The sequence below is a fragment of the Papaver somniferum genome, chromosome 6 (genome assembly GCF_003573695.1).
Source record: "Papaver somniferum cultivar HN1 chromosome 6, ASM357369v1, whole genome shotgun sequence".
NCBI lineage: Eukaryota > Viridiplantae > Streptophyta > Magnoliopsida > Ranunculales > Papaveraceae > Papaver > Papaver somniferum.
In genome coordinates this window covers 26,558,654-26,630,742 of record NC_039363.1, presented here as the reverse complement: position 1 = coordinate 26,630,742, position 72,089 = coordinate 26,558,654, and the positions used below count along the sequence as shown (strand labels likewise).

The 72,089-nt window shown below is 36.2% G+C and overlaps 1 protein-coding gene and 4 long non-coding RNA genes across 11 annotated transcripts; 3 read left to right on the top strand and 2 right to left on the bottom strand.

Moving 5' to 3' along the window:
* Positions 1–14,231: 14,231 nt before the first annotated feature.
* On the top strand, positions 14,232–20,085 carry LOC113287201. The gene is made up of 2 exons (XM_026535885.1): positions 14,232–15,755; positions 19,666–20,085. The coding sequence occupies exons 1-2, from the start codon at positions 14,247–14,249 to the stop codon at positions 19,759–19,761; spliced, it is 1,605 nt and encodes a 534-aa protein (XP_026391670.1). The 5' UTR covers positions 14,232–14,246; the 3' UTR covers positions 19,762–20,085.
* Positions 20,086–21,994: 1,909 nt separating this feature from the next.
* On the top strand, positions 21,995–23,220 carry LOC113285557. Of its 2 annotated transcripts, XR_003328743.1 has the most exons (4): positions 21,995–22,286; positions 22,388–22,442; positions 22,519–22,656; positions 22,956–23,220. It is a non-coding gene; the product is annotated as an uncharacterized LOC113285557 (long non-coding RNA). The 2 variants fall into 2 exon arrangements; XR_003328742.1 differs by having other exon boundaries at positions 21,995–22,442.
* A 4,731-nt stretch (positions 23,221–27,951) lies between these two features.
* Positions 27,952–29,925, top strand: LOC113285556. The gene is made up of 2 exons (XR_003328741.1): positions 27,952–28,263; positions 29,200–29,925. It is a non-coding gene; the product is annotated as an uncharacterized LOC113285556 (long non-coding RNA).
* Positions 29,926–46,693: 16,768 nt separating this feature from the next.
* Positions 46,694–48,439, bottom strand: LOC113286600. The gene is made up of 3 exons (XR_003329373.1): positions 48,373–48,439; positions 47,675–47,768; positions 46,694–47,058 (listed from the first exon to the last, which is right to left on the bottom strand). It is a non-coding gene; the product is annotated as an uncharacterized LOC113286600 (long non-coding RNA).
* A 20,400-nt stretch (positions 48,440–68,839) lies between these two features.
* LOC113285555 lies at positions 68,840–71,801 on the bottom strand. 6 transcript variants are annotated; one of them, XR_003328737.1, is made up of 7 exons: positions 71,195–71,801; positions 70,760–70,838; positions 70,300–70,336; positions 70,047–70,201; positions 69,869–69,946; positions 69,050–69,154; positions 68,840–68,962 (listed from the first exon to the last, which is right to left on the bottom strand). It is a non-coding gene; the product is annotated as an uncharacterized LOC113285555 (long non-coding RNA). The 6 variants fall into 6 exon arrangements; XR_003328739.1 differs by having other exon boundaries at positions 70,760–70,832; XR_003328736.1 differs by lacking the exon at positions 70,300–70,336 and having other exon boundaries at positions 71,195–71,450; positions 71,642–71,801.
* Between the last annotated feature and the right edge of the window lie 288 nt (positions 71,802–72,089).

The following is a 72,089-nucleotide window of genomic DNA, read 5'->3' as shown; positions in this document are numbered from 1 at the left end:
ACAGAAAAACCATTCTCAATTAAAAATTGCTAACATTATAAAACCCACCTCCATATTTCAGGCATATCCAAATACCAACATGTAAATCTTCCATCAAATCTTTAACTTGTTATGTTTATCGATTGATATTGTTCCCAGATTGTTCACGAATCTGCAAAAGCAAAAATTCAGTCGCCTAAACAATGGCAAAAACTCATTAAAAAACTCAACCTAAACCCAAGATTCTAAAATAAAATCTAAATCTAACGATCATAAGTTTAATTACAACAGGAAAACAAAACAAACAAAAAAATCGAGTAAGTTTGGGAAAGAAAACTTATAATCAAGCAAATCACTCGTAGCTTCGTACACTTATCATAAACAGATACTCAATCAAAGATCTTTTTACTTTCTACGTGCTGGAATTTTCAGAAAATAAAATCCCTAAATTGAGAAATAGAAATAAAGAGATAATTAGAATACGTTTAAAATATGTCTACCATTTGATTTAACTCTGCGATTTAGATCCAACGAAATACAGAGACGCCTCATAGGTAGAGATGAGAGAAGAAATCATTTATTTTTTTTATTTACTGGCGGTTCGGGGACTATGAAAGACGAACAGTTTTGTCATCAGTTAAGCGGCGATAGATAGGAGAGATTTCATATCATGTAAGCGACCACATCCATAGATATATCTTTTGGGAGAGTAACTCTGGGCCGCCGTTTATATAGGAAAACTTGGGAAACCGTGCTACGTATTCTTGACAAGTTCTGGAAAACTTTAACATGATTTATCTCTTTGCTTTTTAGTGAGATTTTGTGAGGTTGTTTTATTATTGTAATTGATAAATATGGATGAATAAGCCATATGTAATTGAAGGAAATTGATTGAATTCAAACTTTAGTTAAGACTTTTATGCAAGTTTGGTAAGCCCGTATTTGGTAAAAATGACAATGAATGAATCAAGTCAATGGAGTTGATAGAAATGATAACCAAATGCAATAGAAAAGATTCAAAATTGTTTTCTACTACTCTGATTGTTTGTGTATGGATGATCTTCGCAACCACTTCGAGGTTATATCAATCAATGATGTACACCAATCTTCAAAAAATAAATACTTCCTTCGTCCTATAGTAAGTGACCTAGTTCAACTTTGCTCAATTCTTAAGGCAAGGAGGAGATAGGGGTATTTTTAAGTATTTTTTACAATTACACCCCTAATAATTAGTAAAATTTAGAAATGATTTACCTCCCAAACAATTCCACTGATGTTCCCCTAGCGAAGTGTATTCTGCACTTGGAGAAATACTGGACACCGTAGGAATGTTGGCTTGAAAAAAAATGTTCAAAAGATCCAAACTCACAGTGGGAGAAGTTGTATCTCTAGTTTCAGTAACAGCATTAATAGAGACAATAGAGCTGCTGGGAGCATCAATGCCCATTACAGTAGCTGGGGAAGATACAACTTCTCCTTCATGCAACTTGCATTTCTTCCCCCAAGCATTAACATACATGCAATGAGAACAAATCCAGCTCTTCATCTGTGTCAAGACTGAATCCCAAGCCTTATAAACCTCTGCACAACTTCCTAGCCTCTCACTACATCTGTTCTTACCTTACACACCCTTGTATTGTTGGTTCTTCGAGTGATTGAACAAAGAAGCCTTCAGCAGACCCCTTCCCCCAACACCATTCCTGCACCCGTCAAAACCCCGATGCGGGTAATGGTAGAAAACATCACAACTTTCAGAAGGCGAGTTTTCAAGGTTAGAGGGGATAGCATTCAAAGTATTGGAAATGGGAGTTGCAGAATCTATACAGGAAGCGATGCCAAGCATTAAAAAAAATCGACAAAGAAACCCTAGATAATTCGAGTCGGAAGACAGTCAAAACGTAGCTTGACAGAAGGGGAAAAGAAGAGTAAACGAGACGAAGAGGAGGAATCAAAAAGAATTGATTTGATCAGATGAAAACCTAAATACTTGATGATTTCCCTTTCCTTCACAAAAAAATCGCCCTCCGAAAAAAACATCCCCTAAAATCGCCATTCCCTTTGAATTTATATAGAAAAATGTGGCGATTTTTTCCAAGAAATTTTAGTAGTGTTGCTTTTACATATGCACGTTTAATTCATACTGATATTAATCTGGATTAAGTTAATACTTTTGAACCTAAAATCAAAATTTCCCTAAATAGATTATAAAGATTATAAAGTTATGCTAAGTTTTCATTTTGACTAATGGATTTGTTAAATGTGCCAGGATTAGCTTCGGATTTTATTTCCCAACAAATATCTAACAATGGGATGGAGGAACAAACCCCAGCAACTCTTTGGATACTTTATGGTGAACATGTCTGCGAGTAAGGATGTATTGGACCTGGTCCTCAAGTAAGTTTTGAGAATGTATGCCAGTAAGGATGTCTTGGCTCTGGTCTCTCTCAAAGTTAACCGGCCAATCATTGAGGTTAGCTCTACTGTGACTGTCAAGTGGCGTGGGAAAGCAGTTTTCATCAGACACTGCATTGAGGACAATACAAAACTTGCCAACATTATTGACCAATGTATCCTGTGTGATCTAGAGGATGATGCAGTTAGACTCAACTCATAATTGCTTACTGTTGTTGAAGTCTGTACATATATTGGTTGCATCCCTTTGCCCAATTCCTGGGTATTTTTTTGGTTTATTCAGTCCATGCCATGATTCTCACTATGACATTTCAGGAACGATTTGAAAGGCCCAACACCAAAGAAGCGGGAGTACCTTCTTACAAATTTTTGGAGGATAACAAGTTTCTTTATGATTTTATGATTTTAAACTTGAAATTTACTTTGAAATTTATTGCTTTGTGATGTCTGATATGTTTGATTACACGAAAGATAAAGATGGTTAAGACTTAAGAGTTAATTGAATAATTTGTTAGTGGTAAATATTCACGATCTAAAATGTGTACAAAGGATATATCTTATCCCACAAAATTTAGTCAGTTGAGTCAGGTCTGACTCAAAAACCAAACATATTTTCTGAGTCAGACCTTAGTGAGTCAGATCTAGATGAGTTAGGTAATTTTAATCAGATCAAGATGACTGAAATCACCCGAGTCATCTGGATCTGACTCAGAAAATGTGTTTGGTTTTTGAGTCAGACCCGACTCAACTGACTGAATTTTATGGGACATAATATACCCTTTGTACACATTTCATTTCCATTACTATGACGTTACTATAAGAGTATTTTATTTTTGTTTTTAATTTCTAATTAGGTAATAAGATAAAACCGTTAATTCAAGTCTAACTGCTAAAAATAAGGAAATATTTAATTAGTAATGAGATAATACCGTTAATTGATTTATATATATATATATATATATATATATATATATATATATATATATATATATTTTGATAAATCTCATTCTTGATAAAATAGAGACTACATGGACTTCAAGGACATCATGATCAAAGATCGTACTACAATTAAAAGGTACTAAGAAAGAGTAATTCGTGAAGAGAATTAAAGAACTACCAACGAGAGTACCAATCAATCCGAAGATTGAGAGAATGGTTTTGGAATTACAATCCAACCATTTAAATAAGGTTTTTTCTTCTTGAAAAAAAGATATTCTCATGAAAATATGAGAGTAATATGCCAAAAGTCTTGAATCTTTATCACCACATTCGAACTTCCGCAAAAAATCTCCATTAAAATCAAAAAGAAACGCCATGACAACACGTAAAGAATCTACATAAAGGAGAAGACACAAACCAAAGGGAAAAGAACCCATAAGAAAACCATAAAAATCTCCTAAAATGATGAAAATTCAAACAAAACTTAAACAAATCTAACCTAAACTACTAAATATCTTAGATAACAAGAAAAAGATAGAAATATGCTCAGATCTTTCCCGAAACAAGATGAACCTGAGCAGTAATTGTTAATAGTGACAAAAGTTTTTCTAGGTTTTGAGAAGAAACTAAAAAGGAGAAAGAAAGTTGAATGAGATTAATTGATGTCTGAATGCTAAATATGAGGAAACCTTTAATTAGTTATAATAACGAAAATAAAAAATAAAATTCATGACCAATAATTACTGATAGGGGTGTAAGTAATACCCGAAAATACTCGGTCTGCCTGTATCCGTCCGAGCCCGCCTGTACCCGAAGTAGCCCAAAGCCTGTTATGGCCCGTCATGGACCACCCGGCCTGGCCTGGATTAATTTATTGGGAGGTCTCGGGCTTTGCGATTAATTATGATGCCCGGCCTGGTGCCCGGCCTGAAAACCTTCTATGTGCCATTAATCATTTAATATTCTCTTAAAAAGACTTAAAAGTTACAATTTTATAATTGTCAATTTTGTGTCAAGAAAAATAAAATATATAATTATTTTTTTACTTATAATTAACCTTTTCAAAACATTAATGGTAATATATTTTCTTATTAGAAAGTTTATTGTACTCTAATTAATTATTTATTATAGGCTAAAATTAAAAATTTGTCAGTGTAATTTAAATATAAAATAGTACTATCACTTACGATATGCGATGTTGGAAAGGAAATGATATTGTATTTAATACCGTTCATTTGAAAATTTAAACTTAAAAAAAAAATTCAAAATAGTGGCATGTTCGGCCCGATCTGACCTGCCCGTATAAAAAGCGGGCTTTGGGCGGTCTTTGGGTAGCAAATTATCTACTTGTGCCCGGCCTGTCCGGCCTAAATTTGTTTACGGGCTCACAAATATTAAGCCTGGCCTGCCCGGCCTGTCTTAATTTTTGGGTCGGGCGGCCCGGCCTGCCCGAATTTACACCCCTAATTACTGGGATAACCATATATCATAAGTATTTTATTTCAAAATAAATATAATCACCAACAACTTCAAAAACAATCATGTAAATATTTTGTCATACACCTAATAGTTCACCAATATCTTATTTTTAAAAAACAAAAACAAACTAAACTTTCTTTCATTATATTTTTAACTGCACGTTAGAGTTCTTGTTTATCAAATTATCCTCAATTTCACACCTCTCTTATCGAAACATGCAAGGAACTAATAGGTGTTTGATGAAATGCCTCTATTATTACCACAACAAGAACCTCGTCTTATTAGAAACACTAGGGATTAACCCGTGGTTGGACTTATGCTGAAATGCATCCTTGGATTCCTCTGTTTCTAACATTTTTATTAGGTTCCACGTGAGATTTGTCAGAAAAAATTAAAATAAAAAGTGATGAAAGAACTACTTCCTATATGCATATTAACTAAATGAAAAAGATACTGATAATAGTAAACATAACAACTGAATCCAACTTCCAAATATAAAAAGAACTTTAACTAACACATTAATTACTATATGTGTAAATCAGAGAGCAGAAATGTGAAAATCACGACTAAAGAGAAAACACATGTTTTTAGAAGTTGTACTATGGACCATGCAATTGAGATTGATATTTCTAATTTCTACCGAAATCTTGATTTCTTTACACTTCTTTGGTGGAAAAAAAATAACGCACAATTTCAGCGGTACATTAAAAGATGACAGAAATTCATGTTTTCATCTACTTTGATTGAAAATGTTCAACTTCTCCAGGGATATGCATTATGGTTTGATCAGTTTTCTTGCGATAATCTCCTCCAGCTACAGGTTCTTCCATTTTGGTTTGAAATTTCTCCATTGGACTCGAAAGAATCTTCCCACATTTTTTAATATGTCCGGGTAAACCAATATGGCAGCTTCTTTTAGCTTCATCAGATTCAGATAATTCATGGAACCTGCATAGAGAAGCATCATAAGACTTCAAATTCCCAAATGAACATATCATATATATGTGGATTGAACAAAAGATATAGAGTATCAAACTCAGAAAGTAAATGGAAACAAGTCTCAACTAAAATTACAAAAACTACGGCAGTGGAAGATATATACAATCAATTGGGAAGAGTTCCGAGCCTTAAGAGTAGAGCTACAGTACCCATTGAGCTACAATATTTAATGGAAACAACAACACCTATGTCAATTTTCTAAACCTGATAAATGATGCTTCTCAAAGATAATAAACTCGACAAAACTCACTGGAAGCAGTGCGTACCTCCAAGCATTTTCTTTTAACTCATCTTCCAACAAATCATTTTACAAGTCGTTTTGCGTATACTAACTTGTTGCCTCATTTTGTATTAAAAATGTTTTTGAAACCAATTACTGCAAAGCTCCACTTAGTATATAATAAATTTTGGCAATGCATATCACAATGTACACCTCTAATGGTATCAAAATATTTCTAATTAAAAATTCCAAAAGGGCAATAAATTTGAATTCATCAGCAACATGTGTTTTTATCAAAGGTGCAATAACTAACTGAGGTTCACAAAGGTTAGTTGGCGAAGCCATGTATAAAGGACCTACCATGTTCACTTATTTTCTCCAATTTAGCACTTTCAACCAAATGTTTAATATCAAAATTGAACCAGCAAAACTTACTAAAACAGTCCTATTTCAATAACAAAAAAAAACAATAAAAAAAAATCATGCATCCGCTCGGTATTGCACTTGTATTTTGTCCACTTATCATGCTGATTGTAGCAACTAATAAAAATGGGGAAGCTCGTCGTAAATAAATTAAAATAACCGTCATACAACAACCAACATCCGGTAGTTAGATTTTTCATGGAAGGTCTAAACATACATCCTTCTCAACTTAAAACTTGTAAGAGTGGGTTCAATACCTTCACCAACTGCAATGGAAAGCTACAGAGTAAGATGGTCACATGGACATAAGCTACATGAAATTAAAAAAAATATGTATGTGCGTGTGTGAAAAAAAGATTCTATGACTTTATGCAGATAAGCGAGAGTGCTTTTACACATAAAATAGTATAGATGAAAACTCCCATCTTTAATTTGTCAAGCCTTAGTGAGACAAAGAAGCTTGCTTATCCTTAAGAAGATAAACTCCTTCGTTTTTGTTAAAATTGGTAGCAAGACAATCAACAATCACATTTTAAAACAAATCCGTTTAGTAAAATACTATACTAACAGTTTATATTTGTTCATCACAAACATCAGTTTACAACGAAGATGACGATTTATTTGTTCCAAAAAACTGACATAAAGATTCATTCCATTCACCATGGTGGTTAACACGGTCTACATATATAGTTCATTTTATAAAGTAACCAAATATGCAAATTAGATATTAAATAAACCTTTCTACACCTCATATATCCAGTAGAAAGTAGACATGATATCCACATACATAATCCATAGAAAGAAAGAAAATAAAACTGCAAGCACAATAGAGCAAGGAAGTAACACTGCAAATCAAATTTTACGCGTCAATAGTTTTAATATATTTGTCGGTCATTCGAGGGTTCCACTTACTTGTAGAGAATATTGCTAGGAAGAGGCATGGTAGAATCATTCGTATGAAATATGAGGAAGATTCCCCAGCAGAAATCATAACATGTGAAGGAGGAAAGTAAGTCAATACAAACAACCACCTAAATCGTTTTCTTTATTTCGTATATTAAGTATTTTTCTTGTTTAGGAATTTTGTTTTCAAATTCTGCATACAGATTAAGGAACGTTTTCATAAAAATCAAGAAATAAACAATAGCGAAATGCCAAAAAAAGAAGAAGTGGTAGGTCGGATATATCAGGTTACGAATCCATATACTCCGAAGTGTAAAGTGCGAACTACAAATGCTCATTCATTCAGAATCATCAATCCCATCACCTAAGATTTAAATTGCGAGAATGTATCTATATAACTTAGAATAGATATTTTGTTTTAGAAATACAGTAGTACTACTTGGTACTGATGTTAATATTGACGTCAAAACAACAATAATCAATACTAAAATAGACAATAACATCATTCAACCTATGTAAGATGTAGCAAAGGAGTTTACCCATGATCTATGTTTTTCCACCGTCCTGTGATATGATTTTTGTAATAGCCAGCACACGTCCTGCAAATAAAGTGATTCTTAGTAATTTGATCTTCGATCACAAAATTTGTTTTTTACTAATAAAATAGTAATAATTTTTTTTGATTTTAAGCAACAGAAAAACCATTCTCAATTAAAAATTGCTAACATTATAAAACCCACCTCCATATTTCAGGCATATCCAAATACCAACATGTAAATCTTCCATCAAATCTTTAACTTGTTATGTTTATCGATTGATATTGTTCCCAGATTGTTCACGAATCTGCAAAAGCAAAAATTCAGTCGCCTAAACAATGGCAAAAACTCATTAAAAAACTCAACCTAAACCCAAGATTCTAAAATAAAATCTAAATCTAACGATCATAAGTTTAATTACAACAGGAAAACAAAACAAACAAAAAAATCGAGTAAAGTTTGGGAAAGAAAACTTATAATCAAGCAAATCACTCGTAGCTTCGTACACTTATCATAAACAGATACTCAATCAAAGATCTTTTTACTTTCTACGTGCTGGAATTTTCAGAAAATAAAATCCCTAAATTGAGAAATAGAAATAAAGAGATAATTAGAATACGTTTAAAATATGTCTACCATTTGATTTAACTCTGCGATTTAGATCCAACGAAATACAGAGACGCCTCATAGGTAGAGATGAGAGAAGAAATCATTTATTTATTTTTATTTACTGGCGGTTCGGGGACTATGAAAGACGAACAGTTTTGTCATCAGTTAAGCGGCGATAGATAGGAGAGATTTCATATCATGTAAGCGACCACATCCATAGATATATCTTTTGGGAGAGTAACTCTGGGCCGCCGTTTATATAGGAAAACTTGGGAAACCGTGCTACGTATTCTTGACAAGTTCTGGAAAACTTTAACATGATTTATCTCTTTGCTTTTTAGTGAGATTTTGTGAGGTTGTTTTATTATTGTAATTGATAAATATGGATGAATAAGCCATATGTAATTGAAGGAAATTGATTGAATTCAAACTTTAGTTAAGACTTTTATGCAAGTTTGGTAAGCCCGTATTTGGTAAAAATGACAATGAATGAATCAAGTCAATGGAGTTGATAGAAATGATAACCAAATGCAATAGAAAAGATTCAAAATTGTTTTCTACTACTCTGATTGTTTGTGTATGGATGATCTTCGCAACCACTTCGAGGTTATATCAATCAATGATGTACACCAATCTTCAAAATAATAAATACTTCCTTCGTCCTATAGTAAGTGACCTAGTTCAACTTTGCTCAATTCTTAAGGCAAGGAGGAGATAGGGGTATTTTTAAGTATTTTTTACAATTACACCCCTAATAATTAGTAAAATTTAGAAATGATTTACCTCCCAAACAATTCCACTGATGTTCGTAAATTTTATACCATTGAATTTTTTTTTAAAATACCTACATAACGATTATAAACATGTCTATTAAATTATACATATTTCTTATACTAACAAAATCAATTAGAATGATATTTTTAGAAATATCCCCTTGTTTAATGATATATATCATCTATTAGTGAGAAAAAATTTAAAAATAAATAAGTCATCTATTAATGGATGGAAAAAGTAAATTCTATGAATATACTAAGAGTTCAACATGATATGGATTCATCTCTAGACTTTTTAAATAGGAATCTACCGACTCCATGATTGACTTTTTTTTAATGTTTTTCTGTAATAAATATAGGCTTGTCTAAGGATAAAATTGTATGTTGCTTCTTAACAACTTTATATACTGGTAGAGGTGGTATCGGAATCAAAAATTTCTAAAAATTTCATGGTTTTATGTTAACCAAATTGTAACTAACATAACTAACCAATGAGGGTACCATAAGTGTCTTCTGGGAGTAAGTATATAAAAGAACGCACGGCAAATTGTCTAGCTTATAAAGCAGAGTTTGGACAACTTAGGCAAGATAAAGAGCGATCAGGATTCGTTATTGGGAAAGCTAAATCTACGACCGTAAAATGATCAGTTTAATTAAATTTCAATAATAAATGTTCTATTAGTATTTCATAATAAATGTTTGTTTAATTAATTAAATAAATAAATATACTTTCATTAATACATTACATATAAATTATCTTATATTAAATCAGTAGACATTAATGGTGGTTGTGATGGTGTGCGGAGGTGGTGGATCATCATGGGGGATAATGGTGGTGGGTGTTGGTGAAAATGGTGAAGTGATGAGTTTCATGGTGCGGTGGTGGAAGAAGTAGTGGTAGTGGGATCAAAAAGGTGTAAGGTACATAAATTACTTAATTTTTAAAATTTGTTTTTCTTTTATTTTCTTAAGTTTTTAAATTTAGACTAATACTTTCATTAATATAGTACATCATAAATTTATCTTCTATTAAATCAGTAGATATTAATAGTGGTTGTGATTGTGGGCGGGGGTGGTGGATCAGCGGCCGGTGTTGGTGAGAATGGACGAGTGATGTTGTTAATGGTGGTGGTGGTGGTGGTGGTGGAAGAAGTAGTGGTATTGGGATAAGAAGGTGTAAGGTACATAAATTATTTAGTTTTTAAATTTTTTTTTCTTAATTTATTTAAATTTAAACTAATACTTTCATTAATATAGTACATAATAAATTTAGCGGTGCGGATAATAGTGGTTGTGATGGTGGGCGGGGATGGTGGATCAGCGGTGGTGATAATGGTGGTATGTGTTCGTGAGAATGGTGGAGTGATGACGTTAATGGTGGTGGTGGTGGAAGAGGTAGTGGTAATGGGATGAATTACTTAGTTATCCTTGATTTATATTTTTATTTTATATTATTATTTAAATTTGTTTTTCTTTTATTTTTTAAATTTTTTTAAATTAAAATTAATATTCCATGCCAGATTTTTGTCGGGTCGGCACATGAAAAAAGATGAACCGCTGAGGACTATAACGAAACCAAGATCATTCTAAAAGTTAGATACCAAACCAAGATAAAAAGCGGTTATAATTGAAAAAATTATTTTGCATAAACAGATGCCTCAGAGGATTTTATTAGAAAACAAAAGAGCAAACGTTTATAATGAATTGATTGTTATTCGAGCGACAAGCTATAATTGTAAATAACGTTCTATTTTGCATACCATACCAAAAGTTTTTTTGTATTAATCTAAAATTTTGCATTTGGACAAGTTAGGCAAGATAAAGAGCGACTGAGATTTATTTAGAGAAAAAAAATACATCAATGGTTTCAGTTGTTTACATCATTATCGTGTCATTAACTTCACATAATAAATATTTTATTAATCTCTCATTATAAATGTCTTAATAAATATATTTTCTTTAAATAATAATAAATTTGTTGATAAACATTACCGATGATAGGGTGGTCTTCATGAGTGGTGGTGCATAGAGCCACTGACGATAGTATTGGTGGTAGAAAAGGTAGTGGTGATGGGTGGTTCCGGTGATGGTAGTGCAGTTGCTCAGTATGTTAGTGGTAATGTTTAGTCTATGTAGCTAGGACACAAATAACATAATTATGGATGTTGTGGTTGATTTTTTTAATGTGAAAATAAGATGGTTATTAACACAAAAGAAACAATTGCACGGGATGACCGGAAGTTTTTTCGAAAAACAATCCGAGAAAAACCCAACAATGATAGTGATACTGAAGGATTTCAATTGGTCTCACTACATGTTTCACCCAGTGGTTTTTTTAAGACAAATATTTTGTCACCCTAGCAATTCTTAAAAATATAAAACATAACAATTAAAAAATATATAGAATAAAGAACCAACAAAAAAATGACAAATGTTAAAATTGACATAATTTTTTTACTTACATGGACCGTGCCGTTATGGCACGAGTGAAGTTCTAGTTTTCCTTATGAAGTTTAGAATCTAAATATCTAATGATTAAATACATCATTATTTACGGATTGATCAAGAATAATACAACATGTAAAATATTCTGGCTAAAAATAATAAAATTCTAGATATCTATAGATTTTATTTAGCTTAATTTTCAAAAATTGTCATTTTTGGAGGTTTTGTAGGCTTAGAGCATCCACAGTCATGGAGTCGACCAAATGCCAAATAGCAGACCAAAAGCTAAAAAAAATTGGCATTTTACACTGAGCAACCACAGTCGTGGAAGACTATTTTTAGTCAGGCGGAAGTATAACAAACGCCCCAGTTCAGGCGCACTTTTAATGACCGTCCCAGTTCAGGCGCGCTTTTAATGACCGTCTCATTCAGGCGCATTTTTAATGTCCGCCTCATTCAGGCGCACTTTTAATGACCGTCTGATATCAGGCGCATTTTTAATGTGCGCCTGATTCAGGCGCACTTTTAATGTCCGTCTAATTCAGGCGCACTTTTAATGATCGCCTGATTTCAGGCGCACTTTCAATGACCGCCTGATTCAGGCGCACTTTTAATGACCGCCTGATTAGTGAATTTACATAAATATTAGCCACTAATCTTCTTCTAATAACGTATTAGCCCACTAATCTTCTTCTAATAACGTATTAGCCCACTAAACGAGTGAATATACCAACGTCCCATTGGGGCGTACATTAAAGCAACGTCCCATTGGGACGTAAAATATACCAACGTCCCATTGGGGCGTACAATATAACTACGTCTGTGTTGGGGCGTATGTATTACATGCGTTTGGTTAGGCGGAGTTTATAGATGCGCCTGATTCATACGTTAATTATACTTCCGTCTGATTTCATACGGTCACTAAAATCTCGTCTGCTTTCATACGCTATTAATACTTCCGTCCCACTATATTTCGTTTAGTCTGGGTTAACGACCACATTTGGTCTCAAACCCTAATTTTGGCGATCAAATTTGGGTTTGGTCCCTTCCGTTGCGGCATATTTTGAGACCAAATTTGAGTTTAGTCCCCAAATTTGGCCGTGACTGTGGTTGCTCTTAGTATCTATAAAGAGTCAGACTAAAAGTCAAATCCAAGCCACTTCTCGCTTAACATTTTTCTTTTTCTTTTTTTTGATATTTATAATTTAGGGTGTTTTTTTCCTCCTTTACTATCAAAATTTAGGGTATTTCCAATTCGGGGTGTTCGTCATGTGTTTATTGTTTGTTTTGTAGGTATCCTAAGAAGATGTAATCAATTGCGTCTTGTTTTTTCTTTCCTCCCCCGCTGGTGCTGCTTCTTTTGGTCTCGCTATTATATGTATAAAATCTATGAACCTATTGGAACCTTAAAAGTAACTTGATTTCTGTTGATATTAGCTTTTTGTGTTTTATGGTTTTTCTCATGTCACTGTTGCTTATTTTACAATTTACTGTAATTCAATTCATGAATCGAGAAAAAATCTTACTAGTGTTGTTTTGCTCATTCTTCTAGAATACAATGCGAACAACTCTAGCTGGTGTTGTTTTGTAGGGTGCAAATGGAAGAAACTTTTCGCTTCCGGCGAGGATGCGTGTGAGGAGATGATATGAGTTGATGTATGGTTTGGTTGTGTGAAAGCGAGCAGGTGATGTAGGAGCTAGTAATAAATGCTGATTTACATGAAAAACTTTTTTAGAACACCGAAAATTGCAGGTGTTATGGCCCTGGAAAATGGTTTAATATATATGTATGGCAACTGGGCTCTGCGAATCGGGAGATTAAATCGGGGATAACTCATCTTCAAAGGGATTCTTAAAAATTACCTCCAGCTCTTCCTTTCTTCTTTAATTCTACAATTGCAACTTTTATTTAACTATGTTATGACCTTTTTGTTCATTGATTTCTCTATTCACTAAGAAAAGAAAGCACTTTTGACAACTCATATGTGAATCTCCATTTTGATACTGATGTTTTAACGTGTTTTGTCATCGTCTTCTTTGTAAAACCAACTGCGGTTTCATTCTTTACTAACTCAATGTTTTAATTTTTTTCTTTCAGTGGAAAAGATGTTTAGGGCTGAAGCTCGTCTGTGACTCCGTCGAGTATTTTTCATGAACTTGAGTGGTGGTTTCCTTCACTGGGTGGTTTGGATCTGCCTGCTCGGAAATAGTTTTCACATCTTAAGATTTAATTCAGGGTTGAAATGGATATTTTTTACCATTAAGTCAAAAGTCCAATTCATCTATTTGTAAGACATATGGGTATGCATGCAGCTGATGGAGTGTTTTTTACTTCCCATAGTTACAACGTTTATGCTACAAGTTGCCACCTTGGATTTCTTTGCCAAAGCATTTAATGCATTTTGCTGGGTGTTCATGTATTTGCTACAGTGCTTTTTACACCATCTCTCATTTCTGTTTTTACGAAGTTCGTCCACCTTGAATTTCACTGTTTATGTGCTCAGCTTTTGGTCAGATTTATCCTTACATATGGCGATAATATGTTATCAGTGTCGTCTACGCATTTCAAATCAATGTTACCCTCTACCATCTCTTCTACACTATAAATTCCCTCAGTTGAAAGCCAGACACCATGTTCTTCTCAATCCCTTTGTTTCTTACCTTGTGTTCATTCTGTACTTTCACTTGCCTTTTCCACTGAACATCATCATGTTTGACATCCCTACCAACGCTTACATAAATCATATTACTCAAACACTGCATGATAATGAAGCTTTTGCAGAAGGTCCCTTTCGAGAATATTTGGAGTTTACGCGGCTTGCTGCAATTGCAATAAACTTAATCTGGTCCCCTGTTGGAAGAGTAATCATACGAAAAACACCGTATACCCAGGTTTTTGTGTTTCGTTTTACTATGGCAGGTGATTTTGCAACAGCCATCTATGAAAACCCTAGTAGAGTGCATGGAAAATTGCTGACTCTAAGATTTTGGTCCGCTGATGTTAAGCTGCACCACCTAGATTTTACGGTGCATGATTTCTGGACTAAGTTTTCTTTACGAGAAGATTTAGTGGAAAGGGGATATGTTGCTAAAATGTTGGCTGATAAGGTTGGTGAAGTTCTGGTTATGGTAGGTCTTGTTTATAAGGCTAGTATTTACAAAGCACATGTTTTGGTCGACCTAACCACGCCACTTCGTCATAAAATCCGCATTCGATATGAATATTTTGAAACACTGGATGTTAAAGCCTACTTTGATAGTCTTCCTCATGCCACCTGCAGATATTGCTGGAATATTAATCATAATCATCTAACTTGTTCTGACAGTCATCTTGATTATCGATGCAATATGCCGACCATTGTCTTTGAAGATGAAGAAAATGCACGGATGATTATCGGAGGCAACAGAGTGCAGGGTCGATGTACTACTCATGGACTAGCTTCTGCGGTATCTGGGTTGCGAATCTATGATAGTGCTATTGATCAAGACCAACACAGTGCAAGGGATCAGAAAAGACAAAGGATTTTACATGACGTTGTCGACCAGATACGTGAAACTAATTCAGCTGATGCTACATATCATCCAACGAGTCCCACAGACAAAGGTAAAAATCTCATGCCTCATATTGAATCGGGGAAAGGTAAAACTGTGGTTACTGTTAGTGAAGAAACTTCAACGGGCCAGAAAAAATTCGATAAGCAACAACAGAAATACAATACTTGGGCTCGAATGCTAAATCAGTATGTTGATTTGGGGGTCCAGTCGGGTCGGATCCATATTCGAGATAATACTCATACCTCGACTTCATCGATGGTTCCAGATCAGAATCCACAATTTAGTCCAGAATGGGTAGATGTTGCTGAGGATGTTAGGGATGATGGAATCCTTCCACGGATTGTAGAAGAAATCGTTCTTTCGAGTGAAGATATTAATATGTCAAGAAATTTTGTTAAACGGGTTTATCGTCTTCCAGAAGATACGGCTGTAGTCGTTGAAGAATTTCCAGCCCAAACATGGACTACCGTTGATGCTATAGAGGTACTTACTTTCTTACTCTACTTCAATTTTAAAAGTAGTTGTTCTCTGTTCTTCTTTCTATTCTGTTTGATCTGGTTCCACTCTTCCCTTAATTTTAGGTTAATTTCTCTTTTCGCTACAATTTTTTTCTCAATCTTCTTATTCAAAGTTTTTCAATTATGGGTTCACCTAGTTATCAATCTTTATATGATATTAGGATCCTCTCCTGGAATTTGCAGGGCATTAGGTCTACCTTAAAACAAGATCATTTAAGTTATTTGATAAAGACACATCATATTGATATTCTCTTCTTCTTAATAGAAACTAAATCCAAAATTCCTTTCATGGAGCAAGTTTTATATAAATTACATGCAAACGATTGGTTATTAATTCCTTTTGTTGGTAAATCAGGTGGCATTGCAATAGTATGGTTTTAAAATATTTCTGCTTCACTGATTCAGTTTCAAGATAATGTTTTCCATTTTCAAATTTTGAAAGCTAATGCTAGATTTCATGTCTTTTATCTACGGTGCCTTAGATAACCATTTAAGGATTAGGCAATGGGATTTTATCTATGCTTTTCATGATCCTACTATACCATGGGCAGTAATTGGTGATATGAATTTTATTATGGATGAATCTGAAAAGGAGGGAGGAAATTCTGTTACTTCTAGTAGTTATGCTTATGTTTATAGTTGCATCTAAAAATTAGGATTAATTGATTTGAATTATGCTGGTTTGCCTTTTACCTGGACTAATAAGAGATCTGGTAGTGCTCAAACATTCAAGAGCGACTTGATAGAGTCTTTGTTAACCATAAGTGGATAGAATATTTCCCTAATTCTCTTAATACTCATCTCACTAGAGTTGTATCTATTCATGCTCCGATTATGTTATAGACAACTCATTTTGGTGACAAGTTATATAAACCTATGAGATACATGTGATGTTGGCAACAACATAATACTTATGAATCATTTGTTCAACAGTCAGTTTGCACCAGTCAGAATAAACATAGTAGTTTTACTAGAACTATGACTCATTTGCATCATACACTTAGGCTTTGGAATAAACATGAATTTGGTAATATATTTAAAAATATTTCTGATATTCTTTCTGCTATTGATGTGAAAAATGCTTTACCCTCCTGTTGAAACCAAAGCAGCTTTAAATGATTTGCATAATGATCTTGAGTCTTGGTAGCTATTGAAAAAACTTATTAGAGTCAGCATGTTAAGGATAAATGGATTAAAGAAAACGATCATAATACTCAATTTCTTCATCAACATGCTTCTGAAAAACGAAGAATTAATCACATTTATACTTTACGAGATGCGTCTGGCTTGTGGATTAAAGGTCAGTCTTCAATTAGCACTCTTATAACTAACCATTTCAAACATATTAGTCATTCTGCTAATCCTTGTATTGATCCTTTATTTTCTTCTATTTTTGCGAAAATTTTGACTCCTTCTGATAACTTTACTCTGTGTCAAATCCCTGATGAGCATGAAATCAAATCTTCTTTATTTATGATGAATTCTTGAGGGGCTCCAGGACCTGATGGATTTCCCCCTGGTTTTTATCAACATCATTGGGATCTTGTTAAGTTTGATTTGGATTATTGGGTTCAACAAGTTTTTAGAACTAAGTATTTAGATCCAAGTGTTAATCATACATTTATATCTTTAATCCCTAAAGTACGAGTTCCTACAAGTCCAGGTGATTTTCGACCCATTAGTTTAAGTAATGCTCTTTATAAAATTATTGCAAAGATTTTAGCTAATCGTATAAAACCCTATTTAGATAGTCTAGTTTCCCAAAATCAGTTAGCTTTTATTCCTAATAGGCATATTACGGATAATATCGTAGCCGCTCATGAAGTTTTGCATACTATGAAAACCTGTAAACGTAAGATAGACCATAGGGCTATTAAGTTAGATCTTTCCAAAGCTTTTGATCGAATGGAATGGGCGTTTATTATTCATGTTTTTCGATTGCTGGGTTTCTCTGATGATTTCTGTGATCTAATCTATATGTGTATATCTACTATAACTTACTCTGTGTTGGTTAATGGATCTCTTGGTGAAAGTTTTGCTCCTTCTAGGGGAATTCGTCAAGGAGATCCATTATCTCCTACTATTTTTATTCTATGTATGGAAGCTCTGTCCAAGTTACTGTTGTATGCGGAACAACATAAATTAGTTACTGGTATTAAGGTTATTGCTGGTAGTCCTTCTGTATCGCACTTGTTCTTTGCAGATGATGCTTTTTTATTTACCAATGCTACTATAGTTCAGGCTAGGAACTTGTTGGATATTTTTAATATGTTTAGTCTTTCTTCTGGCCAGACTGTTAACTACCAGAAATCTGGTGTTTACTCTAGTAAAGGTGTTCCGAATAAAAATTGTAAAACTTTAGCTTGAATTCTTAGGATCGGTAGGATTACGAAAACTGATAAATACTTAGGTACCCCTTTATTTTTTCATCGATCGAAGAGTTTTACTTATCAATGTATGTTAGATAAAGTTTATCACAGAATTAAAGGTTGGAAGGCTCAATTACTTTCACAATCCGGTAGAGCTGTGTTAATTATTTCAGTTACTAGTGTAATGCCCATGTATCAAATGACGTGTTTTGCTTTACCTCATAAAATTTTAGATAGATTGAATGCTCTGCAGCGGGACTTTTGGTGGAAACGTAAAGAAGGTTCTAAAAGCAGCTACATTAAGTCTTGGTTTTTTTTTTTGTAAAAACAAGGCTAGTGGGGGTTTACGCTTTAGAAATCCACATAAATTTAGTCTGGTTTTTCTTACTAGGTTAGCTTGGAGGCTTATTACTAGTCCTGATCAGTTGTGGTGTCAAATTCTTAAAAGTAAATATTTTCCAAAATCTGATCCTTTACATTACAAGAAGAAAATGGTTAAATCATGGATATGGACTAGTATCTGTAGAGGCATTGAGGTAATTAAGTTAAATCATTGTTGGGTAATAGGAGATGGTAATAATATAAATCTTTGGACAGACAAATGGTTACCTAATGGTCAGTGTCCTGTACCAAGATCTGGTGTTAGTGTTAGCTCTACACAAAAGGTATCTGATATTATCACTCCTGCAGGTAAGTGGAATTTTCCTTTAATACATACTTTGTTTGATGATAATACCATTCATGCTCTTAAAGTGCTTGAACCTGATTCTTCTAGGCCAGATTCTATTAAATGGTTAGGGACCAAGAATGGTATGGTTTCCGTCAAATCAGCTTATAATTATCTTGCTAATCAGTCTGTTGTTACTGCTAAAGTTGCTTGGTCTAAAATTTGGAATCTTAATGTCATTCCCAGAGTTAAATATTTTCTTTGGAAAACTTTAGTTGGTTGTTTACCAGTTAAACCAGTTGTAGGGAGGTTTAATCATATGGACAAAACTTGTTCTTTATGTCAATCCTTGGATATAGAAACTGCGGATCATCTGTTTACTAATTGTGTCTTTGTTGAGGATATCTGGCGCGGTCTCTATTTATCTCCCTTTTATTATCAGGCTCATAATGTTTCTTTTGTTGATTGGTGCATCAGCTGGTTGCATGATAAAAAAATTCGGGATCAAATTGCTTATGTGTTGTGGTTTATTTGGAAGTATCGATGTCAAGTAGTTTTTCAAAAGATTAAACCTAATCATCTGGCTCTTATTCATTCTATACCTAGGGATCTCCAATCCTTTCATTATAAATCACCAACTTTGAATCCAATTACCTCTAAGGTTACTCAGTGTGAATGCTTGCATCCTGGGAAATGTTTTACAACAACTTCTGTTCCTGCTATGTCTAATGATGATACGCTTCACCTTTTATTTGATGCAGCTTTCAATTCCAATACCAAACAGTATGCCTATGGTCTAGTACAACTTGATAATTTTGGAACTGTAACTGAATTTGCAGGAGGATCCGGATGGTGTTCCAGTTCATTTGAGGCAGAGTTCAGAGTATCTAGAGCATCAGCAACATGGTCTCGACAGCTTGGACATCACCCAGTAGGCTTCTATAGTGACAACCAAGATGTGATTAAGGCTATCAAGAAGAACGATTTTGCTGTTGACTGGAGAGCGCAACAATTTTTGCTTGAAACTCAACGTCTCATTCAGTTTTTTGCTTGTTCTTATTTCTCTTATGTAAATCGGAAATGTAATGTTTTCGCAGATAGGTTAGCTAAGTCCATGCTTAGGAGCAGTTCAAGGTCTCTTAATTCTGTAACCATCCTGTCCAAAAACAAGCATGGATTACTAAACTGTGTACCATAAATAACGCTCACCATGTAACTGTTTCCTAGTGTTAATATATGTTTGTTTATCAAAAAAAAAATGGCAACTTACACTAATTTGTTTTTCTTACTATTAATTAGGCAACTAAATTGACGTTCTTGATCTATATTATAAGGGACAGTGGTGTTTTCCTACATCGACGGCTCTCTATAGTTGGAACACATAAAGGATGGTCCAGATCGATCAACTAATATGTGTTTACACTCTCTTCAAATGGACGGAAATCTACAGTTTGGCATATAAAGAACAATCCTGATTCATCCACAGATCAAAGACGTTTCACTCTCAACCTAATTATGTCATTCAATCCAATTAATGTGTGCCATTGCTCTGCTATAATTCACAGATGTAGAAACGGCAAATTAATAAAGTGTCATGCTTCAAACCATATAATTAATAAACCGGCCAAGCTTTTAAATTCTTTTAGAAACTGGCCTTTCCGTTAGAGTTGACACCTGGGCCCACCAGATCGGTCAGCTGCGTTGAATAAGTCAAACTCGGTACGAGAATTTACGACTGTGCCCTTCCCCATTTAAAGACGCGTGTGGTGTAATCTCTCACCACACTTTCTATTTCGTCCTCTCTTCTCCCTCGTTCTCTTCTCCCAGTTCTGAAACTAGGGTTAGGTATTGAAGCTGTTTGAAAAGAAAAAGAAAACTGATGTTATTGAAGTTGTTTTTGTTGAAGACATAGATGTTAGTGAAAGACCAGAGTGTATTTGGAAGAAAAGTTCTACATATTTAGGGATTCAGAGATAGTGGTGATACAGTGAAGATGAGGTACAAACCGGGATTGAAACTGTCTGAATCAAGGTAAGATTAACGAAACCCGTGACTTAATATATGATGAAAATCATTGTATTGATAGTTAATTGATTTAATTGATCGATTGATTTTTAGGGTTTCTGTTTTTTTTCCTTTGTAATTAGGGTTTATTTGAAACCAAATTTTTATAGTTTAATTGGGGTTTAATTTTCGTGATTGGGTGTTTGATTTTAAGTAATATTGCTTAATTAGGTTTTCATTGGGTTTTCATAGGTTTATATCTGATTTTGTTTCATTTGTGTTGCAGTCAGTTCAAATTTAGGAATATCAGTGTATATGCGGAGCCAAAGAATGAGACTTTGGTATTTCCTGATTGCCATAGAGATGAAACAGAGTTGATGTCACTTAAGTATATGGTGTATAAGGGTTTGTCTATGGATGTTAAAGAGAAGTTTAATTTATATTGGTTTAAGGAAGAATGTCTGCCACTGCCATTGTTAAACAATGATGATTTTGATAATTTTTGGGAGGATTCTTTTGTAAATGAGGATGGATGTATATGTTTGTGGATGGGGATGAAAGACACAGTGTTTGGGACTCCAAAGACTACACCAAAGAAGAAGACAGTTAGTAAGGGAACCACCCCTATAAGATCCCCAAGTTCTTTGTTATTGGTTTTATGCAATGTTTGACAGTCAAGTTAAGCTAGTTTTTGATTGGCTGTGCAGGAACATTTTGACAATATTGTGAAACAGAGTGCTGCAGCTGGTGCTTATCTCAGTAGAGAAGATCCTGCTACATGGTCCAGGGCCAAACATGAACAAGAAGAAGGGAACGACATCATTTGTTCTTGCAGCCAAACATGAACAAGAAGATCTTGAACCCTCCTCACAGTAGGAAACCAGGAAGACCCAAGAGCAAGAGGGTAAGAAGTTATGATGAACCTCGTGTTGAGAAGACAAAAAGGAGGTGTGGGAAATGTGGAAATGTTACTAACCACAACAAAAGAACATGTGCTGGTGGTGAAGTGGGATCTAATCCAACTGCAAAGAGGCAAATGACTGAATGTGATGCACAAAGCTTCACCTTCAGCAACATAGAGCCAAGTCAGACCACCGGTGTTAGGGGTGCAGCTAAGTCAAACAAGAAGAAGAGAACGACATCATTTGTTGGTGAATTTTTTACAGGGCCTGGCAGTCAGCCTTTGGCAACACCATCTTCTACTCCAGCTTCCACAACACCTATGAGTCTGCCATCTATAGCACCATCTTCTACTCCACCCTCTACAATAAATAACCTTTATCAGAACTTCTTTGACATTGGATCTGTATCTCAGAATATAAAACAAGGAAAGGGAAGGGGAAATGGAAAGGCTAAGAAGAAATGATTTGAGATCCGTTTTCTGATTTTTTGTGTTTAAGAAGACAATATTTTTTTCTTTTGTAGACTTGAATTAATGCTGAATCAAAAGTGGCAGGTTGTTTATTAGTACATTTGCAGGTTACATTTTCAGATTGTTGAGTTCCTTACATATAGCATTAAGTTGTAAACTTGAATGCATAATTCTGTTTTTTGCAGCAATGAAGACTTCATCTGAGACCCATTTAAAACCGTCACAATCTGTACAAGTGAGGTATGCTATGTTCTTGTTGTGTTCATTCTTGCAAAATTTCATCTCCATCTTTGATTTGCAGTGATCTTTGTTGCAGGTTTGATTTTGCAGTGGGCAGTTTTTGAAGCAATGACCAGATTCTCCGCAAGCGTAACAACCATTCTCTACTGGTAATTTCACCATCTTGCATTTGACAGGATCGATGGCATCGTCAAACCATTCAAAGTACTGACAGGTTGGAATTGAACACTTCAAAAACATTTTTTCGTTTGTTTCTTTTGCTTTTGAACACAATAGTTGTCTTATACCATTACATGGTATATATTTGCACATGGAATAAATCCAAGGACATACCTTTGGATCATGAATTCCCTGTGCACAGATAGAACATGAAATTAGGGTTGTTTTAATCTTAATCTTACCTTGCTGCTGCTACTGCTGCCTGGAGAGTTTACTTCATTTTGGCTCATGTCTTATTTATTTTTATTTTTTTGATCTGTTGAGTATGACAAATACTATGGTTCTTCTCTGCAGGGCCTAATTTATATGAATGAAGCTGAATCTGACCGTTACAAATCCAACCGTTACAAATCCGACCGTTGCAATGAGTCACCGAGTTGACTCGATACTGGTTTGGTTACGAACTCAGACGAGGGTTAAGTCGTCTTTTACCTAGCAGGTTAACTGCCACATAGCCAGTTAACTACCTAAATCCGTTTTTTGAAAAAAACGGGATGGAAAATGTCAATATCGGCCAGTTTATATAAAGATTCAAAAAAACGGCCAGTTTCTTAAATATGGTTCAAAAAGGTGGTTACTTTATTAAAAAGCCCTAGTAGAAAACAACCGTTTCGCCCCTTCTTAGCAATCAAGCAGTAATAGAACCTTAAATATGAACCCACAAAGAAAGAGAACAAATCTTTCCCCACAGAACAGATTATTACCCAGGTATGACTCTTTGATTGGTCGACATTAGGTTTTTTATACTTTTTGGGGCCTTTGTTTCTAAAATCCAATTTACATTTTGGTTTGTTCAAAATCAGAAAGCTTTTGATTCTATAAATCACACTGGCCATCAGTTGTTTTTTTTCCCCTTTTGCATTACTTGCCCTAATCTTCTACTCATCCCATTACTCTTCAAATTAATTTCAATTTTCCTTTCAATGGCTGAGGCGTTACGTTTGGGTAATCAATGTAAAATCTAAAAGTTGATCTCTACAAATTTAGGTTTAGGTTCAACACTATAGTGTCATTTACAAGAATTGATCTCTAAAAGTTCATTACATACTCCTCTTACAGGTTAAGTAACTAACCCTAATCCTAATTTTTCTCCCTCATTGTTTTTCCAGATTATAATTTCGATACGTTATCGACCAGTTTTGTGACCTGATTACGGTGATCTTGATTTTTCTTTCAGGCAGTATAAAATACCTGATCTTGACTCTCTTCTTTCTTTTTTTTTTTTGGAAAAGAGAGTCTCTTCTTTCTCTTAATGATGATCTTACAAGGTATGATTTGAATAAAATTAGATCAATGACGTACTTTTGACGAATTCTTTCTTGATTTTTTTAGTATTACTTCTTACGATTTTAAGGCATACATAACTGCATACATTAAACACAAAGTGGAATGCATACATTAAAAACACCTGAACTGTGTCTATCAGGTGTTAATTAACTGCATATTTTAAGGAATTCGATAGCATTATGCAAATCTTCTTCAAACACAAAGTGGAACTTGAATGCATCCTTATTATCCTCAAAATGGTGAAAAAGGTAGCTGTAATGGGTGGTTCTGGTGGTGGTATCACAATTAGTCAATATAGGAACGTGTAATGTTTATTCGATGTCGTTATGACACAAATAACATTATATTTTACAAGTTGTGCCTGATTTTTTAGGTGTTAAAATAAGCTCAGTCAAATACAAAAGAAAAAATAATAATCAAAATATATGAAGACAATTGTCACTTTAAATAATAACAACAAATAAATAATCCCGGTCAAAATAATTTTTTCATTTATTTTCGTGGTCGTGCTGTTACGGCACGGGTCAAGTTCTAGAAAAATGGTGTTTTTATGTTTTAGAAAAATGACAATTTTTTCTCCCTCATTGTTCTTCCAGATTATAATTTGATAAGTTATCGACCAGTTTTGTGACCTGATTACGGTGATCTTGATTTTTTTTTCCAGGCAGTATAAAATACCTGATCTTCACTCGCTTCTTTTTTATTTTTGGGAAAGAGACTCTCTTTTTTCTCTTAATGATGATCTTACAAGGTATGATTTGAATAAAATTAGATCAATGACGTAATTTTGACGAATTCTTTCTTGATTTTTTTTAGTATTACTTATTACAATTTTAAGGCATTCGATAGCATTGTGCAATTCTTCTTCAAACACAAAGTGGAACTTGAATGCATCCTTATTATCCTTTTGAGTCTAAAAAATGGCAAATGTTTGATTTTATGTTTTAGTAAGGCCGTTGATGCGTCAGTCTTAGTCAAACTTGGATGGAAACTTTGATCACAACTCCAAACTTTTCGCTTGCTTTCTTACGAATTATTTCTTTATTTTTTTAGTATTGCTTCTTACAATTTTAAGGCATCATGCAAATCTTCTTCAAATACTAAGTGGAACTTGAATGCATCCTTATTATCCTTTTGATTACAACTCAAAACTTTTCACTTGCTTACTTACGTGTGATTGTGATGCTATTTGCAACTAGACTGAATTCGGTCCACGTAAGGACTCTTAATACTCTCTCGGTAATTCGGTACTATCCTGTTTCTTTTTTTTTTATTATTTCCACACATTACAAGTTGACTCATAGTGATGTACTATAGTTAGCTTGCACAGAATTGATGCTAAAGATGATTATTTCTTATAAAGAGGATTGTTGCTAGGCGGAGAAAAATCCAATATTATTGTTGCTACTGGCTTGGAGTTGTAGCTTATGAAACCTCTTTTGCACACAGTTCATTTCGATATAAAACTCGAGGTAATATCCAAATGCACAAATTGGTAGAAGGTCTGGATTTTATACTTTACTCCCTCCGTTACTTTTTAATAGGCTTATTTGGTTTTTAGAGAAAATTAAGGAAATTAAGTGAAGTAATCATTGAAAGTGGTCCTCACGACACTTGTCAATAAAAGAAGTGAAGTGAAGTGGTCCTCATGACACTTGTCAATAAAAGAAGTGAAGTGGAATGGTCCCCCATGACACTTGTCATCAAAAGAAGTGAACTGCAAGTGGTCCCAAAAAATTAAAGTAACATTTGACTTTCCCAATTTAGAAACTGGCCTATTTTTTTGAAATTTTTATTTATAGAAACTGGCCTATTAAAAAGTAACGGAGGGAGTATTATTTTACAATTCATATGACGACCCTGCAATTAGTTTACGTAGGAGATGTGGAGTTTATACTTTATTGTCTAGAATTCATATATGACAATTTTTTATCGAACTAATTAACTCATTGTATTTGATTCATCGCTCTAATATTTCATTCAAATTCTATACATTTTATTATTGATTGTACAAGGTGGTTTTGTTTGATTTAAGTACTTTTAGAATGTAGACTTCTGCATCACTGAATTTTTGTTGTCTCCAACAACCCTTTAGAAATTTTTTGAAGCATAACAACCCTTTAGATAAACCACCCTTGGAATGTTTGAAATAACTACCCCATTATTTATCATGTAGGTTGGACAATCTCATGTGTTGCCATTTTTTAGTGCAGCACAAAAATCTAGAGCACCATGTATACCCGTATTTACGTTTTGTGATTCCACCATTCGGAGGTAATGTGTCTTGGGAGGTAGAAGAAGCTTTATACAAGGAGCCTGATAAACTTATCGCCCATTAGGTTTAATTATACATTACGTGTGCTGTGGAAAAATAAGAACTAATTGTCTACTGCCTTGGTTGGATTAGATATACCCTTTGAAATCTAAAGTGGAATATATATTATTGATGAAACTTGAACTTTATAACTTTAATTGCAGATGTGTCCCCACAGTTTTATGTCTTCCTATCACAGGAATATAAGTTCGGCCGCAAGGGAAATTGCAATGTGCTGTAAAAGTACGTAATTCATCTCAAATTTGACTATGCAAATTATTTTCTTTCATTTGTGTTCCTAAAATGTGACCTTGACGTCAGCTAATTCATTATTGCCTTCGGTCTCATATGGCGGTGCCTGTAGGAGTTTTCGATGGGACATGATATCGTAGCTGCTCGGTGGATACTGAGTGTATAGTGTTTGTTTTACTGCTGTTAGAATTTAATTGAGTTTTTATATTTTAGTGGGTAAATCCGATACGAAGTCTTCATGCAAAAAAAAAAATTAAATTGTTGGTTCTCTTGGTAAATAAAACACTCAAAATTTTTGTTCTCAGGCTTATCAATCATTCTTAACAACCTTCTCATCTGCGATGAAGACTCGGGAAGCAGGAAATACGAACCTGGGTTGATATATAAAATAGTTGGAGGCTCATTGTGTCATGCATCAAAAGTTGTGCTAGAAGTAAGGAGGGGAAATTAGTGAATGATATTTTTGACAGGGAAAATGAACCACATATTTTGGGTCATTTCCTTCTAAATATAGAATGGTTAGGACTTGATTTGATTTTCTTCGATTGACATAATACTAACTGGGTGGACGAAATGATTTTAATTTCTCGATAATTATGAGTTTTGGTGCTTCGAAATTTTATACTGGTGCAGTGGTATGGTTTCATACTATGATTACTATTCTTTCTACTAGGTTTCTTTGGTTTATGGGCACAATGACCGGCATTTTTATATAAATTTCATTAGACGTATTCCATAGTGTTACTCTAATTTTAACAATTTTCACATGAATGGAACACATTGATAAATCGGAAAATGGGTCATTTGTCCAAATATTTTTAAATCACGGTTCAAATGGACGAGTAAAAAATAGTTTGGGTGAAATGACCAAAAAGAAAATAGCAAAGATGAAACTGAATTCGTCCGAGCTTAAATTTAAAAAATAGCAAGGATGAAACTGGATACATCCTATGTAAATTAAAAATAAGAAAAAATATTTGAAAATGGACACGATGAAACTGGTTACATCCTGTCTATTTTTAAATTTTTGTACATTTAAACAGTATCAAAATCTAACTGTCCATTTCACACAGGAATTATTGATTTTGATCTTTTTAACCAATTTTGTGTTGATAAATTGAGTTTGCATAAGATGAGCCGACAATAACATGCAAAGCTAATAACAGTGGGAAAATAAACCGAATCTCCAATTATAAGCCATATCTAGAAACAATAACAGTCTCGTTTCAGACATCATATCTTCACCACAAAAAGAATAGTTGACTAAGAATTTGGCATTCATCATTATACCTGGGACAGACCTACTATAATAAATAAAAGGCTTCTTTTTGGTGGTTATGTGCACTTGATAAGACCATTATGCCCTTCATTGTTTCTCATTTTCTCTTCGTCCAACAATTTAAGCCACAGCTATTCATTCTTAATTTGATAGTCGCTTCCTTGGACAACCAGCGCCAAGAACCACTATTTTTTTTTTGCTCGGTTCAGAACCACTCTTTTGCCGCCAACACCATCACCACCACCGTAACCATCACGAACACCACCAACCACCGCAACCAGTACCGCTACCATCGACTTCATAACACTGTCAACTACACCTGATAAGATCAAAATACTCCTTCACCACCAGCACCACTAACCACCGCCACCAACACCAACTCCATCAAATTCATTAGACCACCACCACTAGACCATCAACACCATCATAACCAGCTGCACCACCAAATTCATACACCCAACTTTTTCCAGGTACAACTGTTACATCTCAATTCCAAAATTTTGATTTTCCTAGTTTTGATTTTCTAACATCCTACTATCACGGCAACATTCTGTTAAATAGTTGGGTTATTCCCAGTTTCGACTTTCTAACACACTTTAACTGTTTGTGTAAATACCCAGCAGAAAAAATGTGTTTTCAGATTGGCAAAATGTGATAATGCAATCCGTGACTCTATTAAATGAATGCAAGTGTAGGTAGAGATCAAAAAAATATGCTTTCCGTGCTTTTAAATCTAACTTTCTCTTTGCACAAGTTTACCACTTTTGATTGGGACGCATGTATATTTGCTTGGGTCTTTTAGGTTTTAGTGCGATCTTAATTTAGATTGTTTCAGTAAAACCATTTACTAGAAATACCAATTTTGAGTTTTGGCACCTACTTAACTAATTAAGGAGTTTGCTAGGAAGGGATTTGTGGCATGACAAACTTCTAAGATAGGTATTGGGTAGGACCATTGATTCAAGAAGCCTAAATTCTGAACGGATGAGCTAAAGTTACAAAATGAGATATTGTCTGTATAGGTGTTATTAACTGAGTAAATTGGTTTTTGTTTCAAAAATATTTACACGCCGGGTATATGCCGATTACATCTTCATCACGATGATCGATATTTAGATAGCTAGATACAACAGTCTAGATGTGCAGACCTTTAAGGTAGTTGTTTTTATTGGAAAATCCTTAGCGTTTTCTGCATTTTTGTCTAAATTTTGCAAAGGTTAGTAACTGATGGATATTTTCTAATGTCTATATATTTTTTGACGCCTTATAGTCATGCATTCTGGATGATAATATGTAATTTTAGTCGTTCAAACAAGAAAATAGTGTATCGTGTATCGAAACCATTTACTTGCATATTATAAAAGTATATACCGATGTTTTAAGTTGACGTACACACTCTTATTCAGGCAGGTGCTTAGGAGAGGTATAGATTCCTATTCGGCTGTGCTGACTTACGCCATGTTGTGTGAACTTAAACTTGCTGACGATGTGAGTCCATATATGCGTCCTTAATCAGCAATGTTATTCCATGGCTTAAGTTCAGGATTTAAGTTTGACAACAAAGGCACATCATCCGAGACATGAAACCAAGGCAGTCACATCACGTGTGCAATGGAGTTATTCGCAGTTGTCTGCGTTGGGGTGTATATGAACTAAGTTCTCGAGAAATTGAACAGTGAAGAACGGAAGGTTATGTCGTTGGTCAGTATGGTGATTGTTTTCACAACATTAAAGAGGTCTACATAGTTGTTTTGCTGGGGAGTGACGAAAGAGTTTGATGTTGTGGTCGAATACAGATTAAAGGGATTAAATGTCATCATATTGACCCGCGACAGAGGATCTCCGAATACAGATGCACCTTGCTGCAGATAAGGCAAGACAGTTCAGAAACTGAAAATGAAAGAAGTTCCTTGAGAAACAAATGTGAATTGTCGCTGACAGAATAGGTGATGCAACCAGAATAATATGATTTGCGGGTTTCGTCACGGGGCGGCACTCGCATCACGTGTGCGTCTCTCCTAGTGGTGTATTATGTAACTTACTCTAATGTTTTCTCTTGCAATAATGGTGTATTATATATATGGTAACTTACTCTAATGTTTTCTCTTGCAATAAATTGGAAAATGATTTCACTTCGATCTAAGTATTATAGATTAGAGCAATACCTGCATGGTAATTAAAAAGCGCGGTGGTGTTCTTTTTCCGTATGAGGATTAATGATTGTATTTGGTTGAGAAAACATTGCGATACAGAAGAATTAGAACCGGAAATTTGACCCCTTGGGCACGCGAAGGCGAGTTCTTTTTTGCTGACAAGCTTAATATTGCACCGAACAATGAACAATGTTTATTTGGATTTTTCCGGTTGTGCTTTGTGCTTAGGGACTCCCATTTATACTGGTATAAACGGTAACAAAAACTGGACCATTTTATTTTGTGCACCATAATTGTAAACCATCACTTTCTATCATGACGGCAAAATTCATAAATTGTCAGTATGCTACATCAACGTCATTCTGAATGGGTCAAGTCATCCAACTCCTTGCGTAAATGGCATATCAAACTCCTACTGGGATAAATCCCAAAGTTCAACATTTATTATCCATTTATTTCAATTGCTCAAGCTTTAGCGACAACCACTCTAGCAGTCTAGCTACGCACAAAATTCCAAAACTTCATAATTAACCCTTAATATCATGTATATTTCATGTTTAATCCTCCAAAGTTTAGAATTTAGACTCATATATCTTGAAGTTGTAAAGTTAGTCCACCGAATTTAAAAAGAAAACAATTTAGTCCTCAATTACCAAAACCGGGTTTCGTTAGACGACAACAGATTGTGATGCACCAAGGGTTTGAATCCATAAAGCGAGTAAAGGTTCTTTATGGTATCTTACATGCATCTTAACTACAAAACACAGTTTGGCTCAGTTAGCCTTTGTTAGTGGTGGTCCAGATTTATCCTCAAAAAGATAAATTTATGGTAGTAGTCTCCTGACCACACCCTCATCTCGCACGTGTCAGTGGTGGCCAAGATTTCATCTCCCAATTGATAAATCTATGGCTGTAATTTCTCCCATAAAACTAACATTTAATGCCCATTAGTGGAAATCTAATATAATAAATCTAATAATTATAATAAATACCTAACTAATTAGTATTTCACACTAATTGATGATAATAAATAATTTATTAATTACTCATAATAATGTTTATTCACTAATTGCTCATAATTAACGGAAATGCTATTCCCCACACTAAACACCACACTACTCTCCATACTAGCTGACGTGTTAGCATGCGTGGAAGTCCACATGATACCTGGCTTAAATTTTCACGTGTATCCTTTCTCGCTCTTCGTTCTCCGCAACAGCTAAAATTCATCCCTCCACCTTTGTGTTCATCTTTGATCTCCATTCAGAATCTCACAAAATGAATTTTTTAAATGTGATTAATCTTACAAGTTAATGTCTTGCAAATCGAATCACTTACCACTAGTGGTTGATCTGATCAACTTCAATACAAAAGCCGAGACAAACACTGATTTACATTACATGTGAAAGTTCATAAACAAGTGATTAAGGTTTGATTAAGAAACCTTGAATGATAGAGCCTCAATTGATCATTTTTTAAAACTCAAAAATTCGATCAAAAAAAAAGATTACAAGTGAAATAAAATGGACGCAGAGTAACTCCCTTATTTTTATTTTTTTTGTGGGATGAATTTATGGTTTAGATCTGGAAAAGGGATAGAATAAGGGAGGATCCAAGGATGGTGTGCCAAAATTAATTAGTTTTAGATAATGAGGCAAGTAATAACCATCTAATTTCACTGTATGGAGTAATCAATTGTTGATGTGAAAAATTGAATTTAGGAATCTCTTTAAGGATTATCCACCTTGTTTTGGGGGTAAATCTTTAATAGCCAAAACAAAAAAGAGAAAAAGAATTCACACCAGAATCTTCAATTTGTTTCCGTGATGATGTTAACACGATTTCGATATGATTTTTGGTTAGCATGAATGTGAAATTTTAGTTATTAGGGAGAAAGAAGAATCGGATAAATAAAATAGAGAAGGATGAAGAACTTTGGCAATTGCAAGAGAGAGAGAAAAAAACAGAGCAAAAGAAAATAAAGTAATATTACACGTAGTTTTGTTTTTGTGCAGAGATCAGCTGGCCACGTCAGCCTGAGTGGTGAGTAGAGTGCTGTTGGGAGTGCGGAATAGCATTTCCGATAAATAATCTATTAAACATAATAAATAATGTTTGCCCACCAACAATGTGTAAAATCCCCTTTTTTTATAAATAAATACATATTTCTCTTAATTAAAGTAATAAATTTAAATTTCTATTAATAAATAATTTTGATAAAAACAGAAACAATATCAATAGATATTAGTTGCGATAGTAGGTTGTGGAAGCGGTGACAGAGGTCGAATGAATCACTAATTTAATATTATCAGTAGATATTAGTTACGGCATGGGTTGAGCCCTATACACAAATAAATAACCACTAATTTAAGGAACAAGTACAAGAGACATGGATCTTCCGGTAACTCATATAATGGAACAGTTTATGTTTTGTTTATACAATCTCATTAAGCAAAATCAATACTAATACTTTGTTACTTCACTTTCTTATTATTATCATTAAAAATATAGAGCACAGTTCGGATAGTTTTTTCTATGTAAGTGGTGGTTCAGAGTTGTCCTCACAAGAGATAAATCTAGCTAGGGATGTAATCGTTTGTCATAAGTGATAGTTATGATTGGGATTTAAAGTGCATCTAACAGACAAAATTTATCATGTCATTAAGGTTCCACAATTCTTCATAATAAATACTCTATTAATTTTCCATGACAATATTTTATTAAATGTCAAATTAAAAATGATAATATATTAATTATTCTACTAATGATGATAATAAATATATTTTTATACTCAGGATTAGTTTGGTATTGTTGCGAGCTTTACAAAAGTTCTTTTCCAATGTACGTTATTGGGCCGACCTATGTAAAAAAACAATTGAATGATTGTCGATATACGTTACTATGCCGAGCTCTGTAGAAAAAAGCAATTGAATGGTCAGAAATTATAAACTAAAGCTAAAATTTATTCTAATGGGAAAATATCAGGTTTAGCTGTAGTTAGTGAGAAAATGACAAAAGCAGACATATATGTAATATTAAATTTACTAATTAGTATTATTACTAAAAAGTATTCTTTTTCTTAACCACTTTTTAAAAATCAATAATTGCTTATATTTATTGTTGATAAATTAAAGTATATTTCAGTCATAACGTATAACATAAAATGTAGCTTGAAAATAATAAATAATTATTTTTAAAGAATAAAATATAACGAATAAAAATTGGTGATATATATCAATTATAAGTTATAAGAAAGATGGGATAGAATTGGAAAATAGAATATGAAATTAGGGTGAACTATAACATTTTCTTTGAAGCTTTTAAAAGCTCGTTCTCCCCCACTTTTAAAATTATAGATTTTGGAAGTGTTTTGCATAAAAAAACACTTTATGAAATCTTTGCTAAACATGAGGATGAAAAAATATTGCTATAAATATGTTTTCAAAGTACTTTTTTTTTGAAAGAAAAAAGCAGTACCAAACTTAGTTAGATTGGCTAACAATTATCTAAGTGGGCTACAATGACGGTGGCAAGTATTGGTGCCCAGTGAGTAATTTTGCATCGTCTCACGTATTTCTTGGACGATCGAGATGATTTACGGCAGTAATGGCCGCCTTAAAATTCATGTAAGTGGCTCGACCAGCCCCTTTTGGACGATCGTTTGGGAGCCATATGGGGTGGCCGTGGCTTGGACGATCGCAACTTATGGAAAGGGAGTGGCCGTTGATTATGCCACATCTTGTTCGCTACCTAAAATAAGAGTTAGGCCGGCCAATTCATCTTGCGAAGTTGGACGGCCAAAATGATTTGCGGCAGTTAATGGCTGCGTTGATTTAATTTAGGTTTTATAAAATCCGTGTGGCCAACCTATTTTAGGGCCAACATTATTGGTGTTGGCGCCGCGTTGGGAGCTGTTCGTCTGGCCATCACAATAATTGGGCCGCTGGTGAGCGTATATGCACCTTGCATGTTGATTGAGATTGAATACAGGCCGGTCAATTCGGCTGGCGAAGTTGAGCAGCCAAGATCGCTTTGCGGCGGCAATATGCTACTGCTAACATAATTTATGGCTTTATAACTCGCGTGTCCAACCTACTTTGGGTAAACGTTTGGTGGCTTTGCTTGCGAGTTGGAAGAATTCGATCGGCCAAGGCATTAATGGGTCGGCCGGTGTGTATGGTGATACTTGTCCGGTCGCATTAGGGAGCGGTTAAGCTTGATAAATCGAGTGGCCAAAACGTACGGCCGTGATCATTTTAAGACTGTCATGGTCTGTCTATATTAAATTTCTTAAGGAATTTAGGCGTGTCGATCAGCCAACTACCAGCTTTATTTAAAAGTGTGTGTGGCGCATTTAAAGCAATTTGATTGGTTGATGGGAGAGGGGACGGCCAGCGGCCACAGGTGGAGCCTACTGGAGCAGATCGGCCAGCCAAATGGCGTGGCCACGCCTCCCTTTGCTGCTGCATTTACTTGCCGCAGTTCCTCTTTATTTCTTGTTTTTCTTCTTTGGTAGGGTTTTGCTCCTACTAGTCCATGGCGAATTAATTTTCTAGCTTACCTAGGTTTGGTCTCGACCAATTGGGTTCGAGATATTGCACAGGGCTCAAGAAACCTAATTTTTACAAATTAATTAGGTTAAAATTTGAATATTACGAGGTGTCGCAAAATTGGTCACATTTGGTAAACTCTGTGTGTTGACACAAAATTCTTAATATTATTCTCAGAGAGCAGTTAGCGCGTGCTCTGATTGAGTACTTGATAGAAGCATTTATGTGTCTAATATATCTCATTTGTATATACTGTTAGTATTTTTATTGTATATATTTTTTTTTATTAAGTTTAAAAAATTATCCTTCACAAGTCCGAGAGTTTGAACTTCATTACAACAACCCACAAAAATATTAATCATTTTGGCGCCGCCGACGCGGATTTGTGCTTAGGTAGAATTTTTAGGTTTTTATTATTATTCCATTTGTTCTTTTTACGTCTCTTTGGTTGTGTCTTTGTATTACAGGTTTGAAGTTGGAATCTAAAGACCTTGGAATCAAAGCTTAAAGCTAAAAGAGAAGGAAAAAAGACAAAGCAAAAAAATAAAGAAAAAAGAGAGAAAAAAAAAACAAAAAAGGAGAGAGAATTATTATTTTATTTTTTTAAGAGACTTTCCATTTTTTTTTTGTAATTATTATTATTATTATTTATATTTCTTTTCATTGGACTGGACTTTGGACAATTTATTTTAATTTTAAACCCTACGGAAGGGTTATATAAAAAAAAAAAGTTTTAGACCAGACCATTTGACCAAACGGAATAAAATTCAATAAAGTCGACCACTGGAACCCTTGTATATGCCAGTTGTGTTGACCTAGAGTTAGGATTATCGAACACTGGTTCCCTTGTATATGCTAGTGATTTGATATTAATCAGACTATCTCAGTCATTTAGGATAGGTTTATTTTGGCAGTGGCCTTCAGACAGATATGAGAAACATCGTTCACCTAGTTAACATCAAAACCATCTATATTTTTTCTATATACATCTCTTAATCTATCCATATGATTAGTCTGACTCCGAGTATGATGTCAATCGTGAAACTATCTTAGTAGAGCTCTGTCACTTTTATGAATTTTAGTATGCTTGAGTGAAAACTCGTATACAACAATTGGAATTTCGCGTCAGGGTACTTCCTCCTGTAATTAATAAGTATGCCAACCAAGGAGGTTCTTTAGTGCTTTCCAAGATTTTGCGTAGATAGTTAGGGTCTGGAGTAATGATTTTGTGGGTATATCTCTGGTAAGCCCTCCCGAGACTATAACTCGACCGCTAGGGCCATCTAGGGGTTTAAAGGCTTATTGCATACGCTAAATGCAATCGACGATGCCTGCGAAAGTGAGTTAGGATTTTATTTTGTAGTTTTGATTTGCTCGGGACTAGCAAATAATAAGTTTGGGGCTATTTGATAGACGCATTTATGTGTCTAATATATCTCATTTGTATATACTGTTAGTGCCCGTTTTTGTACTTATTATGGTGTTTTATTTATTTATAGGTGTTTTTGGAAAAATAAGGTTTTGCGGCGAAATTGGTTAAAAATGCGGCGTTTGGAGCTCCGTTGACGGTATACCGGAAGCGCCCCAGAAGTGTGCCGGAGTACCCCGGAAATGTCCCGGAGGAATCCCGAAAAAGTGCGGGAAATATCCCAGAAGAATTGCTAAAGGCACCCCTAAGTTGGATAAGGGCACCCCATGGATATTTACACCCCAAAAAGGATGTTTCCACCCCAGTTGATAAGGGGACACCCAACAGTGGTTAGGGGGACACCCTTCTTCACGATTTGAAAATTCAAAATGGCGGGAAACATGCATGCAGACGTTGTTGAATTTTCGATTTGATTTTGGAAGATTTCTAAAGAGATTCAATACCAAGAATCAGTTGGGCTTAACTTGATAGATCTAAACAGGGCTATTGTAAGCAATTTGATCGATCAAAATGGGCCAGATAAGCCGTGGGAGGAAATCAAAGTTAAGCAGGGGAAGATATTATCGGGTCACTGTGAGCCTATTTTGGAAAGTTTGTGGACAAACAGGGGAAGATATCTTCTCTTATAAAGTTTGTATGTGACTTATGGAAGTATTACAACTCATTTGCGCAGGCAGAAGAGGTGGAAAAGATCGTATCTCGGCTGACAGTGAAGAAAATAAAAAAAATATTTTCCGAGTAAATGAGAATTATGTGGAGTTATTGTGAGTGATTCGTTGCTCCTGTTGTGTATAAATAGCATCATAGGGTCTCATAGAAGGGGGATGAAGAGTTTGGGGTCTAGCCAGAGCCGAGAGGAGCGAGAAATCGGGACTTGCAGGATTGTTCACCTGCTGCTGCTGCTGAAGAAGAAGAAGGAGGAGCTCAAGAACACGAAGAACGGACGGCCAAAGACCGTCGTTTTTCAACAGTTCCAGCAGCAGTGGAGAAGTGTCGCAGTTTAGCGGCAGTTTTCTGGTATCGTTTCTTTCTGGACGTGTTTTGTGAGTCTCAGAACCACTGTTTTATAACTTTTGACTCTTTTAATCATACTTTGAGCATCAAATATATATTTTGAGAACATGATTATTATGATTAGCTAAACCCCAACACTGGGATGATGGAGGAAGCCGTTCTTTACGCATATGATAATTATATTAATTCTTTTTTTGACTACTTGCACTTTTTATTAATCGATTTATGATTTTTCTTAATTGGTTGTGATATCGTATGATGATGTATGCTTGGCCGTAGTGCTTTTGATGCGTCATGCTAGTGATATACAATAAATATTCTAAAAATCTACCTTGCAAGAATGAGAGTCCTTATGATTTGAGCTATAATTGTTTCGAATAAATATATGAATTGTGTGAATGATTAATGGTGGAATCCTGTGTCATAGTGTCTTTTGATCCTGTGACAAATATTGTGTATATATTTTTGTTTTAAAAATCTTTTCAAGTCCGAGCAACGAACTTTTACTTATCATTAAAAAAAACTACAACAGTACTTTCATGCCGACCTTAATCTTGATACTTCGAGAAATTCATGCTAATCAGCAGCGAGTGAACACTAATTTTCATGTCATACCAATATTAAGGGTTCAGCCGGGGAACATAGCATAGAAAAAGTACTCAATAATCTATACTTTAATGAATAATGCAGGCGAGAGATAAAATCTAATGAATATTTGGGGTTGTTGCTACACGCACCATTCTGGGTAGATTTCATATAAATATACTAAATTTCTCAATAAATAAGTAAGGAGGCCTGGGAACTGATCACTCTTAAACGGATCATCTTCCCTGCAGAACGACGACACATTAAATACAGGGTTTCACAATTTTAGCCCTGAACTAAAAACCACCATCAACATTAAGTCCCTTCTTAGTACGTAACAGTGACATTGTTGCGAAGTAAGTAATAGATGGTGACAAATAAAGATAAAACTTATGAGGCAAAGTAGACAGATGTTACCAGAATACAGTCCAGTTCGGTTTTTTAGCAAGACACGTTTGATGCAGTGATCGTCCTCCTAGCACATGTTGATTGTCTCCAGATAGATAAGTATCTAATAGGTTAGTATCCCGCATCTAAGGCCTTTATACATGGCAGGTGGAGAGTCATTTCTTTTCCCGAAACTTATCAATTTGCGGAATATAAAAGGGAGCACCTGAGCCTTTTCTGTTCATACCGATCATCACAGAGTTTCATTCATCTCCTTTCCAGGTATTGCTTCATATTCTGTTGTAGTTTTTTTTTACGTAGGTTGTTGATATAACCATAATGCTTCTATGCAGTGCATGATAGGAACTCCTGGTGATGATTATTCTTCTAATTCTCCGGGGAAGAGTTTTGAAGTCGACAAACCCAAGGTTACCGCATTCGAGGAGTTATTAGCTAAAATTGATCCTCCGTTTCGTGAAGATGGTCGAGCCATACAGGGTATGATCCACGCATTTACGCGTCGTTCGAGAGTGTATTCAAGTTTCCTGGCTTCTGTTAGCATGGAGGAAAAGTGGAGGCGCGATGAAGCGTCTCAGCCAACAAGTGCCAGGGCTGAAAGATTTGCGGCTCGGCTAAAATGAAGAAGGATTGAGCACGAGCAGCCTTCTAGTGAGAACAAACATGATTACCCTATTCATAACGGCATCATAATTCTCGACTATGATGTGGATGAACCGGAGCATCCTCAAGAAGCTGTTGGAGCAGTTTCTGAAAAGGATGTCGATATCGATGCAACTTCCATCGAAGAGATTGAGGTAGCTTCTAGAGAGAATGTTGAAGCGGATTCTGGAGGTAACACTGAAGCGGCCTCGGCTTTTGTAGAGAACATTGAAACGGCCTATGAAGAGAATGTTGAAGTGTATTTTGGAGGTAACATTGAAGCGGCTTCGGCTTCTGGAGAGAACATTGAAGCGGCTTACGGAGAGAATGTTGAAGCGGCTTCTAGAGGTAACATAGAAGCGGCTTCGGCTTCTGGAGAGAACATTTAAGCGGCTCCTGGAGAGAACGTTGAAGCGGCTTCTAAAGAGAACTCCGGTGAGGGCACCATTAACCCTAGTTTTGATGTTGATAACTAGATTTCCCACCTTGTTATTCCCCTTCGTAGATAAACATCTTTTCGTAGCTTGTTGATGCTTTTTGATATTCAGTGGTTTGTATTTATGTAACTTGGCTTCATCGAATAATAATCTTCTATTCATGTTGTTTTAATAATCTTATATTTCCAATTGGATGAATGAATGAAATCTCTTGACTGAGAAATCCGAATCCTCATGAAAGATCTCGTAATACCTTGGAACTTTAGATACCACATCCTTTGGTAGGGTTGCGGTAGAGCCTTATATTCGTTCCTCAAATGCCACGACTAGTACTTCGATTGTGAACAACAAGTTCTTCCCATTCTTCATAAGTGATACAATACGGTTGATGGGAAGGCGTCACACAAATAGTGTTGGTCGTAAATTCGTGTCTTCTCCACATGGGAAAGGATACTTCTGTATGACTTTCCCTTGCAAATTAAATGCTTCTTGAAAATTAGTGGTGCGCCAACCATGTGTATATGAGCATGGACGTTGTTTCTGAAGAATTAGTTGTGTGCTTCCTTCCAGTCTTGTGAAAGGGTTCCAAAAATCCGAAATATGTAGATTGAAAAGAACAAAGTTCCTTATACAGATTCCTCGAGATGGTTCCAGAATTCAAAGCAGGTTGTTCTTCAGGCATGAAATCGCCTTTTCTAAAAGAATGTATTGTTGGAACACTTCCCTTGAATATCTTGTTTTCTTTTCTTTCGTGTATTCCCCTCTTGGGTGCATCTTGGCGGATAAGAGATGTTTCCTCTGTAATCCAATTTTCTGGCTTTGAGGTAATAGGTAGGTGTTTGCGTTTGAGGGTTTTGAGTTTATTTGAGGTTTTTTTTGAAATGATTCAAGGGAAATGAAAAGAAGTAATATTTTAATCGGAAAATGGGTCATTTGTCCAAATATTTTTAAATCACGGTTCAAATGGACGAGTAAAAAATAGTTTGGGTGAAATGGCCAAAAAAAATAGCAAGGATGAAACTGGATTCATCCTAGCTTAAATTTAAAAAATAGCAAGGATGAAACTGGATACATCCTGTGTAAATTAAAAATAAGAAAAAATATTTGTAAATGGGCACGATGAAACTGGTTACATCCTGCCTATTTTTACATTTTTGTCCATTTAAACAGTATCAAAATCTAACTGTCCATTTCACCCAAGAATTGTTGATTTTGGTCTTTTTAACCAATTTTGTGTATTTTAATCAACTGATAAACTGAAACCCTAAGTATGAATGCAAGCAGTGCACTCATTTTGGAGGAATTACAAATGTTACATTAAAAGGGAAATTTCTAGAGGAAACACTAAAAGGAACGTTGGAGGAAAGGGCGGCGTGGCATCTTAGGTATTGAAGGGTTTGAGCCAACGGGTGTGCATTACTACGCCTTCTAGCTTGTCTGCATTGATGAGCTTGCAGTAACCTCCCAAAATAACTTTTGCCACTAGGTACGACTCGCCTTTCCCTTCTGCGAAATCAGACGGAGCAGGTTGCACAACAACTCTCACTACCATATCTCCAACTTGGAATGGATTTGGGCGTTGCGACATTACTTTCCTAGATTCTTCATCTTTAACTGTGACAGCTTCTAGACTCTTGATAAAATATTTGAAAGGACCAACATCCCATTCACATCTCCTGGTGACGGCTGGGTTGATAATCGGATCGAGTCTCCAAGCCTTGGCGGAAGGAGGAGTGAATGGTTTCAAAAAGGGTTATTCAATAAGACTTACTTATGTCTGGAATCTGCGAACAAATGCTGATACACTCTCTTCAGGAAGTTGTGTTACATTCGCGAGTTGTTGATACGGCAACAAATAGTCTTCAGGATTGGACGACTTGTCGGAGACCCTTTCAGGTATAGACACTGGCAAAGGATATACTCCTAGCTTCGCCTTATTATAGTGTATCTATGAGCGCCCCAGGATCATATCATAATCTGGGTACTCTGTAACCACATGAAATTTGGCGTGTGTTGGAGCATCCCCTACCCTGATTTCGAGATTGATGTACTCGTAAGCGTCTCTGGATTCTCCTTCTGATTTTTTGACTATGGTTGGGTAGTGAACAACTTCCTGCTTTGAAATCTTTGCATCTCTCAGAGTCTTGACGTTGACAATGTTGAAATCAGAGGACGCGTCAGTCAGTATGTTGTCAAACTCGACATCTTTCAAGTGAGCGGTGGTTAGGAGTCCTCAGTTTCATCTATCAGTCACGCTTCCCAGGAAAGATGGGGATTTGAGAGCGTCTTCCTTGACTGGAAACATAAGCTTGCCTGATACAACACGGTTGAGGGCTCCAAATATGTCTTGACACTGCGCCTTGGAGAAATACAGAATTTCACATAAATGCTCCATCATAGACTGCATGGTTTTGTGGACGGAGTCCCAAAAAATCATACATCTCCTGACAGGAAGGGGATCTCTATGAACTCCTTCGGTGCCTAATTGAAGTTCTCCTATATCCACCTTCTCTTTGAAGATGCGTTTCAATTTGTTGCATTCATTAGTTGGGTGATTGACAAATCTGTGGTAACGACAATATTTGGGATTTGCCATTTCTTCGTCAGTTGGCGGGCGTCTGATGGGAGGTAGTTTGATGGAATTATCTTGGATCCACGCTTCCAAGAGTTCAATTACTTCCTCAATTGGAAATGAGAAGTTTGGAGCAGCATCTCCAGTTTCTTGTTGTTGTACAGGAGCCTTAGCCGTGGCCTTCAGGAGTGGAGCTGTATGATGTGCTGGTTTTGCACGTTTGGGTTGTTGTTCCGCTGTTGGAGCTTTCCTCTTTCCTCCTTCACCCACTACGCTTACAGAGGGACCGGTATTATACTGCTTGTTGATGAGACGCATGTTTACCCGAGTCTCACGTGTATCTTCACTCCTAGATGGTCTAGTTCCCTCCAACAATGTTGGTGCCGTTGTAGCCGACCGCTTAGAAGCTTCATGGAGTTCAGAGAATGTCTGGAAGCACATGTTCTCTAGTAAAACGCGATAGATGGGAACCATACCGTTAATGCATGACTCCACCAACCGTTGTTCAGTCACATTTCGATCGTGACAATCCAGTGCCTAAATCCAGAATCTCTAGACATAATCATTTGGATGCTCATTGTTTCGTTGGAACATTCTCCCCAAGTCTGAAAAGGTGATTTGCTCAGACACGGAGAAATATTTCTTGTAGAAAGCGGTCACCATGTCACACCAGTTGGATATGATGTTTTGTGCAATGTTGTTGTACCAGGTGTACGCTCTTCCGGTAAGTGACTTTGAAAATTCTTTCAGGCGGAGGACATGATTGTATTCGTGCTCTCCTAAGGATTCCAATAAACGAGAGATGTGTTCACGAGCATTACCAGTACCATCATAAAGGTAAAATTGAGGAGAATAGTATCCTCTCGGGAGAGGAACTCTTTGCACATCAGGAGGATAAGGAGGTTGATGTTGGTGCAGGTCTACCGGGTTTTCTCTGCCTCGATTTTGGAGAAGTTGTTCCAGATCCTCACGCGTGATGAAATTGGATGGTTGACTTCTTTCCAATGGACGTTCAGGAGCAAAATGAGCCTCTTCATCTATAAAGGCGGCCTTCTGAGGCCTGCGCCAAGAGTATTAAAAGTACTCCTTATTGGCTCCGCTTGGGGTTGACGTGGCTCTTGTGGTAGCCGCTCCGTTAGTGTCTCGATGAAAGTAAGAACCTCTTTCTGAGTTGTAGCCATGCCTGTCTGAGGCTTAGCGAGAACTTTTTGTCTTTCCATCAAATCAACAATGGTAATAGGGGGTTGGCTTCCTCTGACTCATCCAGCCTCTCGTCCTGATGGGAGAGTGGCAGTAGCTCCAGTAACAATTGGGGGCGTTACGCTCGAAAAAACATTGGGAATGGCGGAAGCGGCTCTGGATCTGGTGATAGGAGGTGTCACGCTGGAGGGAATGTTTCCTGCGCCGCTGGTGTTGGTGGTAGAGGATGTAGTGCCACAAGATGCGTTGATCATGCTGGTAGGCGTTACATTAGTGTCGGCGTCCGGAATGTTGACACCAGGGGTGTTGTCAGCGCTAGTAACATCGGGATTTGTTGCTGACCCAGACCTAAGATCCACCATCTTGAAATTGGGAAGATTGGAATGAAAATCGAGAAATTAACTTTACAACCGAGAGATTAATATCCCAATGAGGTCGCCAGTTGTTTTGGGGTAAAAACTGATTCTCCTGGAAATGGTAAATTTGGGTGTGCCACCGAGAAACGAATCTAAACTCTAAAAAAATGCACTGCACGGGAGTACTTTAGATTCGAGAGATCAATCTGTACAATTCTGGCCTAAACCAAGAAATGGTCGTTCCTGACTTGCTTCGGTCACAAAGTGAAAGAGAAGGGTTGATCTTAGGGAGGGAAGCGAAGAAGGTATTGAGATCAAATATATTGAATTTTGAAGGTGTGGCTATTTTTATGACTTGTATCAGAATATGGAACTGGATTGCGGAATGTAAGATATCAGTTCTTGGTGTTTTCTGGATACTTATGTTGATAACACTTACCGTTCGAAATAGGTTGAAAACCTATTTAGACAAGTCATGATTGAACACACCTTGATCTCGTAAGAAGTAGAGACAATTAAGTAGTGGAGAAGTGGGGTTGTGTAAAAAATGGTGACCGTCACGTTTCCATCATGAGGGAAAACTGGTCAGTGTTACACACACCACTCTCTTATTGTTATTAACCATCCGCGCTTTCGACACTTTCTCGTAATGGGCGCGTTGCACGCCGCACGATGTAAACCGCCAGACCATACCCTGATGAACATCCCCCAGTTTGTGACATTTTTGATGTCTCGAGTATTTTCATGGAAAATATGCAACAAGTTGCTGAGTGGGTCTTGTGTTCAAGACCTAGCTATTATGACCAATCGCATGCAAGCTGGGTAAGGGATAGTCATGTGTGACGAGCCAAGTCATGAGACTTGCCGCCAAGAATGACATGTGATGCTATTAGGTTAAATAACTAAGTTATTTGTGAAGCCGGTACTCATAAAATATCGTATTGTTTTCGATGCATGTAGAACATCTCTTTTAAGCAAGCAGCTCAAAATAATTGATGCATGTGAAGCATCGTTGTATAAAGCTCGCTTAAATCATTCGCGGAGCTTAATGTCTTTAAAGGAGAATGACCGACCATTTTCAGGAAGCTGTCAGGAGCTATTCACGTGCGCTAAAGGCAGGTCGGTCGGTCTCTACAGGAGAGTGATGGCTGGAGGCTATGGTGACATCTTATTGGTCTCCTAAGATTTAATCTAGGACGGTCAATTCGGCTGGCGAAGTTGGACGGCCGAGATGATTTGCGGTAGCTAATGGCCGCCTTAAAATTCATGTAAGTGGTTCGACCAACCCCGTTTAGACGATCGTTTGGGAGCCATATGGGGAGGCTGTGGCTTGGACGATCGCGGCTTATGGAAGGGGAGTGGCTATTGATTATGGCCACATCTTGTTGGCTACCTAAAATTGGACTTAGGTCGGCCAATTCATCTTGCGAAGTTGGGCGGCCGAGATGATTTGCGGCAGTTAATGGCTGCGTTGATTTAATTTAGGTTTTATAAAAGCCGTGTGGCCAACCTATTTTAGGGCCAACATTTTTGGTGTTGGCGCCGCGTTGGGAGTTGTTCGTCCGGCCAGCACAATAGTTGGGCCGCTGTTGAGCGTATTTTCACCTTCCCGTTGATTGAGATTGAATCCAGGCCAGTCAATTCAGCTGGCGAAGTTGAGCGGCCAAGATCATTTTGCGGCGGCAATATGCTGCTTCTAACATAATTTAAGGCTTTATAACTTGCACGGCCAACCTACTTTCGATAAGCGTTTGGTGGACCTGCTTGCGAGTTGGAAGAATTCGATCGGCCAAGGCATTAGTGGGCCCGCCGGTGTGTATGGTGATGCTTGTACGGTCGTGTTAGGGAGCGGCTAAGCTTGATAAATCGAGTGTCCAAGACGTACGGCCATGATCATTTTAAGACTTTCATGGTCTATATTAAATTTCTTAAGGAAGTTGGGCGTGTCGACCAACCAATTTCCAGCTTTGTTTAAAAGTGCGTGTGGCGCATTTAAAACAATCTGATTGGTTGATGGGAGAGGGGCCGGCCAGCGGCCACATGGAATGTGGCAGATCGTCCATGGGTGGAGCCTACTGGAGCAGACCGTCCAGCCAAATGGCGTGGCCACGCCTCCCTTTGCTGCTACTTTTACTTGCCGCAGTTCCTCTTTATTTCTTGTTTTTCTACTTTGGTAGGGTTTTCCTCCTACTAGTCCATGAAGAATTAATTTCCTAGCTTACCTAGGTTTGGTCTCGACCAATTAGGTTCGAGGAAACCTAATTTTCGCAAATTAATTAGGTTAAAATTTGAATATTGCGAGCTGTCGGAAAATTGGTCACATTTGGTAAATTCTGTGTGTTGACACAAAATTCTTAATTTTATTCTCAGAGAGCAGTTAGCGCGTCCTCTGATTGAGTACTTTCATGTCGACCTTAATCTTGATACTTCGGGAAATTCATGCTACTCAACTGCAAGTGAACACTAATTGTCATGTCATACCAATATTAAGGGTTCAGCCGGGAAACATAGCATAGAAAAAGTACTCAATAAGCCATACATTAATGAATAATGCAGGCCAGAGATAAAATCTACAGAATATTTGGGGTTGTTGCTTCACGCACCATTCTGGGTAGATTTCATATAAATATACTGAATTGCTCAATAAATAAGTAAGGAGGCCTGGGCACTCATCAGTCTTAAACGGCTCATCTTCCTTGAAGAACGACGACACATTAAATACAAGGTTTCACAATTTTAACCTTGAACTAAAAACCACCATCAACAATAATATAGTGGTTAGTTAGCGGCCCTTAAATACTCATTTAGTTTATTGAATGTTTGTTGGTTTTCAGTGGCATGATCACGGCTTATTGGATATTGAATAATATTATTTGTTTATAATGAAATTAATTTTAAAACATGGACCCTTTATGAGTGAAAAATAGACCCATGCGAACTAGTTTCCCATATGAACTAATGTTAGAGGGTCCATAATCATCAGACGAAACAAAAAGCAAAAAGAAAACTAAAATCTAATAAAATTTGGTTTTCTCGATGGTCAATTACAACTGTAGAGGAGCAAAATTTGTTCAAGCAGAGGTTTAATCCACGCCTAACTCAAACGTTGTTTAAATTAATGTATGATGCTTCACACATACCATCAGAACATATGCAGAAGGGAATATAATTCACGCCTCAAATTTGGGTAGACATTATAACTTCGCTTTACCATCAGGCGGATACTTATCTGCGCCTATTGCACGACGAATATCATACTACCGCCCATTATCGGAGGCACCCAATACCTCCGCTTGAGCAAATATAATTTTGGTCAGGATTTCTGATTAAATTTGGCCCCAAATCCTATAAAACCCAACCAAATTAGGGAAAAAACGATTTAGTCCAAAAACGCGTCAAAAAATGTTGATTAGTCCATCCGAGTTAACTAGGTACAATTTAGTCCAAAAGTTATGTAACATATGGAAAATACGCATGTAACCTTCCTGATTTACAATTTAGTCCAGATATTTACAGTTTAGTCCAAAGTGACTCGGGATGCTGTCAGCAATTTTAAATAATATAAAAATAATTTATCTTTCAAACCGTTTGTACAAAATTTGCAAACTTTATATATTTGGAGAGCTCTTTCCGAGAGCTACAAAAAGAGTACCTATATGACTATATAATTCTCATTTTTTAAAAATCTTAGTTTATACTGGTGTACAAACTTGTATATATCTACGAAAATCCAGAAAATCCAAAGACAAGAAAAGGTGCACCAGTTTGCACACCACTTACAACTTGAATCGTCCATCTAAGCACCAGTAACACTATCCATATTAAATAAACATAATATGGAAACTGAAACGGATTTGAATCATAAACCTCCGCAAACCTTGTGATAGAGCCGGGTACTCTACCATTTTGAGCTTATGAGTCCCTAAAAATAAACAATAAAAAGAATCAATATATGCACAATAACAAATAACATGTGTACACATGTATACCAAAAACATGTACACCCATATGTACAAGTCCATATCCAGGGACATTATCGACCAACATGTGTACAACTATGTGCACATTCACAATTATCAAGAACAACTGCATTGTACAATAATGTACATATGATTTTGTTAGATATCATATGAAAAAAAAAGTAAAATAAGGTTCTACCAATAATGAAGATGTTTTATCCCAAAATAAACTTTTTGTAAATATTGTCCATCCCCTCCCCGAATCTAATAATCTACTACTTCAGGCACCCACGATTCTAACAAAGTGCTTACTTGGACAAGTACATTTTGTTGCCTTGTATGTAGTATTCAAATAAGTATTGTGCATAACTAACAATTTAGAAAGGCATACATGCCACTATTTATAAATCTGACATAAATATGTGGTTTGTTCTTCTCGTGACATGAGGGATATTTTAGGTGCACTGCTGTCAAACAGAGTACACGTGACATTTCAAAAGTTTTTCTAGGAATTATCATGGTATACAACTATGTACACACCAAGAAAAATCAACTAAAGTTCGGAATGCAATTACTAACCAAATGAAGAAGTTCTTGTGCTTTAAAATCAACTGAATATCCTCTCTCCTACAGTCCTTTAAACAGTAATGTATCACTGAACCTCGTCTAAACCCTGCAAAATCATTACAACAATAAATATTAGGCATACGTGAAGGACCACGATGACTATAAATATGCTTTGATTCATAGTATGCTGCAATTCTAGCAACTCATTACTATAAATATGTGGCACACGTAAAGGCCCCACAATGACTCACAACATTCTATAAAAGCTAAACCAAGATGATCAGGAATCAACCAAAATCAATATGCTAGCAAATATTGTAGCCTTAATGAGAGAAGTTATTCTGTTGTAAGATTATTTCACATGAAAGAGACTAAATTGCAATCTTGTGACTAGCAAATTACCTTCCATGTGTGTGAACATCGAACAGGAAATACAAAAAGAATAAACAATGTACATAAAAATGCATTGCATATAACTGGTGTACAAGCATATACACCTCGTATAACAAGCACAAAAAAAAACAGTGCACTTTTATGTGCACCCATATAACTGGTGACAAGAAAATACACCAGTTAATTCCTACTATTAGGATCAAACATAATCGTTAGACAAATTATATTGACGTGAAAGAACAAAAAGCAATCAGATGATTAAAAAAGGACAAGAAAGAAATAATGATCAAGGGATGTCACGCCATGGTCATGTATACCTGTAATATTTTTACTAGTATGAGAAGTGTCCTCCTTAGACTTTTGAAAACCATTTCAGTAACATCTTGCAATCAAGGTTCAAGCAGCTTCAACATTTGTGATGGATTGTTTTGTTTTTTGATCACGTCGAAGACCTGATCACAACCACACTGACCTTTTCCTTGTTAAGAATCTCTGTTACTTCAAATCTTATCCATGGTCTGATTTTCTCATATATTTTATGTTGTAAAATATCATGTCCAAAAGGTAAAACGAAACAAGTTACAGCTGGAATATGGCAACCCCTAGTAGCATCATTTTTTGTTAATAACGAATAATACTGATGACAGTATAAAAACTACGTAGCATCAACAAAAAACAGGTGTACAACTATGTACACGTTGACAATAAACATGTGTGTATTCAGCATGTGTACAACTATGTACAAATACGCAACACACATCGGTTGCTTATAGTTTGAGTAAAATAGGAAAGTGATCATGTTAAAGATGCGGGAATATGGCTTGCTTTCATATAATATACCATTTATTAACAAGAAAAACATGCATATATTATTACGGTAGCACAATGGTGTGCAACTATGTACACACCTATAAAAATCCAACACCTGTACACATTAGTGCTTTCCCTAATTTTTGGTTTGTCTAAATGAATTATAGTTCTAAAAGTGTACGACTATTTACACCTAAATAATCAACATGTTGACAACGATGTACACCTAAACAACATAACATGTATGTACAACTATGTACACATTAGTGCTTTTCCTGATTTCTTGGACTTCAAAATGAATAACATGTATATAACTATGTACGCATTAACGATCAACATGTGTACAACCATGTACACATTAATAATTAAAAGGTGTACAACCATGTACACGTTAACAATCAACATGTGTATAGTTATGGACACATTAAGAATCAACATGTGTACAACTATGTGCACATTAGCAAACAAAAACATGAATGTGTTATAGATGATCTACATACAGCACATTACAAACGCAAAACACGGTTATGTTTTTTGAAGTTCCAATTAGCCCAAACATGCTACAACAGGTACAGAATGGAACACATTCCAAAGAAAATCCTATACTTCACTAATACATATAATTAACTGATAGATGCTGAAGTTCACCTTCTTTATTCTTATGGTGGTGAAATATCCATGCTATTTTAAATTCCGGAAGGAGTTTTTTTGTTTCATTTCTTGTGAATTCACCGTAGAAGAAAATATACATACGTTCTCAGAGTATAACATTAAAGGGAACAACAATTTTTTATGCAACTCAACATATATAACTAGTTTTTAGACACATGAAAGTTGTGCATTTCATATGAGCTAAGCATTTTACACTGAACATTTTTTATAGTGTCGTCCAAGAATTAATTTGAATATCCAAGTTATACCCGAGTGAGTAAATACTCCCCAAAAAAGAGATGACTATATGAGACCAACATTAGTAAGATTCCACTTGAACTTTGCTGCCTTTAGAAGTATGGCAACGCTCGTATATATACACCTGCCATAATGGAGATAAGCACCTCTATTTTGGAAAGCATGTTTATAGAGGTTTAAAGAATGTTAACAAGTAAAACCATATGCAAGGAGAAAATAAAAATAAATTACCATGCCCGTGTTACAGAGAAGAAACGCCGTAAACAACGCAGGATAATCATCCACCGCTTTGGCAACTGCCACCAAGGAGATGATGAAACTTGTGTACTCTTCCTACTATCGCAACTCCATTTGCATCTTCTGAAGCACTCAGTGGAACAAAGTTTGGTCCCTTTATGTCATTTAAGATTAGTACGTCTGGTAACATTTCATACCATACAGCGCGTCCTGATAGGTACACATGTATTGGCGTTCTGCTACCACAAAGTTGTCCTGTGTTCCAAAAGGTTTCGTCGGGTCTTGTACTTGATTTCATGTTTGTATTATTTTACTACAAAATGACTCATTTAATGGCTTAGAGCTTGAAGTCATTTCTCTTGGCACAAAGCAACAATCACAAAAGAATATGGACTGTATACCAAAGAATTAAAAACATTAAAGTATCACTTCTATAAATTTTTCTGAAAAGAACTTAACAAAATACATAGTTAATTGATAAATTTCCAAACTTCTGCGCGTAAACAAGTCACTTGGGGTTTACCCAATGTCGCAACTTTGTAAATTAAGGTGATTGTGTTCTCCAAAATTTTCACATCTAATATCCAATGGCCTGGTGGATGAAAAATGCAATGTAAAAAAAAATCCTATCAATTAATGTCAATGACTAATAGAAAGTGAATTTGCATGATGTGATTTTTTGTTTCTATGATTAGGCTTCATATTCCAGTTTTGATCACTGGTCAACTTATTTAATTTGAACTGCCAAAGTGGTATATAACAAGTTACACTGAAAATATGTGTGCTAGCGGCTAATGAATCTTATGGATTTAGGAAAATGCGACTATAATCGAAAATTGCAAAACGAACCATTACCCTCAGTGCTTTTATGGAAATATTCTGCAAGATCCCCACCCACATAGAAAGAACTTTCCTTTTCCCTGAAACAACTAAAAAAATCACTAAAAAATCAAATCGATAAACGGATCCAACTTAAAATTCCGAAGAAGAAGAAGTCAATCAAATAAACGTAAAACTAAAAGCTCAATCGCAAACCTGATGTTGATTCGTGTATGTCTCTCTTTCTCTTCAGAAAAATTCTAGATCTGAAATATAAATACGAAAGCATGAAAAGGGTAATGAGGGTAATAAAAAAAATCGTATTTTTTAAAAATCGGTTGAAATTTAGTCTAATCCGTTCAATTTTGGACTAAACAGTACACGCTTTTAGAAATTAGGAATATAGAAAACCGGTCTTGAGATGGTAGGACTAGAGTGTCCAACGCCCAACTAGTTTGGGAGTAAACATTAATTCCTACATTCGGTTATCCTCCAAACGTTAGGCCAAGCACTATGGTGCTCTATTTTCCTTCCCTATCCCTCATTTGTAGAGAAAAATTCAAATTAGAAACCATTATGGTCTCCCATATCCCTACAAAAGTAAGGAAATTCCTTTTCTTCCCTACTAGGTGGATCACATCTGATCCGGATCGTAGGGAAGGGAAATGTGACGGATATTCAGTTTTTGTCAAAATTTCTGCTTTACGGAAACTGAGTATCTGTATGGAAGTTGATACGGTTATTCAATTTCCGTAGCATATTGATGAGGTGTCAAACTCACAAAAAATATATTCCTTACTCTTCTTACACTAACAAGTAGCACAAGGATAAGCAGGTTCGTTCCTAAGAGAGAGTTGAGCTAAAGTTGTCGATTTAATTTCTGAAAATATTAATAATGCAAAAACTATAAAACAAATATGAAGGTGAACAATGAGGATGAGAATGATTAGGTGGTTTTTCTCCACTAGTGAACATGCATCTTCTTCAAAATACGTTTATTAGCAATCCTAGACAAGTTATAAATTCAACAAGTCCATTAAACTCCAAAGCCACTTCGTAGAATAAGTTCTCTACTCGTGTCTAGTCAATCAAGCCACTTTGAATAAGCTCTCTAGTGTAACTTAACTAACCGGTATGTTCTATGAGTCGGATTGATCCTAACCACGTGCTCATAAGTTCGGCATGTTAACTTAGGGTTGTCAAATACACATCAAAATTCACAAAATCCCATTTGCAACGTTGATGTTTTGCTACTTATGATTAAATCACCATAACAATTACACATTACGGCTTAATAATCTAGCATTAGTATCGCAAACAAACTATTTGATTGGCCACTCAAACAACATGCAAACTATCCATGGTCATACCGCGGTAGAAGACGAGCAATAAAACGATATTTGAGGATTAAAAATCAAGTCACACAGCTTCTGAAATATCCCTAATCAAACAAGTATTTAGATACACATAATGGAGTTCATGTTCTCAATAATCAATTCAAAATATTCGTGATATGTGCAAGATAAATAGAAAACAAAACCCAATTCGTGGCTGGTGGTATGAATGCGAGAAGGAATCTCCCTGAGCTGGACTGTTGGCAAACTGTAGCTATATTGGTGGCGTTGCGAACTGATGGTGGAAAGTGGATGGTGAAATCGTGGTCTGCGAAGTTTTTGTTGTGTGCTTCAGGTTCAGGTACTTATTGCTGCAAACTGGTACAAGTGATGATGGAAGCTGTAGTAATCGTGAACTCAGGCCTGGCAGTGCTCCGATGGTGGTTGTATTGCTGCTATGATGGTCTGGTAAACTGCGACTGCAAGCTTGGTGTTGTGGATGATATGTTGAGATGGAAGATGTGTGCAGGTGGAAGGGATGGTAGATGATAGCGTAGCAGGTGAAGTGGTTTATGCTGGTGATGAGATAAATACAGGTGGGATGATATGCAACTGCAGATTATGGTGGATATATGCTGTGAAGGGTGTATGCAGGTGAGGTGGTGATGAAGATGATATGAGATGGATGCAGATGGGGGAGATGCAGATGGTGGTGATCTCGAGAAGGTTTGGAGAGGAGCTCTGTTGGAGATGAAACTGCAGTCGTAGAGGGTATTGGGATATGATCTCCTTTCCTGGCAGTATCTTCCTTTATATAGATTGAATCTCCTGCAATATCGAACTGGATTGAGATCCAAGTTTCCTAACTAGACCGACTTCTAAAAACTCCATAATCTGTTACCATTCATCCATATAAATCAATGGCCACGAACACTCTTTCCAACCTGTTTTCTCGCTCAAGAATACTGCCCAGAAATGGCTACATTTCCTGTTGTTACTAACTTATAATGTTCATTGGCTTCGATAACCTCTTGCAAACTCAGGCAAGCACCCATCAGACGCGTGAAAACCGACTGCAGACCCTTGTAGTTCTAACGCTGAAGTTCTGAACCAAACTCATGGATCCCATTGCTTCTTAACATTTGTTTCTTGGCATAAAAAATCTGGCCAACTCGATCTAAAAACTAAACGGATACTAACTTGTAGTGGTTCAGTTGAAGTCGAGAAGACCTGGTGGTTCAGAACTTCTCATTCGGGCATTTTATCAAGCAATAAATGTGCGTTTTGCTGATATACAGTCTTCAGCTTGCTGTAGATTCTTAAGCTCTTTATATCTCCTTCCCTGTAAAGTAAATGATTTAACCGCACAACAAACCACATCTCTAATTCATTGTAACTCTGAAGCAGCACCTCAATCTCCTATGTTCATCCTCATTATTCAGCTGCAGTGAGTGGCAGCAAGTTGTCTTCTTCCCTGGATGATTTCTAGCTTCTGAAACTGTCCACTAATCAATCCTTGTTGTAAACCCAAATTCGATGCAAACCCATGTCTTCATTATTCTCAGCTTCAATTCCATTCTTTTATCTTCAAACAACGCTTAATATCTTCCATTCATCGTGATTGACTAACAGCAATTGCCTAGTTCTTTTCGATCTTCACTTTTTGTCAAGAACCCAATAAAATCTTGGACAAAAACCCGTTGGTCTTCTTGGTAGTTAACTTGTTTGCCTAAACTTTTGTAACTTCGAAGAGCTATAGCACGGACGACGGCAGACTTGAACTGAGCTGGTCACGACAAGAAGAAACAACGGTGGACAAACTTCTTTCTCCTCTCTGCTTGTGAACTGGTTTATGTGCCAGTATAATCACATAGAGACGGAACTATGATTTTGGGCATATCAAAATCTTTCAAGGCATACTGAATGAAGACAAAAAAGGTTGTGAAATAGCAAAATCAGATAACCCCTTAACCCAAAATTTTTTTAATGGCAAATCTGCCCTTTACGTATTAGTGTTAATAATCTTGATTAGTGATTAAATATTTTGTTTAGTGATTAAAATAATTTTCAGAATTATAAGAGTTGTTTAGATGAAAAATTTGAGGAAAAAAAAATCAAAGTTTTGGTTTGGTTTGGTTAAGAAGGAGAGAAAGAGAAGGAGAAAGTGAGAAAGTGAGAAAATTCTAATTCTTGATTCAATGGAGGATGAGGAGGGTCATCATTCATCTAAAAAACCTAGGAAAATACATATCAACTACAACAATGATCCAGAAATGGCTGATTTCTTAGATTATGAGAATGATTTTACACCCACTCAAACTCAAGCTCAAACTCAAACACAAACTCAAGATGATGATTTTTATGAGCCAAATCTTGATGATGCAGACATTGATGAGGAACCCAATGCTTCTAATACACAGGTACACTTATATCCTATACTTAATCTCACTTCTATAGCTCTCAATTATCAAAAGTTAGGTTTTTTGAATCATGGTTCGGCGAAACAGGTTGAGGTTCGGCTCACATCTATGAGCCGAATCTACCAATTGATGAACGGTTCGGCTTACTGAATCTGTTTACTGCATGCGCCGAACCTATAATTTCCAATTCCAACCCTTTTGCTAGACACTAGTTCGGCTTATATGAAAGTTTCATAGTAAGCCGAACAACATCCTGAATAGCCCGGAATAGAATCATTACTAATTCGGCTTACATATCCAAAATCGTATGTGCCGAACATAATTTGTTTATTTTTGGGTTAAAATATTGTTCGTGGTTCGGCACATATTGAGGATATCGTATAAGCCGAAACCTGTAAATGTTTATAGTTCGGCACATAATGTGATTATCGAATGCGCCGAACCTTGTTATTATATTCCCTTTCTAGTGTTTAACCTTGTGATATTCTTTGTAGATCGTGCTTGGACCCATGGAAAATCAACCTGATCCAGTATACATAATTCACGAGGATACCAAGGATCACTAAAACATGAAATTGAGGAACATCAATCTGATCGTGCTTGAGGAACACCAATACTGGATTACACCAATAATGATTTTTAAGGCTTGGCTTATAACTCAAATTATAGAAAAATCCGAACCTGAAGGACCATTAAAAACAAAGTTCAGCACCTAAAAGCAAAGGTGTTTGCAACACCATAAAAGTGTACTTAAAACTTAAGAAAAAGTGTACCATAAAAGTGTACATAAAAGGGCATTTAACCACGACCCCTCTTCTTAGTTGCACGACCACCTCTTCTTCCACCTAGGTCTTCATCTTCCGACGCATCATTACCGGGTTGGACGGTAGCACCACCTTGGCTTGTACCTTGACCAACTTGTCGAGACCTCTTAGTGGTAGGCCTTTGTTCGGGTTCCTCGGGTCCTTGTCCTTTGTTGATGATTGCATCCCACTTGTTGATGAGGTATTTTTGTTCTTCCACGGTCATTGGTGTTTTGCAACCAAGTTTGGCCTTCATTTTTTTCAACATCTCCCTACCCGCGGCAACCTATTTTTTCATTTGTCAACAACTTATAACCATGAGGTTGAAGACATTTTTACCATAACTAATATATGAAAATAGTATAAAGTGAAGTCATTCTTACCATAATCTTGAAAGCCTTGACTACATCTTCGGAAGTAGACTTGTTGGTGATCTTGATTGGCTTCGCCTTCCCCTTATCAGCTATCTTTTGCCTTTTCTTATTGATAATGAAGGGATGAGAAATTTGGTTATACCAATCCATATAGCCCGGATCCTCTTCACATGGATCATCAAGTAAAGGTGTTAACTTGGACGCATCTAATGTGTGATTGTCTAAATTATTCCAAAACTCAACGGTGGGATCAGGATCATACTTTGGTTCCCAAGATGAAGTGGTGCTTTTAGTTCCCTTACCACTCTTTGGTAACAACCTGAATTTCTCGTCAAACAAAGGAACCTTTTGGACGCATCCTAATTGACGGAGTACTCGCCTAGGATCGTATATAACATAACCACCGGGATACCACAATGGCCCATGATACATACCTACCGGCATATCCTCATCTTCAACAACTTCATCTTCTTCATCTTCCTTCTCATATGGTTGAAAAGTGACATCATCAACACCAAGACGGTCTAACGTCTCTCTCAAACTTGCCACCAACTTATTTTTGTTCCTTTTCTTGGAGTCCTCGTACGCGTACCGTGCTGCAGTTGGCTCAGTATCAACATAATCGACATCTTTCTCAAATACTTTGGCCAAGTTAAAAATTGGGAAATGGTCATATATCCACACTTACATCCAAAGAACCACATTAAAAAATCAAAGGAATTGAATTGATAGAAACAAGTTTTACTTGGAAACATCAAAGTAAGACTAAAGTTTGCAAACTCAGAGAACTGTTCGGCTTATATGGATCAAGTATTATAAGCCGAACCAAGTAAGTAAAAACTTCGGCTTAAAATATTTTATGGTTATAAGCCGAACCATACTCTGAACTCCCAAAAGTTACCTGGAGCAAAGTGAAGTTCCCTCCGATGTTTGTACTTGTCAACCTAGACGCGGTGGCAAGTTGGTCCAACAGGTAAGCGAGCGTAGCCGTTCCCCAAGCAAACTTGTTACAAGTTTCAAGATTCTTTACCAATTGGAGATAATTAGCATTTACCTTGTTTCCGGTAGTGTCGGGAAATATGTCTCTACCAAGAGTATAAGCAAGTAGGCAGTTCCGGTTTGCTTCACTTTGACGGGATCCATTATCAACAAACCTTGTGTGACTCTTTCCTTTGTGTTCTCAAACTCCCTTTTCAAGTTAGTCAACTTGATCTTCTTATTCTTCTTATTTCTGCCACCTGGTATGCAAACGGTATCGACATCTTTAACTGATCGACAAAACTCCAACTCAGTTTTCTGTGAACCCCAACCAAGGCATTCCAGGTACAAATTGTATAGCTCATCCCAAATCATGTCATAAAAACCAGCATCCACACTTACACCCCTTGCTTTAAGGCCTGTAATCTTACTAGCCTCATCAGGAGTGATTTCCATCTCTCCAAAAGGTAATTGAAATGTGTAAGTTTCTGGACAAAAGCGCTCGGTAAATGCAGAGGCCTACACACTATCATATTCCTTATGTCCATAATTGATGATAGGCCATAAAGCACTGCGTTGTACGTAAGGAATCACCTCAGGAACCTCTTCATCAAGACTCCATTCCGCTGCCCTCTGGTGTCTCAATACTCGGACTGCACGGTTGTGATCAGGAGTCTCATAAATTTTCTTCGCCCAAGAATCGGCATAACCAATCAACACATTTCCTCCATCTTCCAGAAGACCATGAGGCAAACCATATGATCGAGGTGTAATTACGTCATCTTCATCAGGAATGTGTAAACCAGTGATCCGTTGATCATCATCGTTCTTCTCTTTCTCGGGTTCTGCCACCTTCTTACCTTTCTTGTCTTTCTTGGGTTTTCCTTGGGGTTGTGTTTCTTGATGAACTTCTTGATTATCATCAACTTCTTCATCTTCAGTTATTCTTTCTTCTTGTATTTCAATTCTTACTTGTTCAACTTCTTCTTCTAAAATTCCTCCTCTAGCTCCCGCTCCCAATTTTTTCTTACCTCCTCCTCTAGGATCGGGAGTTTTAGAATTAGAAGGTGTTACCTCCATCTTCTTCCTCTTTGTAGCTGCATTGGTCCTGACACAAGTATGAAAGTTATAAGACTAATTCGAACAACAAAGAGATTTGGAAAGCCAAAAACTTGTAAGAAAATAAGAAGGCTCGGCTTACCCGAAATAACACATATGAGCCGAATCATGTCTTGAAATTTTTATTAGCTTACACAGAGAGTGGATCGGCTCATACCACAAAACAATTATAAGCCGATCCTTTATATTCGGCTCACAACCGATACCGTCGAATAAGCCGAGTCTATGGTTATGAACTCAAACATGTATTCGGCGCAACATGATATCATATAAATAAGCCGATCCTATACACTTGTAAAATTTATGAAATTTTAACAATGATATTCGGCGCAACCCTAATACTATCGAATAAGCCAAATCTAGACTTATGAATTGAAACCTTTATTCGGCGCAAAACTAATACAACCATACAAGCTGATCCTAAGCACATGCAAAAATTCTGAAATTCAAACAACAATTATTCGGCACAAAACTTATACTACCATACAAGCCGATCCTACGCACATGCAAAATTTCTGAAATTCACAAAACATATTCGGCACAAAACTAACACCATCGAATAAGCCGATCCTAAATATAAGTCTCTGTGTCACTAAGTTCGGCTCAAAACGGATTTCAGATATACGCCGAGCCGTTCATATGCACTTTCAGGGTTCAGTTTCAAGAACAGCTCGGCGCACATCTAAGATTTGTTTTGCGCCGAACCATACCCTGTAACCGCCGCAGAAACATGATTTTGACGAATTAAATCAATCAAACCAATCAAAAACATCAAATACGAAATGGGTTTGTAAAACTAACCTTCTTATTCTCATTTCTGGAGTTGGTTCTTCTTCAATCTCTTCTTCCGGTTGATTTTGTGGTTGATTTTGAGTTTCTTCTTCACTCTCTAAATCTTCTTCTTCTTCAATGGGTTGTTCAATCGCTCGATTAGAACGAGATACTGGCTTACGGCGAACCATTATATAGATGAGTTTAATCGTCGACTAAATTTTCACGAATCGACGATTAAATTTCGGCGATGATACGATGAAAAAAAAAAGGAGAAGGTGGGTTCGGCTGTGGAGGATGAGGAGGAAGAAGAAGGGGTTGAAACTGATTTTAGGTTTATGATTATAGATTTTTGTATTAAGGTTAGAGATAGATTAGTAATTTATAGGATTTAAGGGCATATAGGTAACTAAACCACCCATAGGGTACCCCTTATAAGGTCACCCAAGTTAGGACTAGTCCTTTGTATGCCTTGAAATTTTTTGGTATGCCCAATATCATGGTTCTAGAGACGGGCTCTTTGTTACTGTTATTATTCTTAATGGGCTGCAATCTGATACGCCTTTTATACAGTCCAATAACTTTTAACTATGAACTAACAACTTCATGTATCCTTGGCTGCCTTGTTGAATTTAAGTATGAAAATTAGCTTGGTTTCTCTTGTTTAATGTTACATGACTCCAAAGCACCTACAAAATGCAAAACAAGCATAATACCCGAAAATGCAAGAAAAATATTAAAGAAAAGTATACGTAATTGGTATTCAAGTGATGTATTTTAAGCTCCTATCAAATTCCCCCACACTTAATCTTTGCTAGTCCTCGAGCAAACAAAGCAAAACTAAAATACAACAACTCCGTTTTGTCGAGGCTACAGTTACACTTAGCCCTGATGTGATTTGTAGATAGTGGTAAAAGTGGTTCAATTCTCAGACTTGTGAAGGATATTAATTAGACTTAAATTCTAATATTAAAATAAAAAACTCACTAAAAATTATAGCAAACTCAATCAAAGATGATATCAATACTAAAAGAACCACTGAGGCTAAGATTCCACTATTTTCCAAGTCCAAAGTGATTAAACCAATACTTATATTTATGCAATCTTCTCGTTTAATTTGATTTTAAAATATTACAACAAGTAGATTTTCAAAAGTAGTAATTGTAAATACCAAGTGTGAAGCATCAAAAGTCTTAAAACTAAGCGTACTCCCATCAAAATAGATCACAATCACTCAAATAAAAATCATATTCAATAATAGTTCAAGGCAAATAATCATATAATTATTGCAAATAAAAAGATAAAATAGAATATACCACTTTTTGTGGGAAAAATAACTTCCTCTATCGCCTCAGCAATGGGGTTTAGCTCCTCATATTAATCATGATCTCAAAATATGTGCTTGTTGCTCAAAAGATGATTAAAAGAGTGAAAAGTAATAACACAGACTGTTTGCAACAGTGTATTGGTGTTGCAAAACAGTTGTTACAATGGAACTGTTACAGAAAACTGTTGTAAGTATTGTTGCTTTGTCGCTGATTTTAAGACCCTAGAATACGACTTCCCTGCACAGCTTATTGTTCTTCAGCTGTTAAACAACGACACTGTTCTGCGACTGTTTCCCGTGTGTCAATGTTCTTCGCGTTCTTCCTCTTCAGCAGCAGCAACAGTAGCAGAACAGAGTTTGGTAAAGCTTTGATTTCTTCTTCTCTGGCTCTCCTTAGGTTCCCAAACTCTCGACACCTCTTCTATATGACCCAAGACATCTATTTATATCAAAAATACCGATTAAGTCTCTCCCAAATCTTCCAAAATCTCTTTCCTTCTCTTCACGGCCAAGTTGCGGCAATTTTTTGTTTTAGAACTTCTACACGTTTCTGAGCTTTCCTTTTTATCTAAACTCTTCCTTAGATAGATACAAATCTTTGGGAAAGTTTACAACACTTTAATCTCTCTAAAATTCCCTAAAACAGGTCACACACGTGACTTTCCATATTTTCTGTTGTGAGAAAAATCCGTCGATTGAGCCCTGTCTAATCGATTTAAACACCCATATCAGATTCCTAGACCCATAAGGAGTCTATCCTATGAAAATCAGAGGTTTAATCGACCTCAAACTCCTCCAAATCACGATTGCCAAAACTGTTCTTCACTGCACCTATTTTCCCGCCAAAACCTGGTTTTTGAAATGTTGAAGATGGTTGCCCCTTATCTAGGGTATGGGTGTGATTAGCAACTAACTGGAAATGGGATTCCCCTTAGTAATTAGGTTACCCCTTATCCAAAGTGATATTCCGAATAGCAAATGTCCTCCGGGTGCTTTCCGACAACTTTTCGAGCCAATTTTTTCCAAAAATGTTTATTGGCCAAAAATACCTACAAATAAATAAAACACCATAATAAGTACAAAAATGAGCCCTAACAATATATAGAATCGAGACAAATCGGACACAAAAATGTGTCTATCAAGCACGTATAACAAGCCTTTAAACTCCTAGGTGTCTCTAGTGGACGAGTTATAGTCTCGTGAGGGTTTACTAGAGATATACTCACAAAACCTTACTCCAACTCATAGTGAACGATATAGGTAAACATTAAACTAGCTATTTAGTTAGAATCTAATCCCGATTCAGTTTAAATATACCTCATTGTCGAAAAAAATTCCATCTACTTAGAAAGGCTAGTGTTTATTCTAAATTGTTAAAAAATCTTTAAAAGTTAGAGTTTCGTATACGTCAAGTTTTTTCTTAGGGAACCCTACCCCACACTTAAATCAAACATTGTCCTCAATGTTTCAAATCATTGCAAAAAGAATAAGAGGAATACTTGAAAAAGATAAGGAAGCAAGAATTGGAATTGCTCACCTGATTGACGCATACGAGTAACGTTCAAAATAGATTCCCCATATATCAACAATCTGAAAATTTGGGGATCTACCCACAAAAAAATCTTCATATAGAGTACTAGCTTCACAAGAATATTAGCATATGGTGGGAAAAATGAAGTTATCATCCTACGAAAGTTACCCCCACACTAAGTTATTTCTACACTCGAAAGTATATACAAAACACAAGTGGAAGGCATTTCGATTGGTTCCTCTTGGCAAACCTGCATGGTGTTAGACACAAACACATATGGTGGATACTTGGAAGCAAGAAATTCGTAAAGAACTTTAGAAGCACATAATTCCAGCCCCAAATGAGGTATCTTCCTAAAAGATGGATTAACAACTCTTTGGGAAACTACTTATAGTTTGGGAGGATCATCATTAGATAGAGATTCATGTAGAGGGTTATACAAACCTTGCAAAACCTCATGTATTACCGGATCCTCGGTACTGCTGGATAATTCCGTTCCCACATCACAAGTATCATTAATCTCGTTCAAACTCTTGTTACGACATTCTTCATCAGTTTCTTCTATATCTATAACCTGAAAATCTTCATCATCAGAATCAAAATCTGCTCCAAGTAAGTCATCGTAATCCTTATGGTCTTCATCACAAGCTGACTTCTCATTCAAAGTACTCACAATTTATGAATTAGGAGTGGTATTCACAAAGAAGTCATAATCATCATCTCTCTCATACACAACATAAGTTTTACCATTAATAACTTATGTTTCTAGACTCAACTTCTTCCTTTTGAATAGGAGAATGATCATTATTGAAAATGAGGGGGTCTAACAACCACACCCAACAATTGGTTTGGAAATATGAGAGGACTTACTCCAATACACTTTCTAGAGAATCAACTAGACAGTCAGACTCAATCTAGAGTAAAATATATCAAAGAGTTTAATATCTATGTTTCACAATGTAATCAGCAAATCAAACAGATAGAAATCCGCGAGCCTGATTATTATGTGAAACAACTTGAACTGTACCAAAGACCAATGTTCAAGTGTCAATGAATTTAAATCAATAACTAAAGGTTGGATATTCTAATTGATTGATCCAAACGCACAACCTGTGATATTTCAATTATATAAAAAAATATAATGCATAAAAGAAATAACACAAACACCATAAGTTTTGTTAACGAGGAAACCGCAAATGCAGAAAAGCCCCAGGGCCTAGTCCAGATTGAACACCACACTGTATTAAGCCGCTACAGACTCTAACCTACTACCAATTAACTTCGGATTGGACTGTAGTTGAACCCTAATAAATCTCACAATGATTCAAGGTACATTTGCATTTCTTACGTCTGTGATCCCAGCAGGATACTACGCACTTGATTCCCTTAGTTGATCTCACCCACAACCAAGAGTTGCTGCGACCCAAAGTCGAAGACTTGATAAACAAATCTGTCTCACATAGAAAAGTACATGGATTGAATAAATATGCCTCCCACAGAAATACCCAAGATTTTTCGTTCCGTCTTTTGATAAATCATGAACAAGAACCAATTGATAAACGGTCTTATATTCCCGAAGAACAACCTAGTATTATCAATCACCTCACAATAATCTTAATCGACTAGCGAAACAAGATATTGTGGAATCACAAATGATGAGACGAAGATGTTTGTGATTACTTTTATCTTGCCTATCGGAGAAATTAATCTCGAGTCAATTATTTTAATTGTACTTAATACGTTAGAATCGGGCAAGATCAGAACACGTAACTACAAAGAAAATAGTTGGGTCTAGCTTCACAATCCAAATGAAGTCTTTGAAGTCGTTAACCTACAGGGTCTCGATAGAAACCTAAGGTTAAAGGAGAATCAATTCTAGTTATGCAACTAGTAACACACACGAGGTGTGGGAATTAGGTTTCCAAGTTGCTAGAGTTCTCCTTTATATAGTTTTAAAATCAGGGTTTGCAATCCAAGTTACCTTGGTAACAAAGCATTCAATATTCACCCGTTATATGAAAAAACTGATTCAACCAAGCTAATATCTTTCAACCGTTAAATCGACTTAGCTTGTTTCACACAAATGAAATGTACCCTCATTTGGTTTATGTAACCGTACCCAAACGTGTACACCATGTTGGTTCAAAAATAGTTAACCGAGGTTAGCCATATGATTAACCTCATTTATCTTAACCATAACTAGTTCAAATGACTCAAATGAAACTTGTTAAAGAGTTGTTCAATTGCTATATTCTCATAGAATTATACAAGAACATAATTGAAGCAAAATCGGTTTGATTCACTCGAATCAATCATGAACATTATAGACACGGTTTGATAAGATTGTATTCCTTATTATATAAATGTTTATGTTCATGTTTAAAACCGATTTTAGAACTTTAACCTTCAAGTATGCAAACGGGTACGCATACTTGAAATACCCGAACTAAGATTGAGTTATGCCAGTACGCAAACGGGTACGCGAACTTCAAATCCCAGCAGAAATTCTCGGACATGAACCTGTACGCCGGTATGTAAACGAGTACGCATATTTAGGTTTCCTGATTTCTCAAACCAACAGGTACGCAAACGGGTGCGCTAACTATGGTTCCCGTACATGGATTACATATGTGCAAGAGTGCACAACATAACATATACAATAATGGGTAAGTGTTGTAAACTCTTATTTCAATCATTGAAACTTTTTTAGAGGATGACAATAGCCGTTTTCACACACTATTAGCATCAAAGCAATTTTCAAGTTATTGAAGAAACATTCCAAGACAACACCAAATGATTGTATCACACAAACCATGTAAGATGTTACTCGGAAATTTTCACATGATATAAGATGAAATTGGTTGAAGTGAAAGCTTGCTAACATATATTTTGAGAAATATGTAAGCGAGTTAAACTCGGCTCGAAATCTCAAATGCGTATATAGAAAACTATATTGTAATACGACTTATGTCTCAATATAGGAGATATAGTAGAAATAGACTTTCCAAGTGATAGATGAGTTTAAGTCTCCACATACCTTTTGTCGATGAAGTTCCAAAAGCTCCCCTTAGTAGTTCTTCGTCTTCAAATGATGAAATCTGTGAAAACTAAGCTCAACTACACAATCTATGTCCTAGTCCGAGACATCTATAAATAGGCTAGAAATAAAGACTTATAGAAACGCATGCGAGTTCGACCAAGCAGCGCTCTAACAATTATGATCATTGACATCACAAACATTGACAAATATGCTTGAGATAGCAACGCATGCGAGTTCGACCAAGCAGCGCTCTAACAATTATGATCATGACTTGAGCTAGTAGCACCGTCATTATCAACATTTAAGGATTCATCTTCTTCGGAATCATCGTACTCTATATTAGAATCCATGTGAATGTTAGAATGAGTTTGAACCTCTTCCTTGTTCTGCTCTTCTTGAATTTGATTCACGCCATTTCTGATGTTGTCTATATTCCGTTGAAGTTCTTGGAGTGATTCATTGTAACTCATCTGAAATTCACAAAACTGTTTTGTTGCTTGAAGCATCTGTTGCATCACGGGAATAGAAGATTCAAAAAAACTATCAAATTTCTGATTTGAAGATTGCTCCGCCAAACTTGTTTCATAGTTTCCAACCCAAGTCTCATCCCTTTGAATGGGTGAATAATCATAAATACGATCCAGAGTTTGGATAGACTCATTAAAACAAGGTCCAGTTGGTTGTCTACCAAGTTGTTCTACTGCCTTTAGCTCATAAAGAATGTGATCGATCTGCACATGTCTAGAATTAAACTGATTAAAAGTACAACTATCCTCCTATCCTTGTGATCGTTCATCATATCCCAAAAATTGGTTTTGATTATATCCCAAGTATGGTTGGAAGTTATAAGAATGAGAATTAAATTGCTCACCATAAAATGTACGGTCTTGTGAACCATATATGTTGTTCCCGAAAGGATGCATCTTGAAATATTATGCACACAACTAGCTTAGAGACTCACATCTAGTTACCAATTATGCACACGCAAAAACAATGATTTTTTTGTACCTGAAACAAGTTTCTAAGAAAACAAATTAGGTTAATTGCGCACTTAGATAGCAAGCATACATCTCATGGTCAAATAAACGGTAAAATATAATCAACAAAAGAATATTTATGAAATAATAACTTGCTTGAATTGATTAATAAAACATGCTCGGAGTTTTGAAATCCTCCCCAATCAATAAAGTTATTAGCTACTCATCTTCTTGGAAAACAAAGAAGTTTCTAAGAAAACAAATACCGCAGCTAGAATCTCAAGGCACAAGTGTGGATGACAAGTTTACTCTTATGATGCAAAGTATGCAAGAGATTTCGAAGACAATGCAAGGTTTCAACCAATTCTAACAGAAATCCGAGATGGCTATGAGAGATGTGCAAAACCAAGTTAGTCAATTGGCTAGTGATATTAATTAACTCAAGGAACAAGGATCTGGAAAGCTTCCTTCTCAACCGTTGAACCATAAGGAGAACGTCAATGCTATTGAGTTAAGAAGTGGGAAGCAAGTTGAGCAACCGGCAACATCACCGGATGCTAATTGACCTATTTTAGACCAAGAGGTGGACAAAACAGCCCCTAACAAGGCTGATTTGGTAACACTCTAAACCTCTTGTTTCTACTAATATCATTTCTCCTCCTTTTCCTAGTAGGTTTGCAAAGTCCAAGAAGGAGACACTATACAAAGAGATTTATGAGATCTTCAAGAATATCCAAGTGAACATACCACTCCTTGAGGCGATAAGGCAAGTTCCTCGCTACGCAAAGTTCTTGAAGGAATTGTGCACTAACAAGCACATATTGGTCGGTAATGAAGTTATGTATGTGGGTGAGAATGCTTCCGCATATCTTCAAAAGAAACTCCCACCAAAGTTAAAGGATCCCGGTAGTTTCACTATACCATGTACAATTGGTACAACCAGGTTTGATCGTGCTTTACTATACTTAGGTGCAACTATTAATGTTATACCTTCCTCGATATATGAATAGTTAGACCTTGGTCCTCTTAAGGATACCGGTATTATTATTCAACTTGCTGATAGGTTCACTACTTACCCGAAAGGGGTTGTGGAAGATGTTTTGGTGCAAGTTAACGAGCTGATTTTTTTTATGTTCTAGATATGAGGGACGAAGATTCACCTTCGTCTACACCTTTGTTGTTGGGTAGACCTTTCATGAGAACTGCTAGAACTAAAATAGATGTCTTTAAAGGCACCATAACTATGGAGTTTGACGGTGAACCCATAAGTTTCAACATCTTTGAGGCTATGAGATACCCGAGTGACGTACATTCCTGTTTTTCAGTGGATGTGATTGATTCTTTAGCTCAACAAACGTTTGAGTTAGACGGTGATGATGCGTTAGAGAAAGCTATAATGAAAAGTTTAGATTATGGAAAGCATGATGACATGAAAAGTGATATAGAAATGTGTGATGAGCTTAAAGAAGTTATTTGATCTCTTGCCGCATTACAAAAACTCTCACCTAGAAATGACGTTTCTTACACTACACCAAATTCCCGGATTAGTAACAGAGGTGAGCCCTAAAACGGGTTGTAACGGCTCTGCCTGTTACAAAAAGGGGTGTTACATTTCTTTTGTAACGGTGACGGGACCGTTACGAATTCTGGTTGTAACGCCGTCAGTAACAGCTGAGGGCCGTTAAGAAATGACACGTGGTGACATCTGAGGGCCGTTACTAATTTTATTGTAACAAAGACGCCGTAACATTTTGGAACCGTTACTACGTGGCAGTTTAGTAACATGCTTTAGCCGTTACTACGTGGCAAGTTGAAACAACTCAGAGCCGTTACGAACTTTTTGTAACAGCAAAAAAAATTACTGCCAGTCAATCTTGACCAGCAGTTCATTATCGTCCTGAAAGTACGCCGGAATTCCAACTGCATACACTTGACATTATCCATCGTCCACACACAATAGTTTCTTCTATCAATACATTCATAACATCACGTTCAATCAATTCATATCAAAAAAGAACTAAAATTCTCTAAGTACCAAATAATATTTTGTGAAGTATCAGACTCTAAGCAACTGCAGTGGTACGATCAAAACCAAAGACCAAATATCAAAAAAAGGACCAAATTTTGGGTTTAGTCCGTGTTGCTACGCTACGGTGCACGAGTAAAATTTAGTTGAGCGTACATTATACCCCGCCTGATCCAGACGCACATATAATATCCGCCCCACCATCAGGCTCACATATAATGTCCGCCCCATTTTATTCAGGATCACATATAATGTGATCCCCACCATCAGGATCACATATAATGTGCGCCCCACCATCAGGTTCACATATAATGTCCGCCCCCCATTTTGAAACCATCAGGCGCACTTTATATTTACGCCCCACTCCAAACGGTTATTATACCAACGCCCCACGCCAGACGGATTTTTAATCTCCGCTCGACCAAATTTGGTTTTGGTCTTGGTCCCAGACCAAATATAGTCTGGAATTTGAGTTTAGTCTGGTTTTTGATCTTTACTCTCTTCCACTACGTCATGTATTTGGACCAAATATTTGGGTTTAGTCGTCCATTGTGGACGCTCTAAGGGAATACATTAAGTTCCAAATCATTTTACTTGCAAGTTCAGCTCATACACTACATAGTAACTTACTCAAAGCTTGCAGATACTTCCCAAACACTAGTTGCCAACAATTCTTCATCAAGTTCTTCATAGTCCCTCACTTTAAGTTCATAATGCCCAACCCATACTACATGAAACCAAACCAGAAAATCTATAAGAAAGGCTACCAAATTTATGAAATTTACAAGCATAAAAAACTGAACATCTAGAGAGGTCACGGGCTCTCAACATGGTATTTTGCACAAGGCCACAGATTCCACCATCAAATTCCTAACTACCTTCAATATTTCGATAACTGCTACAAGATTGAAAGAAGTTCTATATAAGATGAATTAAGCATGATTTAGTAAGCGTAATATTATACGTGCTACTAGGCAAACAACTGTACATGTTAATCCATGCATCATCCACTGGCGCAACAAGCAACAGTCAAACAGGACATATAAGATGAAATGCAAAATCAATATAGAATAAAAAATTGTGTGTTGTTTTCCTTTTCCGCATCTCTGTTGACTCGTCCGACTAGCTTCTATAAATATAAACAGTTATGTATCACACGGACGACTACAACATGCATTTATTATTGGTAGAAAAACATGCTTGGAGTTATGTATCACACATAAGATAAAACAAATAAAATACAATCAACAGTGAAAAAAAATCACAAGTGAACAAATAACTATAGTTCTTGGTAGAAAAACATGCTTGCCTTGTTAAGTCCAGGTCCAAGAAGACAATGAGTCTGCTTGATAACAGCCTCTGAGGCTAGAAAAGCATGGAACTTCTTTGCAAGCTTCTTGACCAACTACTCAAGTTCAGCTTAGAACTCATCCTGCAACCAACAAAGATATTTAACTACCACTCTCTGTTTAAAGTTAATTTAAGTCTGAACAAATACAAATAAAATGTAAAAGGTTACCTCATCAAAGTCTGCAGCGGCTCCAATGGGGTTTGACTTCATTGCAGCAACTCCATTTCTTAACGCATGAACAGTCTCTGTTGCAGGCCATCGACTCCCAGGCCTCTGCAACAAATCAAACTCTCATGGTAAGAACACAACGAAGATATAACCTAATGAAAATTTGATAAATCGAACATGATTATTCTAAGGCAGGAATGTACTCAAAAATACTGCAGCACTTCATCCCAGTAGATTAACCTAGGAATTTCACCAGTTAACTGGTTCTGAACCCAATCCCTGATATAGAACCAATCAGCAACTTGAATTGATTTACAACTAATTGGAATGCAGAACGTGCATTCTTAAATGCAAGATTGCCCAGAAGATTGCCTTCGACCAATCGAATAACAATACCATTACTGATAAAAACCAATACATAAACTTGAATTATATAAATGGTTGACCAACGACTTCGCAAACGAGGTCGGACACATCTATGAGGTTGACCCGACCAAGCCAAATCTCCAGTAATCAGAGAACGTCTACTGTCTTATTTATCAAGTGCTGAACATAATTGGAGTTTCATGGTATGGTAACAGAAAACTTTCCCACACAAGACAGCTAATCCAAGTACATTAGCCGACCCAATTTCATAGTCATTCACACATTTAACGTATCTTAACATGCTTTCTGAGTAAATACCAGTTGTATCATACTTTACACAGACAAATATGAGAAATATTTCAACCATGAGCCATCAAATCTAAGACCACATAATACACCTCAAATAGATTTCGTGTAGCAGGATTGCAAAGTGAGACGCATGTATGTACATACCAATTTAGATTTGCATCGAGAAAAGTTTTCTGCCCCATTGTATGCTTGGCCTTTTCATGGCCTCTTCTTTTGACGTTGCTATCAGAAAGCACATAGCCATTACACATGTCAGAATAAATTAGACATGAATGTAAAGAAGAAAATTACTAAGTGGAACATAACAGAGTTATGAATTTACCTGATGGTAAGTAGTCCAAAATTACAGAAGATCCTTCCACTCTCTTCCATTTAACCCATTGGGTTCATCAGAGGGACACATTCTGTTTGTGTCATGGGGTGCTTAGTGATTTCTTTTCCATTAAGTTTTCATGTTCCTATATATTCCACAGGCCTCTGCAACAAATCAGACTCTCATGGTAAGAACACAACGAAGATATAACCCACTGAAAATTTGATAAATCGAACATGATTATTCTAAGGCAGGAATGTACTCAAAAATACTGCAGCACTTCATCCCAGTGGATTAACCTAGGAATTTCACCAGTTAACTGGAACCAATCAGCAACTTGAAAAACAAAACTTAAGAAATTTGTAAATACAGTTAGCACTTCAACAGGGTAAATCTATGGGATTGTAAACCATATGACATACAAAATAGCGTTAAGAAACTTAGACCAATTTACGATATGGAAGTAAAGTAGGGGAAGTAAATTGTCCTTCCAGCTACAAACACATAAAAGTGCAGTGGACATCCAATGAATAAATCCATTAGTTGTCATTAACCTAATTGATCTAAAGAGGACCTATTCATCCTTGCAGTAAATATGACCATCCCAATATAACAATAAGATAACTAAAAAAAAAAAAACAATGATGTTAAATTCCTATTGACTGAAGGAATTTTCATTTAAAATAGTAATCTCAATCTTAGATCAAGCATGTATTCCTTACCATGAGGCTCCAAAAGAACCAAACTTCTCCTCTTGTTTCACCTCAAATCGGTACTCATGAGTGCTCATTGCTGCTATTACTTCCAACCAACGGATATATGCAAAACAAATTAAACAAAATTACAAAACCCTGCATTGCAAGAAATTAACTAAAGCACACTCATTATTAAGCAACAACTTAGTCTTCATTAACAGTTTTCGACACAAACTAACCACAATTCTATAAAAAAAAAAACCCTTCAAGATCCAATACAAACAACTTTAATAGCTAAAACCCATCTTTTCTTACTAAATTAGTGATTACAACAACCTATTTAACATCCAAAACACACATAACAACTTATAACAAGCAGTATACACACAAAAAGATCCTCAAAGATATGATTCACACCAACATTAACTTAAAATCAATGGAATAGAGAAGAAGAAATTATACCAGCAGTAACGAAACATCTGTTGTATTGCATCCTCTTGTGAAATCTACCTCAAGGCTTCTTCTCTTGTGAGTTTTCCTCTAAGTTTTCCAGCACAATTCACAAACAACCAGTTATTAGATCCACACACACATCAAAAAATGGTGTAGAATTGAGATTGAAACCGAGAGGTGGGTGAAATTAAAATCACAAACAACCAGTTATTAGTTTCCCTGAAGGTCTTATTCAGAAGCCCTATATATTTGAATCTGGAGGTGTCTGAAATAAAAAAAAAAATTAGTTAGGGTTTACAACTGAAATTAAAATTTAAAGAAGATTTACTTAGGATTCTTAATCGAAGTTGAAATCTAAGCTAATGAAGTATAACAAAGTTGCTCGTGAAATCATCTCTCAGTTAACAGCAACAAAAGCATAACAACAAAAAATGATTTAGGGTTTTATTCCTTCACCATCCTCGATAGATTTAAAGGAAAATCAACTTTTAACTTTCCTCAACCTCATAACAGCGAATCTTGTGATCGATTTTTTTCTGAGACAACAAAGAAGAGGATGGAGAAGATTTTGAAGAAGAAGCTGCGTCGGGAACGTTTGGAAATGGAAAAAGAAGAAGATAACGAAAGTAGAGAGTTAGGGTTATACGCATGTAGGGATATTATGCATGGGAGGAAACATCCTTTAGTTAAAACTATGTTTGGTGGAAAAAAAACCCAAGTGTGACCACCCTTGTGTTACCAAGCGTGTGACTGGCACGCCTATAAAATAATTCGTAACGGCTTAACCCTGTTCGAATTTTTTAAAAATTCGTAAAGGCTTCAGCTGTTACGAATTTTTTGTAACGGCCATTTGTAACGGGAATTTACGGACACAAAGCCATTACGAATTCCTGTTACGAATCCG

Coding starts and splice junctions, on each gene's coding strand:
- LOC113287201 (XM_026535885.1), top strand. CDS start 14,247: ATGGCGATAATATGTTATCAGTGTCGTCTACGCATTTCAAATCAATGT. Junction 15,756..19,665: donor CTACCGTTGATGCTATAGAG/GTACTTACTTTC, acceptor CTGAATTTGCAG/GAGGATCCGGATGGTGTTCC.